Below are 72089 nucleotides of genomic sequence, written 5' to 3'. Positions count from 1 at the left end.
TGAGGGTTCCACGATAGTTAGTAATAGATGTAAAATCGAGTATGTTCTTCTAGCAAGTTGTTCTCAGTTGATAGTTACGGTGCCAATTTCGAGTGTGAAATCTTTTCTTAAGGGGGAAGATGTGACAACCCGGATTTAGCCAAGTCCTCACCTGTCTCTTGTCATCATGTTATATTTAATTTTGTGTCATGCAATAGGTATAGAGTATACTTAGAAACCCTGGGCTTTATTTAATTATTTATTTGTCTTGGTGCATTGAGCATTTAACCCAACAAGAAAGCCCAACAAGGCTTATAAAATTCGGCCATCACCTTGAATTAGGGTTTAGAACCCCAGTGGAACTTGGGGCACATGCCCAACTCTTGTCACACATGCACATTCCCCCCAAGAGACGCCATGAACCTAGATGTAATTTGGAGTACAGGGGGTGAGAGACTTTAGGTTTTGGTAACCCAAAAGCCCCACATGCCTCCCATGAGATTTTGGCAATTTGAAAAGCTTTGAGCAATGATTAGGAATGGAAGGAGACACTTAGAGCCACTACAAAATAAAGGCATGGAACCCCAAGAAGACCCTTAGGGTTTTGGCCATGGGTTACATGCCACCTATGACAAGCTCACCCACCATTTGACACTTGCCATATATGTAGAGGGGTAATAGCGTTTCAAGAAGATGGCATAGGGAAGTGGCGCTTGGGGGATGCCAAAAGGTTTGGGCACATGTTTCCAAGAGGCTCCTAGGGTTCGGTCAAGGAGTGCTTCATGCTCATCTAAGAAAGACCAACTAACCCCAACTAACCTATTTGCCAAGTGTCATGCATGCAGTTAGGATAGGGTTTTCCTAGAAGGATGCAATGATTGCAATGGGAAAGGATGCCTAAATGATGCAAACCCTAGTTCCTAAGGATCTCAACCACTACACACACACTCTCTTTCTCTCACCACTTGTCACACACTTGGTTTGGTTAACAAAAACCAAATTATCTCATCTTATTTAATCATTATAAATTTTTAAAATTCTCATACAAAATATAATAAACAATTTAACTTTTTCAAATTCTAAAACAAAACTAATATTAAAAAATTATATTATAACAATATTTTATTCAACTTTCAATAAAATATTATATCTCATCTCATCTGTACTGCATAACCAAACGAGGTGAGAGAAAGAGAGTGTGGTAATGCAAAGGGCACCTAGGGAATATGCATCACACGCTACCCCAAGAGTTTAGAAGAAGATGAAAGATCTTTGTGGGAAAAGGAGGTGGGCAACAACAAACACACATAGCATTGCCAAGTGGCAAGCATGCACTTGCCCATTCTCCAAGGTTTTGTGAAAATACCCTTAAGCTCGAAGGTCCTTTGAACCTGGACACAAAGGAGGGACACGAAGAGGTATTAGGGTCTCGGTATAGGAGCTCACACCTCACTTGTTAAGAGATCTTTTGAGTTCCCAAGGGACGCAAATATATGGGAAGATGAATAGGGGACTCGGCCAATGATGAGGGGCATGCCACTTGGCGCCCATGTATGAATTTCATAAATTTCCAAGGTGAAGTGTGAAAGGAAACCAAAGGGGCATATAAAAAGATAGGGGCCGACGGTTAGGAGGCCTTTTGGATGCCATTTGTTCATTCTTTGCAACCTCTTCACCTCCCACATGCCTAAATCCACTTTCTCTTCGTTTTCTCTCCAAACAAACATCATTTCTCACTCTCTCTTCTTAGTCAAGAGTAAGGAATGAGGTGAAAACCACGTTCTCAGGGAAGAAGTTGCACGGTACCACTCTAACCCTCATTACTCACAAGTCAAACATACACACACAAGGGTGATGGGGTCACTAGAGTTTCGGATCCAAGGAAGACCACCACCATCACGCCTGAGTGTTCAACCCTTCTTTTGAGAGAACTTATTGGGGAAAAAATTGTGGTATACCCAAAAGGTGAAGCTGAAACTAGGAGAAGAGATTCCCACCTCATTTCTAATGAATCTCAGCCACCCTGCACAACACAAACCTCACCATGCACTCATGCACACGCTAAGACCTTGCCAAGGTTAAGGGAAAAACACGACCACCTTTAACTAAGGGCCTCTAGGCCAAATGCTTGGAGTTTCACCATGAGCAAAAAGAAGTCCTAGCACGGCCACACACGTTGGATTTAGGTTACGTCTTCTAGTTTCTAATTTTTTGAACAAACAAATTTTATAGCTTGCTTGGTCACATTTCATTACTTTGGATTTTTGTTTAGTAGACTCTCAACCTACTTTGGATAATATTTGTATATGTCATGTAAACTTTGCATTTTCATGTGCTATCATATGAAATAATTGATTGGTGATAATCCCTGCTATGCCATGCCTTGTAATCAGCTTTGCATGATGTTCTTGCTATGTTTACTTGTTCATGATATTTCGGCTATGCTTAGAAATATGAGGTCGAGTTGCTTGTTATAGCATGGTTGTGTAAGTCTCAAAAGATTCAGCCATGCATTTGTATTTGAGTTTAAGATATTGCTCTTTTACTGTGGTGTGTCTCAAATGCTATTGGCTATGTTTGTGAATTGAGTATTTGAATGTTCTAATATTTTCAAGCTACAACATGAGATATTCAATGTTGTGTCACATGGTTATATGATTCTCGGTGTGATGACCCGTTTTTGCGTGTATTTTCACTGAGGGGTTGTTTTTAGTTTAATTAATATATTGGTTTATTTATTTTAAATTATTGTATTTTAATTGGTTTTAATTTATTTGATGTTGTGTTTAATTTATTTAGTCGTTTTATGGTTTTTAAAATTGTTTTTGGCGAATCTGTTTTTGATTTCCGGAGTGAGGATTGGACCTCATTTCTTTTCTTTTCTCTTTTTCTTTTTCCCTTTTTCCTTTTCTTTTTCTTTTTTTCTTTCTTTTCTTTCTTTTTCTTCTTCTTTTCTTCCCGTTTTCTCTCTCCCGCGAGCTGCCCTCTTCTCCCTCTCCTTTCCGTCGCCGCCCCTTTGACCGCCCGGTTCTCCACCGTCCAGCCGCCATGTAGTGCACCACCCCCATCATTCTCTTCCCTTCCCACCAGAGATCATCCCTACCAATTTTTAGAGCCATCAAACTAGCCGTTAGCCGCCACGCAAGACTGGAAATCACGGCACCAGCCCTATTTTTCTCCCTTGTCGCCTGTTGCTTTTGCAGCCCAAAACCGCCGCTCGCTGGTGGCGTGGCCTACAGCACCCACCCAGTTTTCTTCCCCTTCCACCGGTGAACATTCCCACCAAGTTTTACCTCCATCCGAACCACCGTTAGCCACCACGAGCTCCTCCAAGCCACACGATGTTTCACCGATTCTGGCGCTGTCGCACCACCTCCGGCCACCATCTCTTCACAGCTTCTTCCCCTACCTCTTGCCGACCTAACCCACCCATTTCTAACCTCGATCCATTGTCGGAGCAGCTCCCACGAGCTCAACTCCGTTCAACCCCTTTAAGCTCCTCCACCACCATTTCCACCGCCACCTACGGCCAAAACTCATTTCCCTTAGCTTCATAAACATCTCAAGACCATTCCCTATCAATTTCGTGCCTTGGTTTGTCCCCGTTCAAAAGTGGGTAATTTATTACCCACGGCTACAGTGTAAATTACACTGTTACGTTGCTTTTCCTCCGCTGTTTGCAACGTCGCGAGCTTTCGAAAAATACCGTATAGCACTGTAAGTATTTTCTAAACTCTACTTTTAGATTTAATTATATTTTTCTCATACAATAAATATTTGCTATTGGTTGGCTAATTCCGGACTGAGTCCGAGGAGTTCGGGGGTCGGATGGATTGAGGACGGAGTTGCTTGATTTGTTGATTTATGGTTGGTTGGTTGTTTTGTGCATTGATATTGCATTTACATGGTGCATGCATGTGCATTTTATTTAAAATGAGAAAATTCTATTTTATTGGCGTAAATGGATTTTCGGGTGCGTGTGTATCACGACCCCAAGCCGGGATGGGGTATTATCTCGGTGGAGCTCCTCTGGTCACTCGGGAGCGTAATATACTAAGTGACGTCCCCTGAGTTGTCGCTGGACGACGACAGGAGTGGGCCGGATGGTACCGCTCTACGCACCGACTCCTTGGCCCTTCGCTGGCGAGGGCTAGAGGATGCTTGGCTACGAACGCGCAGGGCGCATTGCTCGTTTAGGTGTCACACGCGTGGTCGTTACCTCCGGTGTGGCACAGGAGCCAGGGTGTGCGGATGACCCCTAGGGGAGGTCATGGTGCATACGGATTAATTGGTTAATGGTTTGAGTTGGATATGGGCCAAATGTGACTTTTGGCGTGATATTTGGAAAGGATATGTTTTTGGGCCAAATGGGATTTTTGCCGTGCATGGAAAAATGAGGTTTAATAGGACATGTGCATTGCATTATTTCGTGCATATTGTTTGAGTTTTATATGTTTTTATCTAGTGGTGCTTGGATTTTACTTACCTGCGACACCATTTTTAGTACCGTAGATTTTGGTGCAGAGATCGAAGAGGAGGAGGCTGAGCCCGAGGATGCGGCTCCGCCAGAGTTCTGAGTTTGAAGTTAATATCTTGTTGTAGGTTTGAAAAATATTTGTATCTTGTAATATTTTATTATGTATATTTTTGAACAGCTTTGTATTAAACTAAGAAAGATTCTGGTACTTAGTTTATGACTTTCGTTATCCGCTGCATGTTTCTTCTTGCACATTTGTTGCTTTTACACACACTTGGTACTTGTCGATAGGGTGGTGATCCGTGATGTCACCATCCGGATATCTCGACTTCCCCGTGTCTGTGCGTAGGGATTTGGGGGCATCACACTCGACATTTACATGTCCACATGATGCATTAAAAGAAAAGTGTCATAAGTTTCACATCACATGCATTTGGGTTGTACATTGTTTTCAAATAAAAGAATCTATACATGTTTTATCATGATCCCAAATGCTAGGATGGAGAAATGTCCTAATAGAACACCTCTAAACACTCTGGAGTGAGTAAACTAAAGTGGTAGCCCCTAGGTCGATGAAGTGCCATTAGTGAGCCTTGAATGGATCCTTGTGGAAAGGATATTGGAGTCGGGTAGCACCTAAAATGAGTGGGTGCCACATGTGCTATATGCGATGAAGGCGAAATGGAAAACTACTGCATAGTAAGGACTATGACATAGTCACCAGGGTAAAGTGGGCCCCTGGGTGATGTAGTAACCAGTGGGGAACCAACGGTGCATAGGGGAACCATGAGGTATCCAAATTACATGTTACAAGAAGTGAACAAGACAATGAGTTAAAGATGAGTTATATGTAACTATAAATGTGCTAATGAAAAAGATGTTCTATTGAAAGGTCAAAGGAGCAAAGTTACATGATTTTGAAAAGTCAAATTGCACAAACTATGTTTTGTGTCAAGTACATGTCCATGCATTCATTTCATGGTTTGCCTTTGTATATCTATGTTATCTATGGTATATTGTTTGTTTACTTACTGAGAAATCTCAAAATCTCTCTGTGATAGTTTTCACTACCATTCTCAACCTGGAATTGGTAGAAGTTGTTATAGGACAAGAAACCAGATATGGGGTAATGCAAGAGGCCAACACCTCTAATAGTCAAGGAGGCCCCAAAGAGCCCTAAGTGCTTGGCAAAGCCATCCTTATTGGGGAGGTTAGAAGCCGCTGATCAATTCATAACGGAAGTGCTACAACTCTTTGAGGAGTTAAGGAGGATAATCAACAATTATAAGGCAAAGTAGATAAGACCTTGTAGGATTTTGAGATGGATACTAAAATTTATAGTTAAAAGAGGGAATAGTTTGAGTTGTTATCCTTTGGACCCTCTTATATTTTGGGGATATTCAAATAATGAAGTATTTTTGGGATATTTAGTTTTGATGGCACCATCATATTTTACAAAATTACTCTAAATCTTACTTAGATTTATATGAATTTCTACTACGATTTATTGCATACTGCTAGAATTACAATAAATGCATTGCATCTTAACTATCATGTATAGGGATATGTAGCCTTGAGTTACATGTCCTGATGATTCAGTCATTGTCCAATCTCAAGCAGGGGCTGGGGGCATCACATTATAATTTGTATTAAGTACTTCTCTTTTGAGGTTTGAGAGGGCCCATGTTGTAGGGATCCTAATTTTATTCATACATGGTTTAAACTAGTCTAAATGATTTATGTGAATCCGGTTTATGTGAATAGTTTTGGATAAGTAGTTAAGTATGAGATTAGCATTTTGATACTTTATGTATTTCTAAAAGAAAAAAATTATTCACTATGAATATTACATATTGCTAGATGCAACTATGTGCACTGTATCTTTAATTATCATGAACGAAGGCGGATAACCTTAGGTTGCATGTCTTGATACTTCAAAATCCGTCTGATCCCAAGCAGAATCTGGGGGAGTCACACAAGCCCTCAAAATGCTCCTCCACATTCAAAGCATCAAAACTGCAACCCCCATGTTCAAGCTTCAATCACCCTAAAACACGACACTCTCTCCTCAATGCCAACCCCAAACCACAAGCATGCACACACACACACACACATATATATATAGATGGCCCCTCCATTGCATGTCTGTCAACTCCCATCCTCCATGCCTAGCAAGCCATACATGGCAAACAAAACTACAAGCCTCCACACACTCCCAACAAGCCACTATATCTCCTCCACAGATGAGCAACCAATGGCAAGCCACTGCACTACTAAACCACAACAACCACCATTAGCCGTAGAACCACCTTGATGGAGACCGCTACTTTAGCTCATAGGAAAATCACCACACTCGGCACAACCTCCACAAACATCCCAGTGTTGCACCCTCAGCTGTGTTTACTACCCAACCACAAACTAGCCACCATGTTTTCCAGCCACTACTTCACGCCGACAACTCCACACCGCCATCACCCTGCAACGTGAACCCCAAGCCTCATTTACATGTCCAAGAGGCCTCTGTTTCCCCTTGCCAAAAATAGAGTAGTTCCCCCATTAGGGTTCTTAAACCACCGCTCTCTTAGTGCTTTGTCTATGCGCTCACCACCTTTAGCCTCAGCCCAACTCCTTACTCTATCGCATGTCCCCTTCTCTCTAGGTATGGAACTCTCTTTTGCATAGGTTGGTCTGGAAGTTTTTGTAATTTTAGAGTTCTTTTATTTCCAGCCTTCCCAAAGAGCCCATGCATGTTTTTGGTTAATTCCCAAAACGCCTTTGTCATTAGGCTGGTTTCATGATGGGCCTGATTTGTTTTATATTAAACTTACTTTGCATGGGCTTTATTTTAGTATAAGAATTTATACAGAAAATACTTAAGGACTTAAATTAGATTACTAAGTATTTTACAATGAATTTAAGGAGTAATTAATAAGATTTTAGTTTTATTTGGAACACTTTAAATCTGATTTTAGTCTATCTTACTAAATGAGTGTCTGTTGTTTACATTAATTGGATTTGATATAATTAGTTTATTAAGTTGTAAATTGAAATTGTAGATAGATAATTATAGAAATAAAATAATATTAGTATCTATTAATTTTTATATATAACAAAATAATTATTAAAGCTATTTGCATAGTATGTATCTAAGTAGAGAAATTTAGCAAGCTTTTTAGAAATTTAGTAATGTTTAGTATTTTGTATAGGTGAGATTAATATTTGTTCAGCACAGTTGTGGAAAATTTTAGAAAAGTTAAAAAGTCGAGATAACCAAGGTTCCTATGCTAGACTTTGTATGAAAAGAAATGGACTGAGGTTGATTTATGAAAAATATGCATGTTTTTTTATGGAAATAAACTTGAAACTGCCTCGATTACTTGATCTGCATTACTCATGAAATATGTAAAAATAGATCAAAGTATTTTCTATCATGACTGGCGTAGACATGAGCAAATTTTTGGTATTCTGTTTCTGAATTGTGTAGAAAGAATGAGTATGAAATCTAAAAATTTGTGCATAGTTATGTGAAGATTTTCTAAATCCATTTTGAATATGTGAAAATGACCTGAATATATACAATACTCTGTTATGATATGATGTGGCATCTAACTTATCAAAAAAAAAAATGATATGAAGTGGCATGTGAAAACTTTGGCATGACATTCTGATTTTGTATCTGATTCTTTTTCTAGTTTTGATCCGGTGATTTTGATTATGTTATTGTGTTGGTACCAACATTTATATTTCTGAGTGAACCTACTTTGAAAACATGAAGATTCACTTATGTTTCTACCTGGTTTGGCCACCAGGGATAACACAACCCTACCACGGGGGTTAACATGATCTCTATTTTGATATCATGTCTCTGTTATGTTATGATAATGTTCAGTTATGTTATGGCAACTGACTTTTGTATACGAATACTTCTAAAAGTGTCACTCTGATATTTTGATAATAAGTTTTGTTCTACATTCTGAAGCTAAAAAAATGAAAAAAAAAAATATTGTTTTGTTATGCATTCTGTATTCTGTAATTGACTCATGTTTACATACTAGTATATGTTTTTGATTTACTGAGTTGTTGATAACTCACCCCTTATCTCCTTAATATTTTCAACTTTTTAGATGTTTCAGCTGGAGATCAAGAATAGGAAACATGGTTAAGGCTATGTGACCATAATGGATGAAGTACAAAAAAGGTAATTTGATTATTGAAGAATTTTATTCAATATATTTATTTTATTATGTTGATTTGGTACTTTGGAAGGTTGATGTTTATTTTGAGACTTTGTGATGTCTTAAATTAACTATATTGGAGCAGTGGATTTGAAACAATGAGTCGTATGTGTCATTGAGACTTTGGAGTTTATATATGTACTATGAGATGCGATTTTGAGATAAGTTTAGGTAACATGAAGTCATTCTACGACCCATCCGGGTACGGGGTGTTACATTTTTAGGAATGAAGGGCCGATGAAGGTGGGAAAGTGGATCAAGGACATTGAAATGACATTTAAAATATATGGGTGTACGGAGCATCAAGATGTCTTATATGCTAGTTACTTATTTCAAGGAAATGCAACGGTTTGGTGGGATTTGAAGAGGCAACTACTAATCATGGAATTGGGGAGGTTTGCAATTACCTGGGAAAGGTTTAAGGAGTTTGATGACTATTACTTCTCTACCATTGTAAGGCAACATGAGTCAAAGGGATTTTCTAGTTTGGTCTAAGGTGGCATGACGGTCAAGCAATATGTCGCTAAGTCCATGGAGCTAGGGAGGTTTGTCCCACATCTCATCACCATGGAAGAAATATGTGCAGAGTAGTTCCAAGATGGATTATAGTCATGAATACATAACTAAGTGGCATGTCTGCAATTACAAGACTTCTAGAGGCAAATGGATGTGACATCCCTGTCTAAGCTAGGTCCTTACGGTTTAGTTTCCACTTTTGGTTTGATCTAGATGGACTTAAGCCCAGTGGATTGAAAAAGTTAGTAGTATGAGATTGATATAAACTATGTCTTGTGTAGGTGCCATAGGCACCCAAGCCCAAGGAGAGGCCCAATACTTACCTAATTTTGGCCCTATAGGAATTTAGGGTTTGGAAGCCCAATTAGGGTTTGGGAAGAATGTGAGAAGTGCCACTTGGAAGCCCTTGAAGTTCCCTAAGCCACAATCATTAGATTCATAGGGAAGAGATATATAGCGCTTTTAAGGATTCTAGAAGAAGAAATGATGAGGGAGGTAGGTTTTTGTAAGAGGGAGTTTCGGTTTTTGTGCGGCCAAGGGCCACTTGGCAACCATGCATGCCTCTTTTCTAGATTTATTGTATCTAGATCCCAAAAGTGGAAAGTGGATGAAGGAGATTATGGAAATACAAGGGGCTCATGCCACTTCCATAAGATGTCACCCTCCAAGATGCCACATGTCCATCACGCAAGGAGTTACTTAGAGTCCCAAAGAAATTAATCATGATGAAGATAGAGTGTTTTGGCCATAAGGGAGAGTGACGCATGGCATCCATGTGTGTGCATGTCTTTTTGGGACTTCTAGAAGAATCCAATGATGAAGGCTTGAAAATTTTGGCTATGCCACTTGGCAAGCGTTAGGTGTCTATTGGTGTTTTGAGGAACCTAATGATGAGAAAGAAGGAAGTGGGATTCAGTTGGTGGCAAGAGGGGCCCCTTGGCACCCATGCAAGAAGGTCTCTTGTAAAGTTTTCATTTTCTAGCAGATTAATGATAAGATAGAGGAACATTAAAAATGGTGGAAGCATTTAAACACCCACATAAATGGTCGGCATGTATTAGAGAGAAGAGGGAGCCAACAGGTCACTTGTGCATTTTCAGATTTTTCTCCTCTCCTCTCCTTTCTATCCCGTCCACTCTAAGAAGAACCAAACACCATTTTTCCCTTAAACCAAACACCCACTTTGTGTACCAAAAAGGGGAGAAAGGATTCAAGAAGACTCAGGTGGAGGATACCATGGTAAGGAAGCTCAACCTTAGTCTTCATTTCCAAGCACATCGTGTAAACCCAAGGGTAGTGAAGTCTTGAGAGTTTCGAGTATAGGAAAAGTAAGGATGTGTTTGACCATGAGAAGGCAGCATTGCTTAAATCCTATTGAGTATGTTCTTGTCTAGGGTTTTCTTTTCTAAAAACTCAAATCATCTATGGAAAAATGGAAAGGAAGGGACCCTTGTAGAGCTAGGTCATATTCGGCCATCACTAGGGTTTCCATGAAAGCTTTCTTTCTAGTTAATCACAAGCTAGAGTTTCTTGCACATCTTCAAGGAACTTTCGGTCATAGGGTTGTTATGCACACATAAGTACGCTCTTTTTCACACAATGCACACAAACAACCATTAGGATTTTTGTGTTTTGCAAGAATGATCTATCACTTAACCACTACAGTTTCAACCAAGTGAGGGAAGTGCTAATACCATTTAGCTTAGGGTTTCCTCATGTCACGTGTCTATTTGCCATAAGGCAAGAGAAAGGCCACGACTTAATAAAAGGGACCTTAAGACTGATTAGGGTTAGGAAGCCTAAACCCTAGAACACAAAACACATGTTTGGTTTGAAGTATTGTTGTTTCAATAGTCTAATAATTGAAACATACACTTTCAACTTGCTAGATCATTGCAAAATACTTTTTAAAGCTTTGTAAGTTATCCTCCAACTTACTTTTGGATAATGTACTTATGTTTACGTGTAAACTCTGCATTTGGTTTCTTAAATTAGATTATTGAATTGCTACTCGCTATATGCTATGATTTGTATCTTATATATGCATACTTGCTAAAATTTTTGGTTCAAATAACACATTCGAAACTTGCTTTGAGAAATGGAATATGCTTGTTGAGCCTTCATATTTTATACCCATGTATATGTTTTGACATATTCTAATTCTTTCAAATTATACACGGGATGCACTCTTTGTATATGGCATAAGTGCATGACATTGTTGCATGAAAATTACATGGCATTGTCTCAAGTCACATATCACATGTTTTCAGCTTATGCATTAAAGGAAATGGTTTTGCCACAACCACAATGCTAGGATGGGGGCATATCCTGTGGAACTTTTCTATCCACTCTGTAGTGCTTAAATTGGAGTGGTAACCCCTAATGCTATCAGATGCAACACATTATAAAATGCAGTGAAGGTGAATTGCAAGCTACCATATCACATGGACTCTAACGCACTCACACCCGGTCAAGAGGATAGGCAATGTGATGTGGTAATTAGTAGGGAGCCCATAGTTCCTATAGGTAACTATGAGGTGTCCACCCAGATTGTCATATGGAAAAAATTTTTAAAGTCTTTATAAGAAATAGGAAGATGATATTTTGTTATATGTTTATTTTATTGCTTTGGTACATGGTTACAAGATCTATGAAGTTTGAAGAAGAGGATTGCATATGGAACAAAAGAATGTTTTTGGTCAAAGTACATGTTCATGCTCATGCATTCATACTCATGGTTTACCTTATACATGCTTATGATATCTCTATGTATGTTTTTGGTTAACTTCATTCATAATCTGATTATGAATGTTTTGGTTACCTTATACATGCATTCATAATCTGATTATGGTAGTTTCCACTACCATTTCCCCTAGAATGGTAGAAGTTGTGACAAGATTAGTAAATAGCAATAGGGAAACTCAAGCACAAGAAACCCCCATAGGTGAAGGAAGAACTTAGGGATGAAAACCCTAAAAAGGGCACGGGCTTCCTAACCCTCTATGGAGGATAGTCTTGAAGAAGTAGTAATGATAGGCCCCAAGGTGAACCGACTTGGTCCGCCTTGGGGCCTATCAAGTAATCCTCATAGCAAGACTACTAGAGTGAGTAAAAGAAATTTAGAGGATTTTGATCCAAAATGAAGAATCTACTTGGATAGTGGAATGATATATTATCATGTTTTGATACAGTGTAATGGCATTTTTTGTAATAGGGTTTGTGGTTTTAAAACACTCATTCTGTATTTGGGAGATCTTTTGAAATAGATATTTTATTTTGGTACCACATTTAATTGCTCAAACTTTGTTTAGAAATGAATCTTTTCCGCTACAATTATTGCATATTGCTAGAAATATGCTAGCTGGTGCATTGTATGTTAACTGTCATGAGTGAGAAGTATGTGACCTTGAGTTACATGTGCCGACGCTTCAGGCTCCCTCAAATCCCAAACGGAATCTTGGCACGTAATAGACAATGTGGCCTTATTCGCTAATTGTGAGCGTTGTAGTTTTGCTGCTGTGACACCAGGCCAAAAACGAAGGGCATATGTAGGGGAAAAGCAGTGCTATATTAATAGTCGTGGGGGTCTGGGTATAAGGATCCTAGCTTTAAGTTAATAAGGGAAGGGATAGGCAATTTGAGTTGTTGGGAAAGAGGCGGATTGAGGTGAAGACTAAACCTTTCAAAAAATCAAGGCAATTTATTGCCTCTCCACCGTCTTTCACTTCCTCGAAAGAAACCTTAAGTGGGGTATAGTTATGTTATAGGTGCAAGGGTTCAAAGGGGTTGGACAAAGCAAAGCTAACAACGCAAAGCATGAGGCGCGTACTCACATGTCTCTTGTGGCAATTGCAGGCAGGAGGGCAAAAGTTTGTCTAAGTCATGGGTGCTCCCACAAGCCATTCCTAGAATGCGAATGGGAGGTTGGGCACCTGTGTGCCACTAGTGCAATAGGTCCTGATTAAGCTGAATTATTGCATATTTTATACATCTAGAACTAATATATTTTATTTATTTCATTACATTATTAGTGGTTTTAGATGAAAAAATGGTTAAGATGCATAAATCCGAGTTGTGATTTAAATTGGTTAATTGTATGGTTTATACTTAATTTTATAACTTGTGATTTAATTGGACAATGTTCCTTCACATGCACAATATGTTTTTGATATTCTATTCTTCCTTTTTAATTTATTTTATTTTATTTTATTTCTAATTTCGATTTTTTTTTAGGCCAAGAAATGAAAAGCATGCAAAAAAGAGAAAAATCACATTTGCAGGTGGGACCCAACTCACTTTTGGACAGAAGGCTAGTGGTTTGGAAGTAAAGTGCATGGGTGCTTTTTGATTTCAAGTGGGACACGCAGCAACAAGAGGGTTCTTTGGGCTGAATTTAGACGCAACACAAAAAGGCCTTTTGGGAGTTTTGACGTGGACCTCATACAATTCAAGAAATTCGGTCTCCATGCAATATAGGGCACGAGATATATTCAAAGAAAGAGAGGGGAGAGCAGTGCTGTTTTTTGAAGAGAGAGATTTCTTTGGCTAGTTTTTAATTGGAGAGGACAGATTGAAGAATGAAGAACTTCATGGCCACCATTCACTTCAGTTTTCTCTTGAGATTTTTGTTATCCATTATATTTATGGATAACTAAATTCTCAAGTAGGGTTGGGGATAAACTTGCACATGAGATGGTATTTTTAATTTATATATTTAATTTTTAATTACTAAAACTTTTTTGTTTTATCATTCTCAATTTATTGTTGATATTTTATTTTCTAAATAATCATAGAATTTATTCTATTTATGGATTCAGTATGCTTTTTCTGTTGAATGGATTATTTCTTTGATTATGTTTAAACCAATTATTTATCTATATTAATTTAATTTTTTGCTGCAATATCGCTCCCTAAATATATTGTTGTCATTCAATTTTCTCAATAGGGATAATAAGTTAAGTATTTTAAAAGTGGTAAATGATTTTTCAAATGGTTACATTTGGTTTAATTTTGGTTTATAAATTTACACCTTCCAATTAGGAATTTTAAGAATTGAGTTTTCAATTGAGTTAGTCGATAAATTAAGAATAATTAAAATATCGGATTTATGCAAAGGAGTCCCGACACTCTACTGTTCGTCAAGTTTGAGTACTTCTTCCGTTAGTAACTTTGCTTCTTCAATTTGCATTTAAAATTAATCTTGTTCTCCATTAATCATTTAATATTTTTCTTTTGTTTCTTTGTTCCTTCTGCTATTCTTTTAATTTGTTTCTCTGTGGAATCAACACCCCAAAACTGTACTACAACTATTACATTATTATTCTTTGGGCGTAATCAAATTTTGGGGGAGACGGTAGAAGAATTGTTAGATAGCTTTTCTTTTCAGCAGTTTGTAAAGGCGGTAACTTCGTTCCCTCTTTTAGCTTACTACATCTTTATTTATTTTCTTTTTCTTTTTTTAGTTTTTTTAGTGTTGCATTTTTCTTTACCTTGCATGCACAGGTATAAAGACGCCTTGGATCGATTTGGTTGTAGATCTGTGTTAGAGTTAGAGTTAGAGTTTAATTTTTCTAATCATTTGTTGGATAATTCTTCTAATTTTGAGGAAATGAGTGAATACGGAGATCAACCCACTAGGATCCTTCAAGATTACCTCCACCCTACACGTACAGCTACACCATCATGCATCATGTTTTCAACTAATACTCACCAACTATATTTTAAAACAGAGACGATACAATTACTCCTTACTTTTTATGGTTTGGAAAATGAGAATCCATATGTCTACATTAGGGAGTTTGAGGAAGTAGTTGTGACTTTTCATTGTCAAAATGCAACTGATGATATTGTAAGAATTAAATTCTTTCATTTCTCTTTGAATGATAGAGCTAAGAGTTGGCTATACTCGCTAAGACCACGATCTATTGAGTCATGGAATGAGATGACTCAGGTCTTATTTAATAAATACTTTCCCCAGCATAAAACAAACGCTTTAAAAAGGCAAATCTCCACCTTTGTACAAAAAGACAATTAGACTTCATATCAGTCTTGAGAGAGATTTAAGGAGTTGTTGAATATGTGTCATTATCATGGGTATGAGAATTGGCGCTTAGTGAGCTATTTTTATGAGGGATTTACACTTAGAGAGCGCCAATTTGTGGAGATGATGTATAATGGTGAGTTCTTACAGAAAGATCCTGATGAGGCCATAAAATAGCTCATTGAGCTTGCTGAAAAGGCTCACACTTAGACTAGGCCTAGTGCTACTGAGAGCACAAATAGGTCACAACTTGTAGGAAACTCAAATGGTGGTAGAATTTACCATCTTAGAGAAGATGATAACCTAAATGCTAAGGTTGAGATGCTTACTAGAGAGTTAGAGGTGTTAAAAACTAAGGACTTAAAGCCAACACATATGGCTACTCGTGTAGAGTCCTTTGGGCCATGTTTTGTGTGTGGTAGGGTAGATCGCCTAACCCAAGAGTGTCCCACATTTGCTGAAATCAGGAAAATGTATGAGGAACAATGTAATGCCTTAGGTATGTACAAGAAGCCTTATTCACCTTTCTTCGATACCTACAATCCTAGGTGGTGTAATCACCCCAATTTCAGCTAGAAATCTGACAACCAACAGCCTGCATAGCCACCTAGAGCTTATCTTGCACCGTATCATGCATCATCTTCTTCTAAGAGCCCCTTAGAAGATACTTTACATACTTTTATTGAGGAGTAAAACTAATCAAAAGTTTAAATATTTGATTATGTAGGTTGTTGAAGAAAAAAAAAAAGAGATAAAAGAGCCGTATATCCAAGATGATAAGCCACTTGAGTGTGAATGAGCATGGCAAGTTCCCTTCTCAAGCTCAATCCACACCCCAAGGTCAACATATGGTACAAGAAAATTTGAAGGATAGGAATGCCATTGTGACACGAAGTGGTAAGTCATTACACATCCCAACAATGAACAAATCAAAGGATGTGAAAGAGGATCAAAGCAATAGTGGTGCCGAGCTGCCCAAAGAAGCTGAGGTAATAAAGAGCCCAGTTAAGGTACCATTTTGATAAAGGGTTAGAATTGCATAATTAAGTTGTTTAAATGAGTGATTTATTTTATCAAATAAAGATTGAACACTTAATTATGCATCAAATTCTAATATTGAAGTCTGGAAGTCTGCCGCAAAGTGTGTGGAAGTGAATTAGTTCGTGGCCATGTAGACGGAACCACTGATCTAAGTTGTTCATGGAAGTGAATCGAAGTGTTTTCTAGCTACTAATCTGCATGCATGTTCCTCTGGCCATTAATTGCTCATTATATATTTTGTTATTTTCTCTCTTCCTCTGGCCAAATAGTAAGATCATTACTGCACCTCCTCTCACATAAAAGCATGATACTGATTTTGTGCGTAGTTTTATTTATGCTAGGTTGCTAGAAATTATAAGTAATTAATTTATTTTCACTTTTAAATTTAGTACTTGGCAAAAGATTGATCTTCCTTCACAATAATACAATACGTACATTGCATGTAGGGATATCATCACCATTACTACATATGGTGCTATATCATCAACCGCCTTTAGTGCTGCGTTTGTTCCTTAAGCAATACTGCTTCATGACCAAAATAAATATGAGGAATGGAAGGTTCGGGTGAAAATGTACTTGCTGTCTCAAGATCTTTGGCAAGACTTTCAACAAACAGACGAACCCTTTCCAGGAAAAGGACGGGAGAACTTCATGGCATTACATGTGATCCAGATTTCATGCGGCCCATAGCCATTTTCGGATATTAAGAACATTACGACTGCCAGAAAAGCTTGGAAGACATTGACAGATACGTATGGAGGGAGCTACTACAGCAAGAGAAGAGGACTCACACATGCAACGCACACATGCAGACCAACATGCAATACACATGCAAAACCAGCAAAGCATTCGAACAGCACACAACCTGCACGTTGCAGAAGACTCACACATGCAGAAAAGTGCAAAGACAGCATCATTCGGACAGCACTCACACCATTCACGCATGCAGGAACACATGCACACATGCAGACCAACATGCAATACACATGCAAAACCAGCAAAGCATTCGGACAGCACACAACCTGCATGTTGCAGAACACTCATTCGGACTCACACATGCAACAAGGAAACGTAGCTCATGCATCATGCTGGATTTCGTTGGAAAGCAGCAGCAGATTTAATTCTTTCTTTCTTTTTCGGATGGGAGGCAGCAGAGGATTATTTGGTTTCAGCTTTTGGCATGTGAATTGCGTTACAGACCTAGCACTAGGCACATTGCAGGAGATCACATGGAAGCACTCGGACGTGCAGCAGATTAGTAGAAGAATAAAGCTGTTGACCCTCAACTTTGACAGAGCTGGACTTCACTCAAAGAAGAACATGCTGGAGTGCTTTTTAGTTCTACACCTGGGAACACTCGGACGTGCAGCAGCAGCAGGAGATCAGTATTTATTTAGCTAGAGGCAGCAACATATGGGGGAGTTTTTACTTATTTTCTTGGAGTTTAGAAGCTAGCGGCAGCAGCAGCTTGTTTTGAGCTTTGAGTTTTATTTTATTTTCTTTTCTTTTGATTTAGTAGCTAAGCTTTGTTTTCATTGTTTCTTTCATTTTCATTCAGCTACAGCAGTAGCTTAGTTTTGAAGTTTTTTTTCTTGCTTTTTGTTCAAACCTGGAGGAGGGTAGTTCTTAGTTTTGTTCTTAGGAATTTTATTTCTTTTCTTTTAGTTTAGATGCAAGGCGGCTGTTTTTGGAATTATTATTCTTCCTCTTTTCATTTTCGGTTCTAGGAGCAGCAGTAGAGTAGTTGAATTTTATTTTCTTTACTTTTTGTTTAGAACTTTGGGGCGGCTGGTGTTGATTTTATTCCATTCTTGCTTTGCTTTTAGATAGTAGGCGGCTGGAATTTATTTTCTGGTTCTTACTTTCAGTTTTACTTCCTATTTTATTTTATGTTTTAGTCCAGGGGCGAGTAGACGGAAGCTCGTTCGCACTCTCATTTTTCATTTATTTTTTTTTTCTGCTCTTAGTTTGGACGTTTACGGATGGACGAAGCTCAAGCTCTACATTTTCAGTTTTCATTTTACTTTAGTTGTCCTGCATGCAGCTTCTCTAGGATTTATTTCGTTTGGAAATTTTCTCTTAGATTTTATCATGGTTCAACTTAGATTAATCTTTGTTGTTAGAATTATCATGCGTAGCTAATTTTTGAAGCTTGGGTTGTGGAATGAAGCTTGATTTGTTTTGGACTCTAGTATAGTGCAATATTTTGTCGATAAATGATGATCACTCTATATTACTAGTTGGATTTGAATTGAAAATAGATTGTGGCTCTTGCTCTTGTTTTATTGTTGACGTAAGGCACAACAAAAGCTTGAAAACTATCAAGGCCTCTCTCAGTTGTTTGTTAATGTGTGTTTGACTAGTAAAGTAGAGAATCTATTAGGAAAATATTGCAAAACTTGAGCTTAAATTTGTATCTTCCGATTAGCAATGCCTTGATTGGATTGTTAATCGAGAAAATTATCTAGAATCCAAAATAAAGAGAGTCTCATACCTAACCCAAGTGTTCGTTAATTTGTTTGTTTTAGAAACTCTAATTTCAACTTCAATTATCTTCTTGCATTGCATTTGAATTTTATTTTCATCTCTCATACTTGATTTATTTGTTACTCACAAATCTCTTATACGCTTTGATAACCCATTGTCCCTGTGGAATACGATCCTGGACTTATCCTTGATACAACTTGACACTTCTACACTTGGAAGTACATTCGACCACGAGTCACATTTCTTCAAGCTTTAAAACTGAATAAGCAAACTTTGGATCCTAACAATGAAATCTTGGAGAAACTCAAGTAGGTAAAAATCAACCGTCCTCTTTTGCATGTTATTAAATAAGTTCCTACTTATGCAAAAGTTATTAAAGATTTGTGTACAGTTAAGAGGAAGCACCATGTGAAGAAGACAGTGTTCCTAACAGAGCAAGTTAGTGCTCTAATTGAGCAGCGGATTCCTCCTAGGTACAAGGATCCTAGTTGTCCAACCATTGCATGAAGCATTGGAAATCATGAGCTTGGGCAAGCTTTGCTAGATTTAAGAGCTAGCATGAATCTAATACCATATTCTATTTATTTGCAGTTGGGGTTGGGAGAAATCAAACCAACCACTGTGGTATTATAATTGGCTAACCGTTCAGTCAAAGTACCCCACGGTGTGGTAGGGGATGTTCTAATTCAAATTGATAAATTTTATTATCCTGTTGATTTCCTAATCCTTAACACTAGCTTTGTTGTTGATACTACTTCAAAAATTCATTTGATTTTAGGTAGGCCTTTCCTTGCCACTGCTAATGCTCTTATTAATTGCAGGAATGGACTCATGAAGTAGTCTTTTGAAAACATGACTCTCAAGGTGAATATCTTCCATATTGCAAAACAGCCAAAAGATGATGACGAAAGCCACCAGACATACATGATTAATTCACTCATGGATATGGAAGTTTCTTTAGCTCATGATTTTGATCCCCTTGAGTATTTTCTTGTTAATTCTGAGTTTGATTTTATTAGTGATCCATCTAATATAGTTTATATTTGAGCTATTTTTTATAGAACTCATGATTATGGTACTCGGGCATGGTAACCGAAGTTTGAGGAGCTGCCTGACAAAAGTAAAAAAAAAAAAAAAAAGAAAACAAATTCCTTCAAGTGTGGAAGCACCCAAAGTTGAATTGAAACCTCTGCCTAAGGGATTAAAGCATGATTTCTTGGTCCAGATAATACTTTTCCTGTTATTATCTCATCTAAATTGTCTAAGTCTCAAGGTGAGAAATTAATTCGGACCCTAAGTGAGCATAAGTCAGCCTTAAGTTGGAGCATTGTTGATATAAAAAGTATTAGTCCCCTAGTCTATTCTCATAAAATTAATTTGAAGGAAGGAACTAGCCCTCGTAAAGACCCCTAGCGTGGGCTTAATCCCACTATGAAAGAAGCAGTGAAGAATGAAGTGTTGAAACTATTAGATGTAGGAATCATATATCCTGTTGTTGATAGTAAATGGGTAAATCTTACACAGGTTGTTCCTAAAAAGTCAGGTGTTGTTGTGGTGAAGAATGATCTGGGAGAGTTAGTCCCTACAAAACTTGTAAATGGGTGGTGGATGTGCGTTGATTATAGAAAATTGAATGCTGCCACCTGAAAAGACCATTTTCTTTTCCCTTTTATTGATCAAATTCTTGAGCGTGTGGCTGGTCATCCTTTCTATTATTTTTTGGATGGTTATGATGGTTATTATCAAATCGAAATTGCATTAAAAGACCATGATAAAATCACTTTCACTTGTCCTTTTTACTTATGCTTTTCGTAGAATGTCATTTGGATTGTGTAATGCACTTGCTACTTTTCAACATTGCATGATGAGCATTTTTAGTAACAAGGTTGAAAATTACATGGAAGATTTTATGGATGACTTAACTATTTTTGTATCTTCTTTTGACGCATGCTTATTGAATTTAGAGAGAGTGTTAACTCGTTGTGAGGAGAAGGAATTGGTTTTGAATTGGGAAAAATGTCACTTTATGATACCTTCAGGTATTGTCTTAGAGCATATTATTTCTTCTAGGGAGATAGAGGTTGATCAATCTAAAGATGAATTAATTTCTAAGTTGCCTACACCTAGGACAGTAAAGGATGTGAGATCCTTTCTTAGTCATGCCAGCTTTTATAGGAGGTTCATACATAATTTTTCCATCATATATAGACCACTATGTGACCTCCTAGCTAAACATGCCCCATTTGAGTGGACACAAGCTTGTCAATAGGCTTTTAAAACGCTAATTGGCAAGCTTACCTCAGCACCCATAATGCAGCCACTTAATTGGATTTTACCTTTTGAGATCATGTGTGATACTAGTAATTTTACTCTAGGTGCTATTCTTGGACAACGAAGGGAGTGGAAGCCTTATGTCATTTACTATGCTAGTAGAACTCTCAATAGTGTTCAGATGAATTACTCCACCACTAAAAAAAGTTGCTAACTATAGTGTTTGCTTTGGATAAGTTTCGTGCTTACTTGATTGGTTCTCTTATTATTATTTTCACAGATCATGTAGCCCTTAAGTGCCTTCTTACAAAGAAGGATACTAAGACTCGACTAATACGGTGGATTTTACTTTTGTAGGAATTTGACATCACCATCAAAGACAAGAAATGAGTGAAAAACGTGGTGACTAACCATCTTTTGAGGCTCGCATTTGAGGACACCTCTAACCACTTGTCAATCAGGGATGATTTTCCCAATGAGCATTTACTTTCTATTACTTCTCTATCATGGTTTGCTCATATTGTGAATTATTTGGCTGCAGGTGAGATACCAGTGGATTGGAGCACTCAGGACAAGAGGAAGTTCATGACTAATGTACGTAATTTCTATTGGGATGACCCTTCACTTTCCAAATACTGCCCTGATCAAATTTTAAAGTGTTGCATCCCTGATGAAGAGATTGCTAGTATCTTGAAATTTTGTCACCTCCAAACTTGTGGGCCACTTTTTAATAAAGAAAACCCCTGCAAAAATTCTGCAGTATGGATTTTATTAACCCACCTTATTTAAATTTGTAAACATCTATTGTCGCTCATGTAAAAAGTGTCAAAAGTTAGGAGTTATGTCCCGGCATAATATGATGCCCTTAAACCCAATTTTAGTGATTGAAATTTTTTATTGTTGAGGCATTAATTTTATGGGACCATTTCCTCCTTTTGGATATCAATATATTGTTGTGACAGTAGATTATATGTCAAAATGGGTAGAGGCAGGAGTTATATCCCGTCATAATATGATGCCCTTAAACCCAATTTTAGTGATTGAAATTTTTGATTGTTGGAGTATTAATTTTATGGGACCATTTCCTCCTTTTGGATATCAATATATTGGTGTAGCAGTAGATTATGTGTCAAAATGGGTAAAGGCAGGAACTTGCAGGAGCAACGATAATAGGACGGTAATTAAATTTCTCAAAGAAAATGCGTTATCTCAATTTGGTACACCACGTGCTATCATTAGTAGCCGGCGTACACATTTTTGCAACCGTTCTTTTGAGGTTTTGATGAAAAAATATGTGGTACTACATAAGATCTCTACTGCCCACCACCCACAGACAAGTGGATAAGTAGAACTTGCAAACAGAGAAATTAAGCAAATTTTAGAAAAATGGTCAACCCGGATCGCAAAGACTAGTCTTTAAGACTAGTTGATGCGATTTGGGCATACCGTACAGCTTTCAAAACTCTCTTAAGCATGTCACCTCATAAGCTTGTTTTTGGAAAGTCTTGCCAATTACATGTGGAACTCGAGTATCGAGCTTATTGGACCATCAAGCATTTCAATTTTTACATGGAAGAAGCAGGTAAGCTTAGAAAATTTTAGTTGACCGAATTGGAAGAGTTGAGAAATAATGCTTATGAGAACTCTAAAATCTATAAGACTAAAATGAAAGTGTTTCATGATCAAAATATTTTAAGAAAAACGTTTAAGCCTAATGATCTAGTATTCTTATATGATTCTAGACTCCATAAACACTTAGGAAAACTTTGGTCTAGGTGGACTGGCCCTTTTGTATTGAAGAATGTTTTTGCAAATGGGGCAGTAGAAATAGAGGATCCTATGTAATATCCGCTCCTTCTTTCTTCTTCTTTACGTACGAGCCTTGATCCACGTGTCAAACTTCGGTGTATGTGCTGAGCCTTGCTCTACGTGTCGAGAGTCAGTCTATCTGACTAGCCTTGATCTACATGTTGAATCTTATCCTACGTGTTGTATCTCGATGGCATGTTCTAAAAGTTATTATGCAAATTTCAAAGTAAGATAGATATTTTAAAGTTTATGGATATTTTAATATTATGAAAATATCTATAAAAAATATCTATGGAAGATATCTATAGAAAATATCTATGAAAGATATTTTCAGAAAATATCTATAGAAGATATTTTCAGAAAATATCTATAGAAGATATTTTCAGAAAATATCTATAGAAGATATTTTTCAGTATTATTAGATAAGCTTGTTTTAATGTAGCACAATTATAATATTTTAATGAGCTCTGAAAATATTATAATTGTGGATAATATCTTATATTAGATATTTTAGTTGTTTTAAAATATTAAGAGGTTTAACTTTACGTTGAAAACTCTTATTTAAATTAAATGGTTTTATCCTCTTTGAGTGATTAATGATACATTATCAATTTAGATAATGATGAAGAAATATTATTTTATAAACTTTAGTTTATAAAATAATATTCTATCTTAATTCCTCTCAGTGTTTTGTTTAAATGATTTTATGCACTTTGATTAATTAATGATACTTTATCATTTTATATAATGATGAAGAAAATATTATTTTATAAACCTTAGTTTATAAAATAATATTCTATCTTAATTCCTCTCAGTGTTTTATCTAAGTGTTTATTTTTAATAAAATACTTACGCGTTTTCAAATCAGTGTTTTAAACTCATCGTTAGATCCTTTTGAGGATCCCGAAGTGTAGGACTGAGATTAAATACCCAGGCCCCTATCCTTTTCCCTTTTTTTTCTTTCTCTTTTCTCTTTCCTCTCCTTCTCTTCGTGCCCGACGTGAGCCTTCCTCCATGCCCGTTCGGTCCAAGCTTCCAGCCGGCGCCACCTCCGGCCGCCGTGCCTCACCTCCCACACCGGCGTGATCCTCCCTCACCGGCGACCTCCACTGCACCGGTGGTGTGCTTTACCGGCCACCGAGTCTCTCTCTATCTCCCTTCAAAGAAATGGGTCTTCAACCCTTTTTCACCTCTTTGGACCACCATACACTGTTGAAACAGCCACCAAGCACCACCAATGGAACCACCATGTCAAGGGCTTCCTCCCCATGTCCTTCTTTCTCCCTAACTCTCACTCTTTCTCCGATGGGTCTTCACACACACACGTTCGGTTGCACCGCCGTGCACCACCGTACACGGCCACCCATGGTGTTTTACCACCACCACCTTGTTCCTCTCATCACCACGAACTTCCCCAAGAAATTCCATGGCCAATGGAGCTATGTGTAGCTCTCACTCTCCCTCACTCTCCAAGGCCGAAAATGACTTCAAACGGCCGATCCGCCGCCGTGAGCCACCGTATGGCCACCACCTTGCCACCACAGCTCCACCACATCTTCATCTACCTTTCCCTAGCTTTCCATGAAGTTCTATGGCTTTCATCCACCTCAAGCAAACTCCTAGCTTTCGGATTTACTGTTCACGGCATGATGCCGCCGTGCTCTGCCACCCTTGACCACCACGAGGCCACCATGAGCCTTCCAAGGCCACGCCTAGCTTTTCCCAAGCTCAAACTACCACTTTATGTGGTGGACAGCCACCGTACGCGGTGTTACCGCCACGTACGCTCCTCCGACGCTTAACCGTGACGAGTAGCGAGCGACGCACGGGTTAGCCCGTCGATGGTATAACCCTCTATCTCTAGTTATTTATGTTTAAAGTAGTTGATTGGTTGGATCGTAGACTGTGTACTTAGTATTTGTGGAGTTCGCTGCGTAGTTGTGAAGCGAAGTGTAGTTGTGAAGTGTTGGGCTTGATTGTGTAGCATTGTGGACTATGTTGTGAAGTATGGGCGTGAGATGGATGCCACAGATGTGATACGGCGTGTAGTGTGAAGAGAGTACACGTTAAGCGTACTCTGTGTAATGCAGCGACGCGTCGTGTGACGTGTGCTGTAGTGATGTGTGGCGTAGAAGAAAGGGAGTGCACGTGGAGTGTACTCCGTGTTGTATGGCGATGCATCGTGTGATGTGCATCGTGATGATGAGTGTTGTAACGAAAGGAGTACGCACCATGTCGTGTAGCGATGCACCGTGAGGCGTGTATCGTAGTGATGTTGTCACAGTGTGGATGGAAGAGAGTTCACGTGAGTGTACTCTATACAAGGTCGTGATACACTGGATGGCGTGTCACGAAAGGTTGGATGACGTAGCAGAGAAGTGTGGAGTGTATGGTCTAGTGTCGGGAATTGTGTAACAGTATCCCGAAACAATGGTGACATAGCCTGTAGTCCGGGGTGACGAGATTTACCTTGTGGTTGACTATGGCTAAAGGTATATGGAAGTGGTGAAAAGGTATCAGAGAGTGCAACAGAAGCACAATGGGCCCCGTATTGTAACTCGAGATTCTGTCTTGAGCTGCATAATGTGACAGAGGCACATTTGTGGATGCAGTCCTCTTGTCAAGTGGCGGGAACTGTGTAACAGTGTCCCGAAGCAGTAGTGATGTGTCCTGCAGTCCAAGGTAACGGGTATTGCCTTGAGACTGACTTGTGACTAACAGTATAAGAAAGTGATGGAGAAGTATCAGAGCGTGCAGCGGAAGCATGATGGGTATCGTGATGTGACTCGGGATTTATCTCGAATTACGTGACGTGACAGAGGTGCATTTATGGATGCAATCCTCTCCCATTAAGTGTTGAGATGAACTTATAAAGAGCCGGGAAGTAGGAAATGTCCTATCGACCGGGTCTTAATAAGTTGGTATTGGAGTTTGGAGCTTGTTTATACAAGCAGGCGTTTATTGGAATTATCAGTTGCTCTTAGGTGATAAAAGGGGATAAGATACATGTGTCTCTGGCAAGACAAGTGTATCAGACAGATTTATCATATGTAATGAGTAATCTGTCCTGATCATGGTTACATGGTATTTTAGCCAGAGAATTGGCTGACTTCATGTAGCCTGAATGGATGGAAATAAGGATGTAGCGTGGGCTAGGATACGTGAAAGTAGTGAAGAGTATATAGTTTAAGGTTGGGACGCATGGCTCTATATGTCAGAATCATGCGTTGGATTGTGTAAATAGAAGAACGAGACGGAGGTCTTAGTGTCTTAACCCTAAGGTGAATCACAGAAGTTCACTTTAAGGAATAAGATCCCGAAGGTTTTAGCATAGTAAATAGTACGTAAGAGTCCAGGGATGGATAGAGAATGTTTCAAGTGAGGCATAGTTCTATTTTCTAGAATAGTTACTTATGCATTAGATAGATGATGACATAAAGTTATGTGTATGCATGTAGGTTGCCATCTAACACGCACATGAATGGACTGCATGAATTGAGTATGGCATGAAGTCCAGGTAAGTGTTACGTTCATACTCTTCTAGAGTTTTCTCTATAAAAATGAAGAATAAGACGAAAGCTTTTCTGTAAAAAGGAAAATAAAACGTAAGTTTTCAAGTATAAGTACGTAGCGGCCTTCCTTGGCAGCCCCTTTTTATGCACCCAAATTATGTACGTGTATGCATGTGAATGGATGCTATAAGTAGTACGTATTGTATGTATATTTATGAAAGGAAACGAAATGAAGCTTTAAAGGATGTTAGAACTGTTAAGGATTGTAAGGTTTGACAAAGAAAGAAAAATATCTTTTCTAAAATAAAATAACTCTTTCTAAAATAATTTTAATGGAAAAGAAAGAAAATCATTTTCCTCTTAAGGAAACTTCTCTTAAAGCAACTTTTATGAAAGTAAAGAAAATTATGCTTTAAACGATACGAATGAAAAGGAAAGGACTGTAAAGAAATGAACGGATTGAATGTATGATGTATGAAAATACGTAATGGCCACATGGACTGGACTGGAAATGATATCAAAGAAATGGGCAGATTGCAATGCCGGGTAAGTAGTACTGGTAGTGCACCCAGTGCTACACCCTGACTGAATGGATTCCCAACCCGCGGCCACGGGCGGAATCAGGTCCAAAAGACCACTAACCCCAGCGCACGGGGCATAACAGTGTGCAATGGCCACATGAAAGTGATAAGAATGAACGAATGCATGTGAAGAATGAATGCAAGATATGTATGTATGAATGGACCGAATGCATGAATGTACGTAAGTAAGAAAAGATGATCTAATGAACGTATGTATGCACGAATGTACGTAGAAATATAAATGCATGAAAAGATTCTTTAAGTAACGAAGGCAGCGATGCGTGGGGAACTGTTTTAAAGAAGAAATCATGTTTTAAATAAAAACCCCACCTCGAAACGTTTTCAAACGAAAAGAAAGACGTATGCATGCTACGTAAGATATGTATGTATGGAATGATAACTGCATGACTGAAAAACTATGTTATTATATTTTGACTGTATGGAGTAGTGCTTACGAGTCATCGACTCATTTTAGTTTTTTATGTGTGCCCTCCCAGGCACAACATGAGCATGACAGGTCAGGACAGGCACAACCCAAGGGAAGGAGCACGATGGCCTAGGCAAGATGTTTCATATTAAAAGCTTTAATTATGTATGTAATGTTTTCCGCTGAAAGTTTTAATCAAGAAAAAAATGAGATTTTATATATGACATAGAGTCTTTTGTATCCTGGTATGTATGGAAAAGAAATTGAAAAGGAATCGTAATTCCTGTCGGTTTTTTTTTTATCAAAATCGATATGAAAAAGGACCCACCACAAGGACGGGCGTTACATCCTAAGAATGGTCAGATTTTTAAACTAAATGGTCAACGCCTTAAAATATTAATTGATAAACAAGTTCCGAAAGTGGAAGACGTTTTATATCCGGTCTATCAACTTTGACCGCACCACACAGGTATATTTTTCTTTATTTGTTTTGTTTTATTTTTGTTTTCTCTTATTTTCTTTCTTTTCCCTTTTGTTTGCTGCTATTTTCTTTATTTTTGTTTGCAGGTTAGTTTTAATTTTGTCATTTTAAATTACCATCTTTGGTGCTTAACAAGCTATCCATCAGTTATCAGGTGTATTCTACCCTTTTTAGTCACTTCCCATTCAATTTTAAGTCTTAAACATTGAGGACAATGTTTCATTTAAGTTAGGGGTGGGGGTGCAAATTCAGTATTTAAAATACTTGTTGGAACTCTGTGACATATATTCATGTGTCAATTTTTGAAAAAAAAAATTGCATCACATGTGCATTCTTTTTACATGTGTACTCATTCTCATTTATAACCATCTTCGTGAATTCACCAAGCCCACCATAATCATTTTTTGTTGAAGCATTCACAAAACCCCTAATGACTTATCCAAACTTTGTGGTAAGATGGTGGTTTGACACATGTAGGTAGAGAACTCTTTTGCTTAAGTATTCTTGTGAGTTTTGGAGATGATTGAGAGCCTATAAATGGAGTAGATTATGATAAGCATTCATTGATCTGTTGAATTGGGCACTTCTTTTGAGAATATCATTACATGATTTGTGGTAAGATGATGGATATACTTGGGATATGACACATGTCAACTTAGGATCAACGTTTGAGCCTTTTAAGCTAACCATTTCCATCATAGAACCCTAATAGCCAACTTTGAGCCAATAAACACACGTAGCATTTTCTTTTCATATGCCCACATCATCTATGCCTCTCCACATTAGAGTATAGCCTATACACTGATTTTTCTACCCTTTTTACTTCCAAGTGTATACTAGGATTGGAATTTACATTTTCTTTCTTTTGTTTTATCGTTTTTAATCAAAAAACAAAATGAGAACAGTACAAGCTGCAAAGTGTTCAATTGAGTGAGCTTCAAAAATAAAAGTCAAGGTTGGGTAGAAATGGAAAGAATACAAAAGTAGCGTGTTTTTATTCATCAAATTGTTGAAAAAAAAGAGAGAAGAAGAAGGAGAAGGAAAAGCATTATTATTCGATGATATGAAAAGTCTGAAAGTACATCAACTAAGAAGTGTGGTCTACTGAGATATTTAATAAGATTCCCTTTGTATGTACTTGGAAGTTTTTAAATCATTTTCATCCTTTTTTTTCATATTGCCCTAAACTCAAGCCATGTTATAACCTTTTGTTTTGACCATTCTTATCCTAAGTAAGTTTTTGGAAAGTGTGATGGAAGTCTCATTTGTCAATGTTCTTATCATAAGATTAATATTTGCTTGTTGTTTGTACATAATTGCCTAATTCCCCATGAGAGTGTGTGTACACCCATTGTCAACTCCATAGAGAGAATCCTCACACGAAACACCTTTATACCTGTAAGTTATGGAGTTGAACATTTCGCTTGAGATGTTTTTGATGTTGCATGTGTCAGGGCTTCTGGTTAGATGGATATAGTTTGTAACACACACACACACACTGTGAATTACTATAGGTGGATTGCTTGTAATAGGGTTATTGAATTCTTAAGATTGCTTTGATATGTGAATCTGCAAAGTGTGACTTTGTAGCCTTCGTGTTATTTTATTTTGGTCTCTTTCGTTGTTTTGGCTTGAAAATTGCTAGGGACTAGCAATGAGTAAGTTTGGGGGTTATGATTGAGCTGAGTTATTGCATATTTTATACATCTAAAACTAATATATTTTATTTATTTCATTACATTATTATTAGTTTTAGATGAAAAAATGGTTAAGATGCATAAATCTAAGTTGTGATTTAAATTGGTTAATAGTATGGTTTATACTTAATTTTATAACTTATGATTTAATTGGGCAATGTTCTTTCACATGCACAACATATTATTGATATTCTATTCTTCCTTTTTATTTTATTTTATTTTATTTCTAATTTCTATTTTGTTTTTTTTTAGGCCAAGAAATGAAAAGCATGAAAAAAAGTGAAAAAAAATCACATTTGCACGTGGGACCCATCTCACTTTTGGATAGAAGGCTAGTGGTTTGGAAGTAAAGTGCATGGGTGCTTTTTAATTTCAAGTGGGACACGCAACAGCAAGAGGGTTCTTTGGGCTGAATTTAGACGCAACACAAAAAGACCTTTTGGGAGTTTTTGATGTGGACCTCATACAATTCAAGAAAATTCGGTCTCTATGCAATATAGGGCATGAGATATATTCAAAGAAAGAGAGGGGAAAGCAGCGCCCTTTTTTGGAGAGAGATTTCTTTGGCTGGTTTTTACGTGGAGAGGACAGACTGAAGAATGAAGAATTTCATGGCCGCCTTTCACTTCAGTTTTTTCTTGAGATTGTTGTTATCCATTATATTTATGAATAACTAAATTTTCAAGTAGAGGTAGGGATGAACTTGCACATTTGATAGTAATTTTAATTTATTTTTAATTTATATATTTAATTTTTAATTACTAAAACTCTTTTGTTTTATTATTCTCAATTCATTATTGATGTTTTCTCTTCCAAATAATCATAAAATTTATTTTGTTTATGGATTCGTATGCTTTTCTATTAAATGGATTAATTCTTTGATTATGTTTGGATCAATTATTTATCTATATTGATTTAATTTTTTTCTACAATATTACTTCCTGAATATATTGTCGTCATTAGATTTTCTCAATATGGATAATAATTTACGTATTTTAAAAGTAGTGAATGATTTTTCAAAGGATTACATATGGTTTAATTTTGGTTTATAAATTTATATCTTCCAATTGAGAATTTTAGGAATTTAGTTCTCAATTGAGTTATTCGATGAATTAAGAATAATTAAAATACCAAATTTGTGTAAGAGATTCCCAACGCTCTACTGTTTGTCAAATTTGAGTACTTCTTCCATTAGTAACTTTGCTTCACTTCAATTTGCATTTAAAATTAATCTTTGTTCTCCATTAATCATTTAATATTTTTCTTTAATTTCTTTATTCCTTCTGTTATTCTTTTAATTTGTCTCTCTGTGGAATCGACACCTCAAAGTTGTGCTACAACTACCTATTATTCTTTAGGCTTAATCAGGTCCAATGAATGGGACTTTTGCCAAATTACTATTTGGTGCTATCGATGTAATCAGACTAGGCATTATACTAGTGATTGCCCAAGAATGGCTCAACATGGAAGGACTAGGCCAATCAGAGGAAGAAAGGGCCAAAGGCAAGTGGTGCAGGAGCGGGTTTACGTCAAGCGAGGATACCTCGAAGACCCAAGAGGCTGGTGTCATTACAAGTATGAACCCTCTTAGTTAATATTAGACATATATTGACAAATAGATTTTGGTCATAAGATTTAACGGGTTTAGTTGCAATAGGGCAAGTTAAGATATTTGGGTACTACACATGTACCTTGTTCGACGGGGGTGCATCCCAGTTGTTTGTGTCTACTACATTTGCTAAGATGTTAAGGCTCAATTGCAAGAACTACTAGCCAAGGCATTTATTAGACCTAATTCGTCTCCCTGGAGAGCACAACTATTATTTTTAAAGAAGAATGAAGAAACCCTTAAGAGGTTTATTAATTACTGGGAACTGAATAAAGTGATAATAAATAACAAACAGCCATTGTCTAGGATCAATGACTTGTTCAATCAATTAAGGGGGGCATCCATATTTTCTAAGATTGACTTGTCAAAAAATACCTTTAGGACAAGGTATGGGCATTTTGGAATTATAAGATACCATCTAAATTAGCTAATGCTCTAGCTGCATTCTTGGACATCATGAATAGAGAGTTTAGACCATTTTTGGACAATTTCATGATAGTATTGATTGAAGACATCTTGGTTTCTCCAAGGGTTCAAAGGACCACATGAACCACTTATGACTAGTGCTGGGGAAGTTAAGTGAACACCAATTGTTCGCCAAACTCGGCAAGTATGAGTTCTAGTTAGAAGAAATTAAGTTAGGTCACGAAATATCCAAAGATGGAGTTGCGGTGGACCGGACCCTAGTAAGATTGAAATGATGTTAGAATGGAAACACCCCACAACGGTGGAGTCCCATGCTGATTGATTCCATGTGTTTACTGGGGTTGAGAGATTCCCTGTATTGATTTAGTGGAGCAATTCCCCATGCTGATTGGGTGGAGAGATTCTACATGTTGACTTGAGTTGAGAGATTCCTCATGTTGATGTGATGGAGAGATTCCAGGTGTTGATTTGAACCTGAGCACAGTGCTCGCCCATTGAGGGGCAAAGTGCCCACAGGCGACTTGCCCACGATCCAGGTTCATTACCCATCTTTGGCCCTCCATGCCTTTCTTTAAGAGTCTCACATAAACTTTGAGGAACCTTATGGGAAAACATCCAAAACTCAAACTTGATAGCACAAGTGAAAGTTAAATCTAGGGTTTGGGTTGAGCAAACCTTTGCAAGCTTCATTGTTCAGGTTATTCGAAATGCTTGTTGGTTGGGCAAATTTCTTTGCTTGCCATGATTGGGCAAGTGTCATTACTCACCATGTTAGTGCAAGTTTCATTGCTCAGCTTTTGCCATCTAATGCTTGGTTACCTGCACAAACGTTGGGCTTCGCCAGGTATGTGCCTCGGGCCAAGTTTCATTGCTCATCCAAAATGCTCCGGTGTGAGCAAGTCAAGTACCCCCATTGCTTCCTTCACTAATACTTGCAAGGGCAGGTGAATCGTTCATAGCCCGGGCAAGCTTTATGGTTACTCGCCTTGGTCGTTGCTCAGGCAAGTTCATTGCTTACCGAGCTCCCTATGTGCAGGCGGGTTACATGCATGCCTTGCTTGTCTTTTGGGTGAGCTACGTTACTCGCTCGAGGCTTTCCAATATCTGACATGGTTGGTGCCTACCATTGCTTTTGTCCCAGGCAAGCTCATTGCTCACCTGGGATTTTCCGAGCAATGACGTGGCATATGTGCCCTCAAGGCTTTTGTCTTGGGCAAGAAAATTGCTTGCTTGGGGCTTTCCGAGCAATTTCACTGGTGTTCCATGCTAGAGCCTGAGATTTCATGAATGAAAGATAAAGCGATCAACGAAATTTAATTGTCTTTGTCATGTAAGAAGGCAAGGGTCCTGTGCTGCAACAACTGGCCAAAGATGCTTGGTGTGGAGTGGGTAGTGTCCATGGTGGATTCCAATGGCTCCGACTTGCTCTGTCTCGACTATTAATCAAGAAAACCACATCCATCTGGGTTGGATAGTGGCTGGCTAGGTGGGTCTTGAAGTCCGATGGTGGGGAGTTGCGGTTCAATGGACTTTGAGTAAGACAGAAGCACTGACAACGTGAGGCAGTGGGAGTAATGAGGATAGCATGTCCATCTGTTTTGCTTTGTTTTGATTCCATCAAACATATAAGCTAATATAAAATGTAAATAGAAAGATATACACATAGATATACATGGTTCAGTATAAAAATCTATGTCCACGGGTTGTTTGTGAGCGAAACCATTATATTCAATGATTTTACAATCTCTCATCACCTCTTGTAGCTCTCAATATAATGGAGGAAAATTAGGGTTCTAAGGAGGTTAAAGTAAATGCCTTCACTATAGAAATCTAGAGGGGAAGCCAATAATCTGCCCTGATTTGTAGAGATTCCCTCTTATTGTAAAGGTTTCTTTCCTCCTTTCAAGTAGTTGAGTCCTATTTTTCTTATATCACTTTCGTCACTTTACTTTTATCCTTAGGCTTCTAATGGGCTGTATCTTAATTGGTTTTATATCCAACAGCGGCCAAGAATAGAGGTTCATCAACTACAAGTTATACCATGAGGCGTACAAGGGATTGAACTAGAGGAAGATGAAGAAAGGATAGATACAAGTTTTTATGCCAATGAGGGTTGAGGAAAGAGGTAGGGTGCAGGTGCTTGGCCTTTGGTGCAGTTACGTGCTGCAGGTGACTTGGTACACGTTGTCCATGCGTTGGGCAAGGCTAGAACTCTCTCACAATTTTCCTTGGTGGCAGCAAGGTTGTGCTGTGGATGAAGAGAGTTTGTGAACGGTTAGGTGCGAACAGAGCAAATGACTTGCCTACTGTCTGTGGCTACGCAGGGAGGAGGTAGGTGGTGGCTGTCTGGGAAGAGTTCAATTGGAGTCACGGCTGTGACAACCCTAGAAAATGGAAAAGTGGTTTACACAATGCATGAGAGCTATGGGTTGTGAGTTTTCAGCTAATTGGGTTATGGGTCAAGCTACACGTGTTGGTCTGTTTCTTGGGTTTGACCCATGGGTCCTACTGTTCTTCTTGGGTACTTGATCTAACCATGGGCCTAGGTAACTAACTCAACTCAAGGTTAACTTCTAAACCAAATAGTTCAGGGCCTAATAACCTTTACGATCCAATTTCTAATCCCCCATAATTAACCTCAATAAAGATGAATTAGAAGCTTAATCAAGTTTTTACCCTAACTTGACCTCCTAATTTAAAAACCTAAATAAAATAATTATTTATGTCTAAATAAACAAATAATTAAAAGTAATAATTACTCTAAAATATTGAAGGATTTTACCTTGTCGATGTAGTTTTTACATTTACATTGTTTACATTCTTAAAGCCATGGTTTAAAGATTTTTGTGAACCCTAGCCATGGCATTTCTCTGCCATAAATGAGGGCTATCAATAAAATTGATAATATCATCCCTCTCCTCTTATAAATAAAAAATAAGAAATAAAAAATAAAAAAAGACAGTTTTTCAACAGCAATGATCAAACCATAGGGCGAGAACGGTCCCTCCCTCCCTCACTGTTGTCCTGAATTTACATTGTTTGGCAGGATGTACTCTGCTCTAAAAAAATTATAGATATGAAACAGCAGCTTTTCACAGCAAACCGTAGGGCGAGAAATAGAAAAATCTCCATTTCTTCAAATGGTACCTCTGAGAAAAGTCTCTCTCAACAAGTAACTTCACATAGGCCTCTGAAACTTCCCATGAACCCACACTCTAAGCATGCTGTTCCCGTTTCGGCGATTCACAGATTTAACACAACAATATTCAAGTTCTAGCTGCAAGGTCCGGAAGAGGATCAAAATAAATAGTAGTCAAAAAACAAGTTTTTTGAGTCTCAATCTCCAAATAATACCAACTATTTGGATATTGAAACTTCAAATGTAGGAAAACCATTGGGAGTTAAAAAATTAACTAATAACAATAAAAATCCCATAAGATCACATTCCTTTCTTTCTAACATAATCAATTAACAACAATCATAGTGTAATGTGAAACTCTAGAGTACAATTACCATCAAGTAAGAAAGAGAGTATACCTCAATGAAGCCTGCGCCCAAAAAGAGATGTCTAACAGTATCTAGACAGAAGAAATAAGAACGGGTTCCATCAGAACGCATGTACTCCCTGAACCCCACTCTTTGGTCTGACTTAAATCGAAGCATAGTCATATCGTAGAGGCCTGAATTATTCAGCTTAACCTTTGTCAGCAGGTGTAAACACAGAATTCCAAATTTGCTACTAATTTAAAACTAGTACATTAAATTCAAACAGAAATCACGATTTTTAACTATTACCATAATCTCTAAATAAAAGTATGCCTCCTGGCTTTAAAACAGAAAAGCACTCCTTGATGGATGTTGGCATCCTCTGGAATGGTACAGCTGATAGAGTGAATACCTAATATGATACAGAAAAAAGAAGCAACTCTGATGTCAAAATTGTATTATTCTTCTCATCAGGTTCGAGTATAGTAGCCGATCATGCACCATGCAGAAGCTCAGGTTTAGGGAAAAAAGGTTTAAGCAGGATTAAACTCACTTAAACAAGGAAGAAAGAAAGTATTAAGATGGCAACTTAGCATGAAGCATCTTTAGGTTCAAAGCAATATATTGCACCATGATTTCAGAATGCACAGCATATTACCACTCCATCACTGGGCAAGTAAGAGTCTCAACCAAGATTAACAAATAGCTGAAAAGTTTATGGAAGCAAATAAAAATGGCAAGAAGCATTAACTATAAGAGATCTTGCTGCAATTTTTAATTCAACTGAACTTCAAAGACAATAACTGCCCCAATTATTACAAAATAATAGATTTCATCTCAAGTTAACAACTTGTAATCCATGAACTCAGAGCTTGCTAGTTTTTATTTCTTTTCATTTAGCATTATATTGTGCTTCTTTCTTTGATCGGTAATGTGAATGTGGGTGTGGATACTGGGTGATATTGACGTAAAGCTCTGTGCATGTGGATGAATTTGTATTAATCATACTATGGTTCAAAAATGTAGCGTTACACTTTCACTGGCAGGAAAACTTTTATCTTGTAAACATCAATATATAAAAGTTAAAATTTCTTACACTACCATATACAAAATCATGTTATCATCTCCCACAAAATAATTAATAAAATATTAGACAGGCACACACAAACATAATTGCATTCTATTTTGGCATTTTCTGTTATATAACTTTTTTTTTCTTATTGGCTTCTTCTTGGAAACATAACATGTTGTGTAGATTTATACATGTGACATGCTATATGTGATGGGTGATGCTGAGTCGTTGATTTGCTTATATGGTACCATTTTCAAAGGGGAGTATAACCTAGCAACCAATTAGGTATTTTTTATAGGTAAAATGATGGGATTTAAGGGGATGAGAAATAATTTAGATTATGTTGCAATCACTAGAAAATAGGCAACAATGTCTCAACCAGATGGCCCAAAAAGCAAATAGCATATCCCAAGCCCCAGACCTGGGGATGCATAAGTTGTACTTGCAAAACAAGAAAGAAATGCCTCGCCAATGGAAATAAGAATCAATCGGATGCATTAGAGGAGGGCTGTTAAGAGACTTGAAAAGATGATACTTAAGAGAACTAAATGCACAAAATCAGCTCCCATCTGTTGCAATATTACATAATAGGCAGCATTAGAAAAAAGCAGTATGCGCACATAAAGGTTTTCACTAAAGAAAATTTTCAACTGGGATGAGTGGCAATTGCTCCTAAAAATCCAAGGGCATATTTCTGTGTATGGATATCAAATTAATCCATTTCAAGTTGCATGGAATTTAAGCACCAGGAATTTGGAAGGGAGATGTGACATCTTAACAACTACCAAATGAAAATAATAATAAAATAAAAAAATTTTTACTGAGATTTTTCTTTTTTCTTTTTTATTTTTTATTTTTTTTTTTATGTCAGGGAATCTCTACAAGGTAGGGCCCTTCGGACCCATCCCTACAAAGTAAACCCCGGTCTGCACCCTCAAAAGTTTCCCTACACGGAACTGGTTAAATCGCTGGCTTTTCATCAGGGGGTGTGGCCCCAAAGGATTGTTTGCACCCATAAGATGTTGAACCTTAGACCTTGAAGGGAGTGATACCCCAATACCAAGGCCTTCACCACTTGGGCCAACCCCTTGGTGTTTTCTACTGAGATTTGTAATGCATGATCATTCAAGTGAATAAAAAAATAATAATAATAATAATTTAAAAAAAAAAAAAAACAAAAGGAGGGAGAAGAGAAGATACAGGGCCCTATTTAAACTTTTTACATTTCTGACATAAACATCCAGGGGCCACCAAGCTACGCGAACTTGAAATTATTTTGGGGAATAAAATGCATACCAAGGTAACAAAATCCACCCCACCAATGCAACAGTGTCTTTCTTTCAATGAATACGCATCATTTCTATTATTCTCTTTAACATCTGGAGAAGCAAAAAAGAAATCTGAAGTATATATTGCATATGGGGACAACAAAAGTACACAGCAATGAGAAGGATGAAAATCAAAACCTGACAAGCAAATTTGCTGCTTTTGAAGAAAAATTTCTTGGCAAGTATGGCAGCCCAACCACTCTGGAAACCCAGTTGTAGAAAAATCACAGCAGAATGTATGGAAACGATGTCTAACAGATGCTACATTAGCGGCAGCTATAATCTCTTCAGCCCTCTCAAGAGTCTCAGTGCTGCAATCGCATGCATACACAATGATGTGTTCATTGCCACTACACAGGAAATGGTAGTCTGTAAGCACTCAGATAGAAAGCCAATAGCATGATCTGGAGTTTACAAAAAAGATCTAGAACATGTCTAAATATAATAGATTTATATCAAACTTCCAACTCACTAAAATGTAATGCAAATTTATCAAGTGTTAAAACTAATTTGAAACTTTTTCTACATGTTTCAACAAAATAGGGAAGTTTAACAAAAACAAGCCATATAGTGATGAGAAATCCATAAAGAGGCCTAGAAATATTTCCAATGATTGATGCACTCAAATTGTGACATCACAGCAAGTTTCCTGAATATTTCCCAAAGCTAATCACCAAAAATAAATCCTCAAGTATTAATTTTCTTGAAAAACTTCAAAATGATAAACTAGAAATGATTTTCGGTGCATACAAAGACTACCTATAGAGCTGTTTACTACAATGATTTAGAAAATACTAATCTACATGAAAATAGCAACTAAAGGAACTGCAATTTAATTTTAAAAAATTTCCAATTAGTCCCTAGGTTTTCATGGGATTCAAACTTGCATCCTAGGTTTCCAAATCCTCAACTTTCATGTGTTTACAATTTAGTCCTAACATCAGAGTTTTGTTGAAACCTTAACATAATAGAAACCACATCACTACCATGCCAAGTTGGCTTAGAAATTTGGAGGCAAAATAACAAATTAGAAAATGTTAATATCATATGGCATCATGAGTACATGAGGATTTTAAGTTTTGTTGTGGAGATTAGGTGTGGGAAAATATACAGGAAACCCTGTGAATGCACCAATTAGTGCAAATAATTTTACATCTCTTCATGGATTCACATATAGATCAACTAGGGGTGGGCAAAAACTCCGCCCACTCTGACTCCACCCGAAATCCGACAAGACTCTGACTCCCGTTTTCGGAAATACTCCCTTAGTCGGAATCGGAGTCTGGAGTCCATGTTGGCTCCAAACTCTGACTCCAAACTCCAACATTTAGACTTAATATATTTAATATTGTAACATAAATAACAGGTAGTTGAGTGGCCTAATGGTGCAACGCCGCGTTTTTCCTATCAACTAAGCCGCGTTTGAGCCCCCTGTGTACGAGATGGTGTATTTTGCAAACTTTTTTTTAGAAACCCTCAAAAGTTCAAACCAACATCGTTTCCACTTCCTACATATTTATCTCTTCATAACCAAAACCCTAAGCCATTTCTCTCCCCCTCCTTCGTTTTCTCATAATTGAAAGTCTCTCTCTTTTCTCTCTTGCCGTCGTTTCCTCCATTTCCCTCTTCCTCCTTCATTTTCTCAAAAATTCTCTTTTGTCTGTTGTCCTCTCACTCAACAAATTTCTTTCATCCTTATTTTCTCTTTGTGCTTGTCTTCCTCTATTGCAATCCAAAACCCTAGGATACAAAAATCCTCTATGAATCTATTTTTTATAATTTTTGCTATTTGTTATTAAAACAAAAGGGAAAAAATCCACGTTTTCTCATAAATGTTTGTTATTTGTTGTTTGTTGTTTTGTTATAATTTTTGTTGTTGCTCTATTCTGTTATAAAAAAATCGTAACATATTTTTTCTTCTGTTATAATTTTTGCGAAATGTTGGGAGACTTTGAGATTACATTGCAAGAGAGAAAACAAGCTATGAATTGTGAAATGTTCTTTGTTGGAATTTTCTTATGTTCTGCTCTTTTTCTTTTTCTTTTTTAAAAACTTTTCTTCTTTCATTCAACTCCGATCAGAGTTCCAACACCCCGACTCCAACTCCAACAACTCTGATTGGAGTTGGAATCCGCTCTGATTCAAAGTCGGACTTGGAGCCCAATTTGGTCTCCGACTTTAATCAGAGTAGTCGGAGTTGGGCTTTCCAACTCCGTCGAAGTCAGAGCCCAACCCTAAGATAAACGCATGATAGGACATGCATCTAAGAAAATTCAAAAAAAAAAAAAAAAAAAAAAAAAAGCCAAAAAAAAACTAAAAACAAAAACATTGAAAATTTGCATCGCATCCTTGCAAGGTGGGGGGTGGGGCCTATTTCCTTTTTTCTACATTTTTGCTTGATATTTCCATTACTATTCTTTTCATTGTTTTTAATGTTCTTTTGGGTTTTTCTAACATATGGCAGTGTCAATCTATGTATGTGACATATCATGTGCGGTCATGGCAATGATGTAGCACAAATTCCATTAGAATTTAGATGAAACCTTGATAGAAGGACTGATTTTCATATGAGATTAGAGAATAGAAAGAAAGGAGGCTGAAAGTTTGGAGCTTTTCGTCCAATTTGGAAACATTGATAGTGATTTCCAATCAGAGGTAAACATTGGGAATCTTCCCTCTTACTTTATGTACACTTTTACATGGGACAGCTAATATGCAATCTAGTCAAAATTTAATTAGATTGAAAGAAAAATATGTCAAAGATATACTTTCCTTCCATGTATACTGACAAAAAAAAAAAAAAAACTTTCCTTCCATGTATCTGTTATGATTGTAGGTTCTATCAATCAGCTCTTTGAAATGACGTTCTTTATTTGCACAAAGTGGAAATTTGCCACATGGATGAGATATTTTTTTTAAAATAAAGCAAACCTCTTTGGGGCTTTTCAGCATGACAGCCATCTTCAAAAAACAAAATTAATATAAGGAAATAGTTTTTTTTTTTTTTTTTTTTTGGGGGGGGGGGGGGGGGGGGTGTCTTGCATTGTTATTTTACATTTTTCGAAAAACAAAATACAAAAGCCTGATTTTCAGCACTTATGGTACCAATGAAAATTATGAGTTGACGTGCAAGCCATGGACCTAAGCATTCCGCCACAGATATTTATGAAAGGTTTAACGGTGCATAACCTTGTACATGGGGTTAATGCGTGTTGGCCAATTAAGATAAGATAATAGAAATCAAATTTATAAATCATGCATGTCATAAGCATAAGTATGTATGTGTCAGATTTCCATCAATATTAAGCATGCAAATATTTAGGAAAAACCTAGTGTTTATTATGTTTATGGTATGGTGTGCTTCTTATTGAGTCTTCAACTCATTTTATTTTCATTTTATATTTTTAACCAACCAAGTTCCATCGATCTCTCTTTATCCTCGAACGTCTGTTCATTGCGCTCCTGCCATAAACACCACATGATGCAAATGGGGATCATCTTCCATACAACCTTTATTTGTTGGTTGCCTCTTAGATTTATCCAACTGGCCAGTACCACCACAACTGTCTCAGGCATAACCCAACCCAAATCAAGTAAGCTAAAAACCTCATTCCATAACCCTCGAGCTACCTCACAATGTAGTAGAAGATGGTCCACAGATTCTCCCTCATTCCTACACATACAACATCAATCTGCAATGATCATCCCCCATTTCCTCAAATTGTCAGTTGGGAGAATCTTACCCAAGGAAGCAATCCACACAAAAAGCACTGCGTTGGGAGGCGCCTTATGTCTCCAAATCCTTTTCCATGGAAACTGAACAGAAGACTCTTGTGCGAGAGACTTGTAAAACGATTGAACCAAGAACAAGCCTTTACCTATAAGTATCCACCACAATAAATCATCATGCTGGTTGCTAAGTTTTATTGAGTAAAAAAGGCTGAAAAAGGCTTCAAAACTGTTCATTTCCCAATCTTGTGCCGCCTGAGAAAAATTAATGTTTCACTAGATTTGTGACAAATATTTTCCTAGATCATGATGGTGGTAAGAATAAAAGTTTCAAAATCCAAGGCAAGTGGGTGATATTTCAGATTTTCTCAGGATGTTGTATTGTTTGAACATGGGTAGTGGCGAGGACAGGTTGCTTTGGACTCACTCTAGGAACAAGAAGTCCACAGTCAGATCATTGTAGAAGGTTATGTTTTGCCAATCCCTTAATTCCTTTCCTTGGAAGTGCATTTAGAGGTGAAATGTACCTCTCAAGGTTGCTTTTTTCAGTTGGCTGGCTTCCAATGGGAAAATCCTGATGGACAATTTAAGAAGGTTGGTCCCATCATTTTGGATTGGTACTTTATGCGTAAAAGGAACGAAGAATCAGCGATCATTTATTACTCCATTGTGAGGTGGTAAAGGTTATATGGGATGAGATTTTTAATAGGACTGTTATTGCTTGGGTGGCTTGCTGGAGAGGTTTCCAAGGTAACCACCTAATCGACGATGTGTGGAAGATAATTCCTTCTGTGGTGTACTTGGCATGAAAGGAACGACCATAACTTTGAAGATAGAGAATGCTTGCTGCAAGAAATTAGATGCTTTTTCTTTCAGACTTTATTCCTTTGGGCTTCTGCTATTGTTCTTGATGGGGCTAATTCTCATGATTTCCTTGTTGCTCTTTCTAGTTCCTAGCTTGTAATTAGGTGTCCTCTCTTGTATAGTCCCTATGTACTTGGGCTATGCCTAATTGCTTGATATAATAAAATATCATCTCACTTATCAAAAACACAAAACCCAAGGAAAAGTAAGCCGAAGTGAGTTTTAACTTATTCGACGCTTCTTCTTCGATTCCAAGAGATTTTGCAAGTTCTTACATCAAGACAGCTGATTTGAGCTCAGAGGCTGTCAAATTCAGAGTTATATTTTAATCAAACTATCATCCTACATAAATTGAAATGAATTTCAAGCTGTTATGCATATCCACACTTGAACACCCATCTTTCAACATTATCTACAACATCTAGGTGACCAGTGCAGGCTAGTAACCACATATGACAAGACTATCTGATATCATACAGTACTTGATGTCATTGGGTCATTTCATTTCATTAATTACATTGAAATTAGGACATTAGAGGTAAGGTAAAAAACATTCAAAACATTTTTTTTATAAGTTCTAGATCATGATATTGTTAACAATTTAGCTGCTTTAAATTTGCGGGAAAATACAGAGTAATGGCTCCCTACCATGTGACAGGTAGCTCTTTCTACCATTACAAACATAATAATAAGTTACCATGAAAAACATAACAAGCACTTTCTAAATCATTTTCTTTTCTTGCTTGGAAATTATATAACTGCTACTGCAATTTCAACCCTGGGTTCAAAGTTTTTTTCTCAACCAGAAGTTCAATCAAGCATTGTAGGAGCAGAATCTTGTGCTTGTTCAATATGTTGTTTCAAAATAGGGAGCTAACATAATAAAATTTCAATTGAAGCCAATTACCTGAATGGATTTTAAGTGTCCAGAATTTAAAAAATCACTACCAAATATTGAATTCAAGTCAAGGCTATCTTGAAGTTACCGTAATACCGTAAAATTGGGAGAGCAGTACTACCATTGCCACATCCCACCTCCAAAACCTTATAATGTTCTCCACATGAGACTAGTTCTGGGAACTCCTTTAGCAAATACCGTCTCTCCTACATCCCAAAAGAGAAAGTAAGACAAGGAAAATTTTTGACAGTAAGATAAGTTCTATTAATGATCTGAAAAAGTGCACGCAGAGAGAGAGGGGGCGGGGGGATACATCAACAACACCTAGTTAGAGAGAGAGAGAGAGAGAGAGAGAGAGAGAGAGAGAGAGAGAGAGATTAGCAAGCTGATGCTAGAGAGACATAAAGCAGCTGTCTTCCATTGGTACAGCATATTAAAGAAGTCTTGGGCAATAAAGCTAAAGCTAATGCATCCCAATGGTAGGATGCAATGGTACAGCCTAAGACAAGAAAATTAAAACAAAGTCTTACATTTACAAGTTCCAATTATGCTGCATGGGAAAAACAAAGCCAAAAGGTATATTACCAACAATAAAATGAAACAAAAGACAGCTCCATAATCTACATGAGGATAAACATCATTAAACTCAAGTCTATATATATATTTTGATTACCTAAAGTCAAATGCATTATAATTATCTTCCGTTTTTAAATACATGATTATTGATGGTGAATAATGAAGGAAGGTCATAAACTACTATCATATAATAATTTAAGCCAAACTGGAAATTCTTGACGTGAAAGGCTAAGCAGCCAAGACACAGGAATTTCAGGCCAAAGAACTTTTCACTGGATCAGCCTTTATGGACTCTTTATTTTAAATAAGTTTTGTGGTATAAAACTGAAAACTGAGTCTAAGGGCTGTAACCTGATTCTTCAAGAAATTATGATAACAACTCAGAAAATAAAGTCTTTTTGGCTATGATATGATTTGAATTCTATTGCACTCTCCTTGATCTTTTAATATCTATAGTACCAACCAAATAGGTCCTTTGTGGGGTTTTCCATATCCATCAAGTATCAAAGCTGAAACATTCTTTTTTTCATAAAATTGTTCAAAAATCAAGAGTTCTTAAGCCCAAGAGATGTTTCAAATGCAACGGGTTAGGGGTAAATTTTGCCAAAAATGACACTGTATAGAGAACACACGAGCCAAAATCTGCCTAGAGAGCATACAATATCCCAAAACCGGCATAGTGATCATACCATAGCCCATAGACCAATAAGAAGACTAGTTGGGGAAGAAGATGCCATTGATGAGCAACTTAATCCTTCTCATAATCCCGTGATTCGTGACAAGCTCAAATGCCATAAATTAACAAACTATTATTGAACTTTTGGAATTGAGAATAACTTCTAACAGGTGAATCCATTGTGTGGAGAACAACGGCAACTAATGGATGAAAGCCACGTAGGGGATATATGTTCTGCAAAGTGGGGCGAGCTGCAGAGGAACATCAAATTGAAGGGTCATCTGTCAAGATCCCCCTCCCCCTCTCTGTCTCTCAAACCGAACCAAAGGAACCCACTTTCTTTTAGATTTCTTCTCTCTATCTCTCTCTCTCTCTCTCTCTCCCCCCCCCCCTTCATTTTATCTCTCACTCTCTATCCACTCACTCCCTCTCATCCTCTCTCTTTGATGAAATTAAGTCTATGACGATGAAGGCTAACCAAAGCTTTGCTGGAGCCTAGCCACTGGTTTATCATTGGTGGAGTGAGATCAAAGAGTGAGAGAGATTGAGGGAAAGACTTGCCAGCATCAATGAAGGCCACTTGCACCAGTGGTATGTGATGGTGATGGATTCCAGGGCTCACGAAAATCGTAGCAGCAACCCCAGCCCTATAAAACTTTCCCAAAATTGAATGTGAAATGGAAAGATTGCATGAATTATATCTAAACAACACTGCCATGAAAGAACTGTCTCCATCTGTTGGCAACCTCAGTGGGCTTCGCATTTTGAATTTAGGAGGTTGTAAAGATCTTATGCATTTACCAAGCAACATGTTTCAGTTGAAGCTCCTAAGGGAACTTTATGCCTATGATTGTTCAAATCTTACTCCATCTTCCTTAATAGTTTTTCCAGCACTGGAAGTTCTCCATCTTAAAACTTTGTCATATCAAAATTGGAGTTCTTTGACACTTAATTGCAATTCCACATTGCAAGAATTACATCTTTCAGGGACTGATATTTTTAGCCTTCCAACAAGCATAAGAACATTTGATGCTTTTAATGTCCTGATCTTGGAGGATTGCAAGAAACTAAAAGGAATTTGAGTTTACTGTTCGAGTTCTGCAGCTGGGTTTATGAAAGGGGGAAGAGGAAAACAGAAGTTGCAGGCTGGGTATTCAGTAAAGATGTTTCGGTGTGGCCAGGTTTAGTGGTGTTTTATGTACTTAGCTGATGTGTCCCCTTCTACTTGGTGTCCGATAAAGTTGCCTTATAGGATGCACCTGTCTAAAGAGGGACTCTTTGGAATTTCATCTAAGGATAAGTTCTGAGGATTACCTTGATTTCTAATCTAGTTTGGAGAGTTAGTTTGAATGGAAATCTTAGGCTCAAGAGTGGATGGTGGTGTTTGTGAAGTTGTTACCAAAGGGGACGGCAGTTCAATGGTAGTAAAGGTTGGAGAAGAAGCAGGTAGGCAAGGAGAACCAAATTGTACTTGGGAATTGATGAAGCCAAAGTCAAGGAAGCAAAATTAACAGGCTGATTACCTGATGGACTTGTACGAGCAATTTCATGGATTGCAGAAATGAGATTTAAAGAGTGGAGAAGTGTGCCGGCATGTTTTATAACATATAGGATTAGAACTTAACCACACCTATGAGAAAGTTTCTGCAAGAATGACATTAGCATATGATTCATCACCCCAAAAAAAAAAAGATAATAACCGTCATAACTTTTATGTTGGCCCATCATCCGATATTATTTAGCAATGCAATATACTCTTCTTTTTGTTTATTTCTTTTTTTAAAAACTGTGATACAGTGTGGTATTCTCTAAATTTGAACTAAGCATTTGCATTTCTATATGTGGAGTTGAGTTGCTTTCTCTAAGAAAATGTCATGATTTACTAAAAATTCGTATACGCAATATAATTTGCTAGAAAAAAATTGTTACCAAATTCTAGATTAAAAAATATTTCATAAAAAACCTTTGCCCATCTAAACGAAATTGACAACAACAAAAAACACCAAATATTTCTCGTAACTTACTAGACTGTTTACAAAACAGCAAAAAATTAATAACATCAATTCCCTTTTTACTGTCTTGTATTGAGCTTTCTCGGCAACCAAACACCCAATAAATAACATTAACAAAGCCCGGACATTTTCGATTGGAAAGTTTTAAAGACATCAGCCTGTACTAAAAGTAAGAGATCGGAACCTTGAAGAATTTGCCGGAGGAGTGACGGACGTGAAACCTTTTCCATGCCGCTGAATCTTCATCTGCAGCTTTTATTGAAGAGGGATTCGAAGATTCGAATGGGAGCAAGTGGCAGCGTAACGACGGATCGTTTTCGACCTCTGCTCTCAGCTCCTCCCACTCGAAGTCCTTGGAGAAGTACTCTGCTGCTTCCATCTTCTCCTAGCCTTACAGTTTCGAAAGGGAAATGAAATGGAATGACATTCATTCTAAATCATTTTTCCGTTTTTCTTGATACCATTCTTTTTTTGTTTTTTGTTAAGCAGAAAGAGAAATCTTGGGGACCGGTCGGGCTACTAAAACCAAAATAACAGCCCTCCAATAACCATGCGCCACGTAAGAAATTTATTGGACAAAATCTGTATCTGCATATGCCCGATCAAAGGACTCTCCCCTCTCTCACTCCTTCGTATTCCCTTTCTCCCTTGCTTTTTCCACTTCATCCCTGAAGCTTTCGACCCCTTCATCCTGCACGGCGCTGGATCCAGACGATGGTAAAGCTCGATCCAGACGGTAATCTCTCTCTATAATCTTTTTCAATTTTTTCTTTTTTAAATTTCTCTATTGGCGCTCTCTCGGTAATTTTTCTCAATTTTGAGTTTTGAAATTTATCTCTAAGTTTTGTTAATGTCATGATTGTCTCTCGGTGATTTTGTTATCTTCTCATTATCAAGGATTTCTCTTCTTAATCTCATGTCTATGACTTCGATGTATTAATTTGAAGGATGGAAATGAAGCCCTAATTAGAACAACAGTGGAGTTTCTTACCAGATTAAAAGAAAAAAAAAAACAACTCTTGATCCTCATTCTAGCCTCTAGTTAGTAGGATAAGGGCAATAAAAAATAACTGGGCGTTTGATAATGGTTTGTTGGAAGAAATTTAGTAATTCTGTTATCCAGATGACTAACACAAGAGGATGGGTGAATTGAGTTGTATTAAAAAAATAACAATTATAAATCAAATATATAATATAAAATATAAACAAAATATGAAATAACAATAAATATAAAGAGTAAGGGTAAAAGAGAAGCAAACTCAGTATGTTAACGAGGTTCGGCCCCACTACCTACGTCCTCGCCTCAAGCTACCCCTTGAGGATTCCCAAATTCACTATTCAACCTCCTTCAGGTGGAGATAGAAACCTATTACACCTTTGAACAACACCGCTACAAAGGATCCGTGTAGAACACCTTCTACACTTGCAATCACCTTACACGTGGTGATTCAACTATTCACCGTATAGAATACTTTCTACACACACAAGGGTTATACATACCATTTTTCTGATACAAGAGCTGATAGTGGGTAGGTTATCAGAAAACACTCCTCAATGAGTGAAATAAGAACAATACATCGCAAACTATATCTCTTAAAATGAATAAGGATTAAGGCTCAATGTTTCGAGAAGAGAGAATGAAAGTTTTGAATGAATGTTGTATGCTCTTGATGTTGTGAATGTGAAGCTCTCAAATAATTTATTTATAGGCATATGAAACTTCATATTCAAATTTAAAAAGATTTACATGTTAAAGACGACATCATTCACTTTTTCAAAAAATTCAAATAAAAGGTTCTTCTTTTTCAATTGTCAAAGACAACATATTCCTTTTTTTAAAAAAAAAATCAAACCTAATATTTTACTTTTGGCATATGACAAAATGAGCACACTTTCCTTTTCAAAAAATTCAAACCTAATCTTTTACTTTTTGCATATGACAAAAGGAGCACACTTTCCTTTTCAAAAAATTCAAACCTAATCTTTTACTTTTTATATATAACAAAATGCGCACACTTTATTTTTCAAATTTTTAGACAAAATCATCTATTTTTTGTATAAGTCTAAAATAGCATCAATTACTTTTGAAAATATTCAAATAAAACATGCACATGTGAAAGATGACAATCAATCATCTTTAATATTTTCAAAGTTCAACCCTTTAATCAAGGCATGCACATATAAAAGATGACAATCAATCATCTTTCAAAATTTTCAAATTTAATTTTCAAAAATATTCATGAATATGTAGAAAATTATTTTAATGCTTTATGATAAAATATTAATTTTGAGCATTAATCCTAATTTCAAATTTTAAGAGATTTACAACATTACTCTATGACTTTAATGTGAACTTATTTCCTTCTCACTCATGCTTGGTTCTTTGATGTGCTTGATTCCATTATGTGAACAACTTGAGCTTGAAACTCCTTTATTCTTTGAATTCATTTGTTATCATCAAAATCCATGTGTAGATTTATAATCACATGAAACTTGAAACCTTGGGTTCAACAATCTCCCCCTTTTTTATGATGACAAATACTTGATAGAACTTGAAACCTGTATTAATACTTAAGCTCCCCCTGAAAATATGCGTTAGTTTTTTAAGTAAAAGTAAAAATATAATTCCAAGCATATATAACAAGTTTAGCAATTTAAACAATGTTAATGTTCTAGTCTAAAACTTCTCCCCCTTTTGGCATCATTAAAAAGGATCAGCAGCAAGTAAATAGACTGAAGAAAATGATGCGTTTAATAGTCACCGTAGATAGTTGAAAAAGGAGCCGTCCGTGACCCGACAAATGCTGCAAAGTCTCGAGACCTAACTCTATGAATTTAGTGTGGCTGGAGATTTAAACAATCGTCTGATGTTGTTGACAAACGTGATTGAAGGCTCTGAGTTGCTATAAAAAATGATCATTTTCATCTATCGGATGCCAAAAAAATAATCGCTTCTTGACCTGAGTTCTGTTTTTCCACAACGATAGAATGGCTGAGCAATTCTCTTCCACTAATGTTCCAGACTTGAATCAGGAACTCTTGACGCATCAATCATCAATCTTCTCTCCTAAGGCCGTCAATACCATGATGGAGCAGTGAACCGTTTTTCTAGTAAGGCTGATTCTGAGATTATTGCAGAATCAAGAATGCTCAGTAGTCAATATGCTGCCTCTGTTACGATCATGTCTCGGAGGTTAATGGTGAGGGTGAGTGAGATTGATCATCTTAACATGCAAATATTTGAATTACGACAGAAGCTTGCTAATAAGGATAGTGAGAATAAAAGGCTAAAGCAAGAAAACCAAGAGTTGAAAAAATTTGCAGATTGGTATGCTCATGATTTGCAACCACGAATAGAGGAGTTGGAACGAGAAAGGGTTCAGATACAAGGTCAACATCGGCAGATAACAGCAGAGGTTCATCGTTTACTAGAAAAATAGAGACAATCTACTGTTAATCTCGCTGGCTTAGTAAGAAAACTTTTGACAATGTGTGTCCAGCATATCTTGTATTTCTTTTGACTAAATAAGATTTGAAGAGACAATAGTTTGTCTTATTCTTTATGCTATTTCTATAAAATCAGTCCTGAAGTTCATGCAATCCGCATCAAGTTTTCATCTCATCTCTATAACTCATCTGCATTCTTTCAGCATTCTCGTTTTAAGCCTTCTATTCTTTTCTCAATGGCTCATTCTTCTAACATTTCTCTAGATCCATCCATGAGGCATTCTGCATCTCAACCTCCTGTCCTTTCTGCAGCTGCCATTGGTGCCATGTTGCAGCAAGAAAATAATAATCTGACTAATAAGTCAGATTCTGATGCTATTTATGACTTGGTGAGTCTTGAGACTCGCTACACTTCCTTTATTGTTGCTTTTTCTCAGCGGCTACAAGCCAAAAATCATGAAGTTAAAAAGCTCAAAGAACAAATTGTTGTACTTCAATGAATTGTTCAAGAGTCTCACACAAGGGAAGGAATCATTCGGCAGAAGAATAAATAGTTGAAATCTTTATTAGATTCTTCATTCCGCTTGCCGGGTCTCATAGATAAGAATGACATGATATTGTATGAAGAGAATGAGCGTCTCAAACATGAGGCTAAGAATCTCAAGTTTATGTAAAAGTATTTAAAAAATCTATCTATATTTTTATTGACTCTAGTCTATCTTTTAAGAGATATTCATAGCATGCATCATACTTATTTCTCTTCTGATCATACATAATCTATCTTCTGGTAAAGGTTTTGTGAAAATATCTGCTAACTGATCGTGTGTGTTTGTGAACTCTAGTACTATATCGTCTTTCTGCACATGATCTCGAAGAAAATGATATCTTATTTCAATATGTTTAGTTCTAGAATGTTGTATTGGGTTCTTTGAAAGATTTATAGCACTTGTATTATCACATTTGATTGGAATGTGATTATACTTGAGTTTAAAATCTTCAAGTTGTTGCTTCATGTAGAGAACTTGAGCACAACAACTACCCACAGCAACACATTCTGCCTCAGCAGTAGATAGTGCAACAGAATTTTGTTTTTTACTAAACCAGGAAACTAATGCATGACCTAAGAAAATGACATGTTCCACTAGTGCTTTTTCGATCTATTTTACAACCAGCATAATCTGTATCTGTGTAGCTGATTAGATTGAAAGATGTGTGCTTAAGATACCATAACCCTAGGTTAATTGTACCACTAAGATATCTAAAAATGCGCTTAACTGCAATTAAATGTGATTCTTTTGGAGATGATTGAAAGCGTGCACATAAGCACACACTAAACATAATATCTGGTCTACTGGCTGTTAAATATAATAAGCTACCAATCATACCTCGATATATTTTCGAGTCAACTGGCTTACCGGATTCATCTTTATCAAGTTTAGTTGATGGGCTCATTGGTATTCCAATTTCCTTAGCATTTTCCATCCCAAACTTCTTTAGTAATTCCTTAATATATTTTGATTGATTGATGAATGTCCCACTTTTTGCTTGCTTAATTTGCAATCCGAGAAAGAATGTAAGTTCTCCCATCATGCTCATCTCAAATTCTTCCTGCATAGTCTTAGCAAAAACTTGACACATATTTTCATTAGTAGCACCGAATATTATATCATCAACATAAATCTGAATCAAAAGAATATCATCATTTTCATATTTAATGAAAAGAGTTGTGTCGATTTTTCCTCTTGAAAAACCTTTTTTCAATCAAGAAACCACTGAGTCTCTCGTACCAAGTTCTAGGAGCTTGTTTAAGTCCATATAGTGCTTTTGTAAGTTTGAAAACATGATTTGGGGAAATATGATTTTCAAAACCTGGAGGTTGCTCAACATATACATCTTCATTTATAAAACCATTTAAGAAAGTACTTTTAACATCCATTTGAAAAAGTTTGAAATCTTTATAACAAGCATATGCAAGTAGCATTCGAATAGCTTCTAATCTTGCGACAGGTGCATATGTCTCATTATAATCGATTTCTTCTTCTTGATTAAAACCTTGGGCTACAAGTCGAGCCTTATTTCTAGTAATGATTCCGAACTCATCTTTCTTGTTTCTAAAAACCCATTTTATTCCAATAATAGTATGATTTTTGGGTCTAGGAGCAAGTGTCCAAACATCATTTCTTTCAAATTGATTCAACTCTTCTTGCATAGCTAAAATCTAAGATTCATCAAGAAGTGCGTCATCAATATTTTTGAGTTCAATTTGAGATAGAAAAGCAGTATGATTGCAAATATTTCTAAGAAATGATCGAGTACTTACACCTTGTGAAGGTTCTCCCAAAATTTGTTCCACTGGATGATCTTTCACAAATTTTCACTGTTTGGTTGCATCTTGTATTAAATTTTGATGATCTTTCCTGATGGCTCCATGTTGAACTTCCTCTATTGTTTTCTCTTTGTTGAGATTGAGACTTTCCGTGTTATTTATACCTCCTGTTTCTTCATCAATAGATTTCTTGGAGTGTGGAGAATTAGATTCATCAAATACTACATACATAGATTCTTGTACAGTCAAAGTCTTTTTATTGAATACTCTATAAGCTTTACTATTAGTAGAATACCCGAGAAAGATACCTTCATCAGATTTTGCATCAAACTTGCCTAAATAATCCCTGTCATTCAAAATAAAACATTTGCATCCAAATACATGAAAGTAACCAATGTTGGGCTTTTTCTCATTCCAAAGCTCATAGGGGGTTTTATCTAACTTAGACCTTAGCATAACTCTATTTATAACATAATATGCAGTACTTACCGCTTCGGCCCAAAAATAACTAGGCAAGTTGTTCTCATTGAGCATTGTTCTTGTAATCTCTTGAAGAGATCTATTTTTTCTCTCTACTATCCCATTTTGTTGAGGAGTTCGAGGAGCAGAGAAATTATGCACAAAATCATTTTCATCACAAAATGTTTCAATATTTTTATTAACAAACTCTTTTCCCCTATCACTTCGGATACTTGAAATAGTATAGCCCTTTTCATTTTGAATTCTCTTGCATAACTTGGTAAAGGCATTATGTGCCTCATTTTTATGAGCAAGAAAGATGACCCAAGTATATCTAGAGAAATCATCAATAATAACAAATGCATAATATTTTCCTCCTAGACTTGCAACTCTATTTGGTCCAAAAAGATCCATGTGTATCAGTTGCAATGGTCTAGTAGTGGAAATATGTTTCTTAGTTTTAAAAGAAGTTTTTGTTTGTTTACCAAATTGACATGCATCACAAATTTTGTCTTTAAGAAAATTTGTTTTTGGTAAACCTCTCACAAGATCACATGACCTAATCTTCTATGCCATAACCAACTAGTTTCATTTTGAGCTGAAAAGCAAATAACATCTTGTGAGGTAATTTCTTCAAAATCGATTGTATAAACATTATTGTTTCTAAAAGCAATAAAACAAATATTACAATCATGATCATTCAAAATAATGCACTTATCCATTTTGAAAGTAACTGTAAATCCTTTATCATATAATTGACTTATGCTCAAAAGATTATGTTTTAAACCTTCAACAAGTAGAACATCTTCAATTATGAGAGAAGATTCATTACCAATTTTACCTATTCCCACGATCTTCCATTTCGAGTTGTCTCCAAATGTCACGTGTCCTTCTTCTTTAGATCTAAGATCAAAGAACTTAGTCTTGTCTCCCGTCATGTGTCTTGAACATCCACTATCTAAAAACCACTTGTTTTTGCTTGTGGATGACTTCATGCATACCTATTAAACAATTAAAATTATTTTTTTTGGTACCCAAGTTCTTTGGATCCTTTATTTATTAGTATTAGAAGAAATAAGATTTTTAGGTACCATATGGCCTTAATAGTCATTGTATGATTTCTTCTAATAGGTCAAGTATGATAATTATGACCATTTCTATTACAGAAATTGCAAATAGTATGTGACATATATGAAGAACTTGAATGATTATAATAATATTTTTTTTTGACAAAAATTATTTTTATGAAAAGAATTTTGATTATTGATTTTTGATGTAGAAGGATTATCAAAGAAATTTTTATAAGATTTGTATTTTTGTTTTGGCATATATCCCAAACCTGCCTTATCAAAAACACATCTTTGACTACCAAGAAGTTTTTCAAAATTTCTTTTTCCATTCGTAAAGTTTTCAACAATATTTTCTAAATCGGTTTTCTTCTTATTCAATTCAAAATTTTCATCTTTCAAAATGATACTTTCTTTTCTTAAAATATCAATTTCATTTGTTAAAGAAGAATTTTTCTTTTTCAAAGCAATATATTTGATACCCAATTTTTTAAATTCCTCATAAATCTCTTCTAAAACATTTTGCAATTCTTCATATGAAGGATTTTCAATATTATCAAGATTTGTTACCTCAATGTCATCTTTAGCCATAAGACAAAGATTTGCTGATTCTCCATTGCTTGCTTCACTATCTGAGCTACTTGAATCATCATCTCATGTAGCTTTCATTGTTTTCTTGCCCTTGTTTCGATCTTTCTTTAGCAGAGGACAATCTGGCTTGATATGACCAGGCTTATTATATTTATAACAAATTAAAGTGTCATTTTTACCTGAATCTTTCTTGGAAAACTTTTTGAAAGATTTCCTCGAAGGAGTTTTATTTTTCTTTAAGAACCTCTGAATTTTTCTTGTTATCATCGCAACTTCTTCATCCTTATCTTCATTTTCCTCATTTTCATCACTTTCACTTTCATGAGGAACAGCTTTAAGTGCTAAGCTCTTCTTTGGCTTTCCTTCTTCTTCTCCTCTTTTCAATGTGTACTCATGGATGATAAGTGACCCGATGAGTTCATTGACTTCGAGCTTCTTGAGATCTCTAGCTTCAAAAATTGCTGTAACTTTTGATTCCCAACATTTTGGCAAAGAGTTGAGAATTTTTCTTACTATCTCCACCTTAGAATAAACTTTGCCAAGAGCTGTCAAGCTGTTTATGATGTTAGTAAAACGAGTATGCATACTAGAAATGGATTCATCATTATTCATCTTAAACATTTCATATTTATGAGTAAGAATATAAATTTTTGATTCCTTGACTTGCGAAGTTCATTCATAAGTAACTTCCAAGTTATCACAAATTTCTTTTGCCGTAGCACAAGTCATTATTCTATTAAATTCATTTTCATTGAGAGCATTAAATAGTAAATTCATAGCAGTTAAATTCAAAGTATAAAGTCTATCATCTTCACGATCAAACTCTTCTTCTTCTTTTTTGACCTTTACTCCATCAACCACTTTTGTTGGAATATAAGGTCCATTTACAATACATTTCCAGAGTTCTCGACATTGAGCCTGAAGGAATATTCTCATTCTAACTTTCCAGAATGAGTAATTATCTCCACAAAAAAGTGGAGGTCGACTGTTAGATTGACCTTCACCAAATGAAGCTGAAATGTTAGCCATAAGATCTTAACTCAAAAGATAGTTAATCTTATAATAGAGCTCTTACCTCTGATACCAATTGTTACTGATCATAGGCCGCACCTATGTCACCTAACAATTGTACCTACCAGACTAGCCGGCTACCGTCTCTACCGGTGCACCGTCACTTATAGTCGGAGAGTCTTGCTTCAGTGACACAATCACAAGCGAGAGTTCCCATGAGTGATCTGCCTGTATGAACAGTACATGTCAACTAGCTCTGATACCAATTGTTACCCAGATGACTAACACAAGAGGGGGGGTGAATTGAGTTGTATTAAAAAAATAACAATTATAGATCAAATATATAATATAAAATATAAACAAAATATGAAATAACAATAAATATAAAGAGTAAGGGTAAGAGAGAAGCAAACTCAGTATGTTAACGAGGTTCGGCCCCACTGCCTACGTCCTCGCCTCAAGCTACCCCTTGAGGATTCCCAAATTCACTATTCAACCTCCTTCAGGTGGAGATAGAAACCTATTACACCTTTGAACAACATCGCTACAAAGGATCCGTGTAGAACACCATCTACACTTGCAATCACCTTACACGTGGTGATTCAACTATTCCTCGTGTAGAATACTTTCTACACACACAAGGGTTATACACACCCTTTTTCTGATACAAGAGCTGATAGTGGGTAGGTTATCAGAAAACACTCCTCAATGAGTGAAATAAGAACAATACAGCGCAAACTATATCTCTCAAAATGAATAAGGATTAAGGCTCAATGCTTAGAGAAGAGAGAATGAAAGTTTTGAATGAATGTTGTATGCTCTTGGTGTTGTGAATGTGAAGCTCTCAAATGATCTATTTATAGGCATATGAGACTTCATATTCAAATTTAAAAAGATTCACATGTTAAAGACAACATCATTCACTTTTTCAAAAAATTCAAATAAAATGTTCTTCTTTTTCAATTGTCAAAGACAACACCATTCATTTTTTTTTAAAAAAATCAAACTTAATCTTTTACTTTTGGCATATAACAAAATGAGCACACTTTCCTTTTCAAAAAATTCAAACCTAATCTTTTACTTTTTACATATGACAAAAGGAGCACACTTTCTTTTTCAAAAAAATTCAAACCTAATCTTTTACTTTTTGTATATAACAAAATGAGCACACTTTAATTTTCAAATTTTTCAAACAAAATCATCTACCTTTTGTATAAGTCTAAAAAAGCATCAATTACTTTTGAAAATATTCAAATAAAACATACACATATGAAAGATGACAATCAATCATCTTTAATATTTTCAAAGTTCAACATTTTAATCAAGGCATGCACATGTAAAAGATGACAATCAATCATCTTTCAAAAATTTCAAATTTAATTTTCAAAAATATTCATGCACATGTAGAAAATGTATTTTAATGCTTTATGATAAAATATTAATTTTAAGCATTAATCCTAATTTCGAATTTTAAGAGATTTACAATATTACTCTATGACTTTAATGTGAACTTATTTCCTTCTTGCTCATACTTGGTTCTTTGATGTGCTTGATTCCATTGTGTGAACAACTTGAGCTTGAAACTCCTTTATTATTTGAATTCATTTGTTATCATTAAAATTCATGTGTAGATTTATAATCACATGAAACTTAAAACCTTGAGTTCAACAAATTCATTAGGGGTTTCTTTATCTGAAATTTCTTTATTACGTGTGGGTCAGGTGGTTTGAAAAAATGGAGATGTCGGCGTCAGACTGAGATGGTGGCGGTGGAACTAAGCTTTGTTGGGCGGCAAGGATTGATGGTTGTGCAAAACGACGCTGAACTTGGAGTGAAGACGGGATGAACCTGAGAGAGAATGGAGATGCTAATTTCTGTGTAGTGCTTCTAGTGATCATGTGTGGTGAGGTGTAAAATATTTATGGTGTTTCAGCTTACGTGTTGCCTTGTGAATGGCGAGCTGCTTTTCAGACTTTGACAAACCGACTAGTCCACAGTGCCTCGCAGAAAGAAAATGTATTCTTTTCCTTATGAAAAATATTAATATAATTAATTACGTCATTTTTTAATATAAAATAATTATTTTAATTAATTATATTAATAAAATAGATAAAAATATATATATATATATAAATAACTATAAATAATATATTATTTCTTATAAAATTACATTTTTTAGTACTAGAAATAATTTTTTAAGAGATAAAAAGGCATGGTTATTTAAAAACTTTTACTGCTTTTTCCAATTTATATTATATATAACTTCACGGCGGCCAATATATTTAGGGGGCGCCGTTATTCAGCCCTCCTAAAATGTAATTCAAAGTTAACTATTAGTGTCTTTGTTTTTTTTAATATTAATAAAAAACACACAAATATAAAAGGGCAACATAACATTTTCTTATTCGTTGGAGGTGCTACTAAGAGTGGGATGATGGATTTAGCCGCAACAATTTAGGATATAAATTCACTTCATAAATCTGTAAAGCATGGTTTGGTTACTAAGATTTATCTCGTATAATTATTATAATTTTTTTTAATTTTTACATAAATTATAATAAATAATTTAATTTTTTTCAAATTTTATAATAAAAATTATATTATAATAATATTTTATTTAATTTTCAACTTTTATCTCAATTCATCTTATCTATATAACTAAACGAGACTTAAAGGACTTTATATTAATAAACATAAAAAAAAAAAGTAAAAAGGAAAAAAAATTAAAAAGGAAGTTGCAATTGAGGGACAAACTAGCATTTTTTATTCCTAAAATAAATTATAATTTAGTTGTGTTTTATGAAATTATTCCTAAAAACGAAGCTTTTATACCGAGCAAGCCAGACATCTTTTGCCTAGAAGATTTCTACATCAATCCCCTTCCATGTCATGACCATGTTTTAAGTGCCAAAAACTCTTAGCGAAACTACACATTTCTAGTGAGATTTTAAAGGCAAAGAAATATGCATCATTTTACTTCAGTTCTAAAAATTTATTTGCGGACCTAAACTACAAGGAGGACTGGGAATTAAATATATAGATATATTAAAAATTCTATATGCAGTCATTTTTGTATATTCTTTACACACTCTACTGACGTGATTGGTTGAATATTAAAAAAATTGATGTAACCAATCATATCGGTGAAGTGCACAGAGAGTACGCAAAAGTGACTGTATGTAATATTAATCTAATCTCTACTTTCATATTATGAATGGTTTTATGGCATTGTTTATGCATATTTCAGCGATCACCAACAATATGGTTGAATAGTTCACTATTGTGATGCCCCATATTTCGTTTGGGATTTGGCGGATTCTAAAGTTGAGACATACAACACAAGGTTACATGTCCACGTTCATGACAAATAAAAACACAATTCACCTAGTATCCATTTAAACAATATATGTAATATTCACAGCAGATAATTTTTTTTTTAAGCAATACTATGTATTAGATAAGATATATTCCAAATTAACGTAAACTTAGTTCATAAAAGTCACATGATAACTGATATCCAAAGGTGTTACGTAATCTTTTCCTCTTCTATATCCTAGATGAACAATAACCCAGAAGAATAGATGAACAAATGCAATGCAAGATGATGAACAAATGAACAAGAACACAAGAAGATGAACCAAGAATCTACTTCAATTCTTGAAAGAGATTTTCAAGCAATCTCCAAAGCTCATAAACAATCCACTTAAGCAAAATGATCAAGTCTACTGAAGGATTACAAGTTCCTTCCTTTTATACCACAAATTGATGAACTAACAGAAACTAACTACACATTCATCTATTACAAGTAAAGATATTAAACAATGCTGCACAACACTTCCCAATTCATAAGGTCCAAACCCTTTGCCATCTTCAATTCCTTCCACATACACTTCGGTATACTCCTAACATTCTTCCCTCCTTCAAAAGCCTTGACCACAAAGCTGATGATTTCCTTGACAACCTTTTAACTGCTACTGTCTTACCATCTACAAGTACATCCTTGTACTCAATGCCAAATCCTCCAATTCCCAGGTTATTTGAATATGAAAAATTATCTGTAGCTTGGATCACAGCATACTTAGTGGCAGATGGTCCTCATTGCAGGTTTGGCCCGTCAACTATCCTCACTGGGGACGCCTCTGATCTCTACCAAGGAATCATTAAAGTTGTTATAGTCTGTCAAGCTTGGATCATCAAGGTTGCCCCCAATGACTCAAACCATTGTAGTTGTTCATCGAAATAACAGCAAATTGGGCATAAAGCTTAATATCTTTTCTGTGAACATAGTCTTACTAGCCCCAGAAGGACCCGCCATGTCTACCAATATCATTACCTCATTATTTTGGGCTAGCAATTGGCATTACTTGATTACTATAAATTTAAAAATAAAAAATAAAAAAACCCTTCTCAAATGATAACAGGTCTTGTATTGAAGCAATCTCATATTGATCATCATTCTTTCTCTTAATCAATTGGAATTGATCTTTTAATAGAAATGGCCATCGCTCATGTAAATCACCATAAGAAGTATCTTGAACAGTTGTCAATATGCTAGCTCCCTCTTGGATTGCGTCATCCTCGCATAAAATTTTTGTAAACTGGCTTTGTTTCTCACCCTCATGGAAATTGAAAGCCAGAAAGGATGAATCTGGGAATTTCTCACCATCAGCAACAACAGAGAGATCGAATTCAGTAACGCTAGAAAAAAAAATAGTTAAGTGGAATAAGAGAAAAAGACAAGGGACAAGGGTGCTGAAAGGAAAATGAGGGGCAACCTAGAAAATTGAGAGTGTGTTTATTGTGATGAGGAGTAGAGACGATGGAAGTCTACACCACCATGATCAAACTTCCACCTAGTGCTCGCTTTATCCATTTCAACTGTGGGTGTGGAAATTGGAGCAAAGGTGGAAGTAAGGAGTGATTCTGTTGAAGTTGAATGAGCCAAATCTACCTCCATAAACAGACCTTGTGAGGCTCCAAGGACACGACTTTTGTGAAGGACATTTGCTTGAAGAGGCTCACCAGGGTCAAGAACAGGGAGTTGGCATTTGAGATCTGGGTCATCATGTCTGAGATCTGCAAGACGACTCTAGTGTTGGCTTTTGAGCTTGACAAAGGGAAAAATGGGTTTTGAGATTGATAATGTGGGCACTGCCACTATCTCCTCCACTCCAACTGCATTTTTCTTTTCTTCCTTCACGATTTCATCTTCATCTTTCATTCCATTTTCTTCCTGCACTATCGATTTTTTTTTTCTTTGGTTGAATCCTTAGGTGCCCAATCTTCTTCATCTTGCCACTCCACGAGAGTGTGCTGCATTCCCACGCAATCTTGCTGCATTCTCTTACAATTTACTTACACTACAGTATTCCCTTGTTAAGGAACCCCTAGATGAAGGGCCTAGATTAAAACCCTAGATTTCCCTTCTTCCCTCTATCTCCTCCCCTCCAACCGTTTCCCCCCTCTCTCTCCCCGATCTCCTTCCTCCTTGATGCCACCCCTGTGCAGCCACCCACCCACCGCGACGCCGCTATCGACCCACCGTCTCCACACACTCACAACGTCGTCAGCCACCCCTCCACCTCCAATCGACCCCCCCTCATTGCATATCTCTCTCTCTCCTCGAAGCCATGTCGTAGCCCCTCTCTCCCTCCTCCTCCGTTTTTCTCTCCACGCCACCACCTTGAGCCACCGTGGGTCACCCCCTCCTCTTTCTCAACCCCTCACTCTCTCTCACCTCCAATCTACCCCTCTCTCCCTCACAGATCTCACTTGATCTGGTGCGCTGCCGCCACCATCATTAGCCCTAGCCATCGCCAACTATAGCCATCACCACTCACAACCCTCAGTCACATCCCCATGCCACCACCATACCCTAGCCAACTCAAGGCCTCTGTCTCCCTCTCCTCCCTTAATCGGCCTCAAGCACACATGCACACACCCCTTTCCACCATGCAAGACCCTACCGCCACCATCATTAGCCCCTTCTGCCACTACATCAAACCACGACCACCCCTCAGCCATGGCTAGCACCACAGAAAACCCTAGCTCAGCCCTCCTCCAATTCCAACACCTTGCACAACCCAATCCAGTAGCTTTTGACGCTATGAGACCATGTCGGGTAGCAAGTAACGTAGCGATTTCAACCCATCGCTATAGTATAATTCCTATCCCTTTGTATTAAGAATTCTATTGTTGTGAAGATAAAATTGGAATAGTGTTGTGATTGTGTTGTGTTGTGAACGGTGAATAGAGTAGTTGTGATGTGGAGACATAGATGAAGTGTTGGGTACTATTGTGTAGTTGTGTTATGGCTGTAAGTAGTGGATTAAGAGTGAAGTGTTGGGATGGTTGTGCTTTATGTATTGGGACGATTATGTAGCTTGAAGTGATGGTTGTGTTTGAAGTGAAGGATTGGGATGGTTGTGTTTTGTAATTGTGTAGTTTGAAGTGATTGGTGTTACTGCACAGTTTATGTTATGGATCTGCATTGTGTGAAGTGATAGGGTTGTTGCGCAATTGTGATTTTGTAGGTGATATGGGGGTATAATATGAAGTGATAGGATTCAGTGTGGAGTTGTGATGTGTTTGTGTAGTATGAAGTGACAGGATTAGGTGTGAAGTTGTGATGTGTTTATGTACTATAAAGTGACAGAGGTTATGATGTGATAGTGTTGCACACAATGATGTGATCACTACACAGTTTGTGAAATATTCGGATGCCATGTGATGTCATGGGGTCATTGTGCAATTTGGAAGTGTTTGTGAACTGTGTAAAATGATTGGATGTGATGTAGTCATGATGTGGTTGTACATCATTTAGGTTGAGTGAAGTGTTAGGATATGCTATGTAGTTAATTGTATTGTGTTAAGTGCTATGCTGGTTGAGTTAAGTTGAATGTTGTTGTCAGTGTGTATGAACCTTGTATGCACAAGCGGACGTTTTAGTGGATTATATGTTAATCTTAGGTGACAAAAATGTGAGGTATATGTATAAATTGGTTGGACGCGTGTGCCAGACAAATTTACTATATATAATAGGTAGTCTGTCCTAAGCATGAGTTTAAGCCTCCAAGTTGGCTTAAAGTTGTGTATTATGCATGGTTAAGGTTACGAAGATGTGTTGGTTAAATTATGTATGAATGAAGGAAGGGAATATATGTATTGGCTAGGATTGGATTGTATAACTCGGTTGGTCCAAGTTATGTATTGAAATATATAGTTTGGTAGAAAGAATATGATGGAGGTGATGATGTGCCTTAACCTTTAAAGTGAATCATAGAAGTTCACTTTGAGGGGTAAGAACATGGAGTAGAAGGTTATGTGTTTGAAAGGTGACCTCAAGTGGGTCCCAAATTATCATCTCAAGACATAGAAAATGTGATAATGGAAAATATGGAATATGGACTTGGGTGGAAGAGTATGTCTAAATGATGAAAGTCCAAGTCAAGAATAGTTATGTATTTTCTAGTTTAAGTTACTTATGCACTCAAGGAAAGGAATGATGTTAAGTTATGTATGCATGTAGGTTGCCATCTGATACACATGAATGGATTGCATGAAATGAATATGGCATGGAGTCCAGATAAGTATTATGTTCATATAGTTTTCTAAATGATATACAGTGAAAATGAAATATTCTCTTTATGATGCTTTATGAAATGATGTTTTATGAAAGTATGCTATGTATGAATGTTTAAGTGTAAAAGCCTTCTTTCGCAGCCCCTATTTATGCATCCAAAGTAATAGTTGTATGCATATATGAATGGATGTTATACGTAGTAGCTATTATCTTTATTTTTCATGAAATGAAATGTTAAGATTTATGCTCGATGCTTTAAAATGATGTGATGAAGTGTATTTTAAATAATGCTATGAAAGGAATTTTAATCGAGGCTATAAAATGATTTTAAATGATATCATGAACTGATGTTTAAGGAGTGCTATGAACTGATGTTAATGATGATGCTTATGCTTATGTTTTTAAATGATGTTTTAAATGATGATGTTTAAATTTATGTTTTTAAATGATGTTTATAAATGAAATGGACTGATGACTGAAATGAATGAAAAGGAAATGACTGAAAGAATGAAAGAAAAGGAAATGAATGAATGAATGTTTTAATATATAAAACTAGGTAATGGCCATGATTGAATGAATGAATGATGATACCAAAGGACAAGACAGATTGTAATGTCGGGTAAGTAGTACTGGTAGTGCACCCAGTGCTACTCCTGACTGAAAGGGACTCCCAACCTATGGCCACAGGAAGAATCCGGATCCAAAAGACTACTAACTCTAACATATAGGGCGTAACAATGTATACCAACTAGAGGAAAAGTGATAACAGTTAAAGTGAATGTTGTGTGATCATTTAGTTTTTTGTGAATGAATGTACAACGTATGGGAATGTTTTATAAGAAAAGAAAACCTTTTAAAGAAAAACCTCACATTGTAATATTTTCAATGAAATAAATGTTTTATATAAAGTATGCAGATGAATGTTGAATGTATGAATGAAAACCTATGTCAATATATTTTTACAGTATGAAATAATACTTATTAAGTATTCAACTCACTTTAGTTTTTATATATGTTCCTCCCCCTCTAAGGACAAAGTAAGGATGAAGCGTCAAGACAGACATAGTCCAAAAGTAGAGTGACAAAAGCCTAGGCTGGTTTTTATGTAATGAGTATTTTTGTAACAGGCCTTTTTATTTAATTTAATGATTTTTGCTGCAAAACTCTCTCTTAGATTTATAAAGTAGATTTTAATTTTAAACTTAGAATCCTTCATATCTTGGGAAGGAAAGTGAAAAAGTTTTAAAATGGTCAATAATTCCTGTCTCATTTTCTAAAACTATGTTCTAAAGTCCCACCATAAGGACAGACGTTACAAGAGTAGCTCACGTAACTCAACCAAGATTGCCATAATCCTATCTACAAATTGGAGTATCAAAGCGATGAGCTGCTCGTCATTGTGTCATGGCCTAATCAACCTCGTCCAAGCAATCCTCTACTGATTCTCCAAGTCCCAACACATGCTCTACCATTTTTAGGGAAATGATAGTTAGAACAACCAAGTAAGATTTGATTATAAATCTTAAAAATTAACAACCAACTTAGACTAACAAAGTGTAAATGCATGCATTACAGTAAAAAACATAAATGTTGACGTGTACATAAATGATCGTGACATAACTTAATAAATAACATGACATGTGCTGGCATAACTTAATTGACATGAACTGGATTTGAAACTGGATTGAACATGAAATAAACAAGACGTGAACTAAAACCAAACATGAACAAAATGTGAAACTGAACATGAATTGAACGTGAAATTGAACATGAATTAAACTTGAAATTGAACATGAACTGAATTGTATTCTTGTCTCATAGAGTTACCACGATGTCCTTGTCTCAAGGAGTTGCCACGATGTTCTTGTCTCATGGAGTTACTATAATGATACTCTTGTCTCATGGGATTACCATAATGATTCAAGATAATAATAACTTGAATAATAACTTGACCGTACTTGGACATAAGATGACTAGACTTAGAAAATACTATTTTGGAGAGATACTCTAAACTCAAGACATGACATGATGTGAGATGAAATGCCAGATGATATGACATAATGGAATGTGACATGTATGTGAGATAAATGACATGACATAATATGATATGTAATAGATAAATATGTACTTAGAAATAAATCATGGCATGACATAATATGGCATGTAACAGATAAACATTTACTTGAAAATAAATCATGGCATGACCTAACATAGCATATAACAGATAAATAAGAAATTATACGACATAACGTGTAACAAATAACTTTTCATGACATGGCATAGCATGTAACAAAACAATTTGTGACATGGCATAATGTGTAATAGATAAATATTTCGTGAAATAGCATAATATGTAATAAATTAACATTTCATGACATAGCATAGTATGACATGTATAAGAGCATAGGAATATGAATAAATATTCTTTTACCAACACACATACACAATATCCTGACAGTAAGTTAGAGGCTAACTTATAGAGAGCGTAGTGTGACGAATAAAATGCTCGAAATAACAGGAAACGATAAGGAGATATTTCTAAATGATAGAAACTCTTTATTAACAAACTTTGAAACATAATACTGGCATAAATTTGAATGACTATTTTACCCCTCTATATATGAAAAAATGATTATTTTACTCCCAACTTAAGGATTTCAGATCTTAACTCTAAAACTCACTAAAATTTATATTCCTCATGTAAATTTTATTCTAAATCTAAATATCTAATTAGAAAAATTTAAAACACATCACAACTAAGTCAACCATACATAAGCTGAAATATGTATAGGCCAAACCTAAATTTTGTTGCAATTCTATCCAACCTCAATACTCATGCTTAAATCGAAATATACAACAACAAAAATCACATCCTACACTTATGCTAAAACGAAAACCAAATTTATATCATAAAAATCACATACTTCTTCAATACAAGACTTCAAGTTTTTAACTTTAAGCACAACCATTGATGTTCAAGGGTTTAACTCTTATAAAACAATTCCAAGAACTCCAAAAGTTCAATAACATATTCTCAATACATTCATAACACATTCTTAAGAACTATCATACTTTTAATCATTAAGTCAAAACCACAAAAAGTCACAAAATCACACTTAATACATTCAGTTTTCACCCTTTCACCAAAACCAAAAACTATTTGATTTGGTTTTGATCAAACCCTTAAATCCGAAACATATTATGAACTAATCATAAGTGATCAAAGCATATGGTTAATAATCATGTCCCAGAATAGATCTTAGCATCAAACCTAATGGCAAAATTTGCATCAAAATATAGATTTATCTGAAAACCTCAAATACAAGACCTATCCGACCCTTTGCATGCATAAAAGTTCATATCTTTAAAACCAAAACCATAAATCCTCCACCTAACATCCTAACATGTAAATTAAACTCTTAGGCACATCATAGGTGAATATTAAAGCCATTGGAGTATGCTTTCTCATCAAAAGATTCAACCTTATTCAAAACAGAATCTGTTTTCAATCTCCTAGTTTTAAACTTTTTAGATCTTTGCAAAACTCTTATACAAAACTTATAAAATGCAATGAATCTTCATAAAAATTGTATATTAGCATGTTAACTATAATCCATAAATATATTAGACCAAGATCTTGTTAAGAACATCATTAAAAAAAATCAAAGAATCACACACAGTCTTGTTTATCACCCAAAATGAGCTCTTCATGATTAAACAAACTTTTCATCCATCAAATGAATATGAAAATTTATAAATATATATATATATACCAACAAAAACTATACTCAGATAGGAACAACTTATGTGAATGGTACTTTGTGAGAAAACACTTAAAATAGCTTCGACAAAGTTGAGCAAGGTAGGCCAGAAAAATTGTTCAAGAGTCTCTCTGGCTTCCTCTCCAAGAAAAGGTTTCAAAAGTGATCAAATGCAAGGGGAATGGACAACACTTAAGCATCTGGAGGGGTGCTAGGAGAAGAGTGAAATATAATTTGGGTGATGGAGTGTCAACCAAAACCGTGGGTAATACCATGTGCTATTTTACATGGTTTTCAACCCAGAAAGCTTCCAAGTGAAAGGGTGGTGGTGATGTGGTTTTTGGCCCTCCCATAAACCACTTTTTGGGGCTAACTTGGGTAGTGAAAGGACTACCATGGCAAAAAGAAACTTCATCCACAAGCATTGCCTTGATGGTGCAATTTCGTGGGCCTTAATTGAATGAGTTTCGATTTGAGATTTTAATAGGGTTTGGTTGGGTTTTGGGTTTATATCAAGCTCAAATAAATTTTTTTTTCTTAAACCAATAGAATTAATAATTTTAAAAGAATAAATAAGGATATAATAACATGAATTTGAGTGGTTAATAGCATGTGAAAATAATTTAATCAAGTGATTAAACAATAACCTAAAACCTAGTTCAATTAGAGTTTGAAGGCAAACTTTTGGGGTTTGGGAAAACTATTTGGGGTTTCATTTTTTACCAAGATTTTGGGATTTCAATTAGATTCTAAGTATTTAGGGTTTTATTAAAGTTGAAACTATAACACTGCACCTAAAAATCTTCTTAAAACTTGGCTTTAGCACCCATGATCCCAACTATTATAAGTTGTGATTTTTTAAGAAAGGAAGTTTTTGGAACTCAATTGATTTGGTAATATTATTTTGAAGAAATTTTAGTGTAATATTATTTATGTTGATGATATGAAGCCAAGAGGCCAATAGGGAAAGACACATGGCATATTGATGGGCTAAGATAAAGCACTAAGTGTTGGATAAAATTAGAAAATGACCAAAGAGTCGTTTACCAAGGAACCAAGCTTTTTGGGTACCAAGGATTTGGAGGGATACTAGGACTTTAGGCCCTACTTGATAGACATAAGACTTTATGACCTTAATTCACTGAGGACATGATGGGCTAAGGATAAGATGTTAAAAAGCCTTAGGCCCAACTTAGAAGATATCCTAACTTAGTAAGTGTGAAGGTCTTTGGCCCAAATTAAGAAAAGACTTTAAATGATGGTCATAATGCCCACAATTCAGATCAAGGAGATGACACAAGAAGGGAATCAAAATCTGGACAACTTTGAAGGAACCCAAAACTGTTGGCCATGGTTTGATTTCTTTGTGGATTTTTGTTTTATTTTTTTGCACCAATGTAGCCCACTGCACCCATGCGCTTCTTCTACCTCCTTTCCAAGGTTTAATCATGAAGGTTTAGATAATTGTTCAGCTGATCAAGTCATGAAAAATCTGAAAATTCACTCAAGCACTCCACCACCCACACACACCAATCACAACACTTCCCTTCATCCAAGAGCAACACCCCCTTGCCTCTAACCCTCCATTGAATCTTATAAATACCTCCCCTCATTCCTCACTTCTTTACACAACGCTCTCTAGATTTCCTTTGGTTTTCTTGAGAACAACACATTCAAAGTGTGAGAAAGGGTTGAAACCAAGTGACTCGCTCCAAAACGAGTAGCACAAAAGATATTCCAAGTGTAGGAAGATGTCACATAATAATTAGTAATAAAATTCATAGATTGTCTTCTCAAGGAAAGTGTACTTACAATCATACTCATACAATGGTAGAAGATATTTACAAAGAGAAAATAAAAGTGGTGGTAAGTATAATGAATGAGGTGAACATTTTTAAAGTAACGTAATACAACTAAAATGATAAAATAAAGAGATATGAAAAATGACTAAAGTTTCAAGGATCCATCTAATAATTTAGAATATTATTCCCAATCAATCTACTTCGATTAAACTATAAAGTCAATTCTATCTAACTGGAAGATTTATAAGTTAAGACCAATAAAATTAATCACTAAAGATTAAGCATAAATAATTGATAATTAAAACATTCACAAATCCATTTGAATATTACAGGGATTTTTCAAGCATCCAATGTATCCATAAATCACAATTGATCAAGTTAAATATATAAATAGTCAAAGTTTCTAATAATAAAACCATTCAATCGATCAAACTCACAATATAAACTCTATTGTTGATTGGAAACAATATCTAAATTATTATACTTCACCTCTAACCTTAGTACAATGCAAGAAAAGTAAATGACATAAGTTAAATAAGCAAATCAAAATTAACAAGAGTTGGAGAGGAGGCTACAGACGAAGGAAGAAGGTTGGGCAGCGACTGTTGGGCCACAAGCTCTGCAACTGCGCTGCCTTGCTTCCTCTCCTCACTTGCGTTCTCTCAAGAACTAAATAAAACAATACTAAGAACCAAAACTAAAATCTCCCTGTTGCTCCCCTCCCTGTTATATCCATTCCATGCAACGTCAAAATCCAGCGCATATCTGACCTGTTATTGCCGAAAAGCTAAAAAGTCTTTAGTTGTCTCGCATAAAAACAAATGGCCTGTTGTCCTGTGTAATTTGCTTCCATCCTGTCCAGACGAATTTTTGTAGAAATGTTGCATGTGTCAAGTTCCACTTTCTTTCATGCAAAAGCTGAATCTGCCTCATCCACATTTGCAGCTATGTTGCTGCCAATTTTTTTTCTTCTTTAACTGAGAGAGGGAGTAGATTATAAATGATCACAAAGCTAGCTTGCTAGCTTCCGCATGCATGAGTAACCAGTGTTAGCTACGGGGTCCAAAGTGAATTACACAGTCCCTATGTGCTGGTCAAAAGCTGAAAAACTCAGAAAGGTGTTTTCTTTTGTCTGATTCTTTGAGATTGCTTTTGGGCACATATCCAAGCATCCATGTGCATTTATCTATGAGAGAAATAAAGTTGCATGCGTCTTTGTCCCCATGTGCTGCATGTAAAAACATATATATATATATATTATATATACAAAAAACAACAAGTTGCTGTCCTTTTCATTTCTCTTGGTCTTCATGGGTTGGTGGTCCTGTATGTTTTTATTCCTTTGTGAAATAAACCAGCAGCTCCATGTGAATCTTGCTTTTATCTTGCTCCTATAGTGCCATGTGCTCTTGTTGGCCTTGCCATGAAAAGAATATTCAGCTTCTTGCTGGGTGAACCAAATTGACCATTTGTCTTTTCTTTATTTCAAGCATGATCCGTTTCCTTAATGTACTTTGTAGGGTTAAGATTGAAATTGTTGTACGCATAAATCAGAAATATATCAGTTTTATTTAAAATAATAAAGAGAATAAATAACACACTCAAACTAAATAAATAAAATCAAGATTAGAATATTAAAAATGTGTTAGGCATGTGAAGAATTATTGTCCAATTAAATCATAGCTTATAAAATTAAACATAAATTATGATATTAATCAATTTAAATCACAATTCAGATTTATGCCTATTAAATAATTTTTCATCTAAAACCAATAATAATGTCATTGAATAATTAAAATATGTTGGTTTTAAATATATGAAACATGTAATGTTTTAGCTCAATCACCAAGTAGCTTGAGTAAGGTCTTGGAGTGAGTTGAGTTTTAAGAGCTCAAGGGTCACGAATTTTGGATTTATTCTTGCCTTATCTCTTGTTGGGTGTTTGATTAACATCTTAGACTTTGAATCATGGCATGAGAATGAAATTTTGATTGAGTTACATGAGGTTTTACTCAAGGTGTTGCATATCAGTTCAGATTTGGAGTTTCTCTTGAATAAATTATTTTGGGATAACTTTTAGCCATGAAATGTCTTGATATGATTTTATATATTTTACTAATATCTTGGGAGATTTATCGAAGGTTTAAATTTGAGGAAAATATGTCATGAAAGGTTTATAATCCAATATCTTGTGTTAATCATCTAAGTATTTAGTTTGCACTTGTATGATAATGTTCTTGGCATATCATGTTCTATTTCCTCAAGGATGGCTTTATAAACCTTTTGGAACCAATTATCATCATGTTATGCATTGAAATGCATGATTTCTTTAGGCTTTAAAACTTGTATTAACAAATAGAAGCTAGAACCATTATGCATACACATGGTTTGAAAGTTTTTGAATGATTTAGTGTTATTCAATGCCTAAGTGTTGGGATGAACTCGTGTGGTATTGTTCTAAGTTGTAAATATGTTCCAAGACTAGTTTTATGGATTTATGTTCAATGGAATTGGATCACACATGCATGCAAAGAAGCTATAAGTTTGAAATCACAAAATGGTCACCAAATTGCATGCCAAGGGTAGGATGATTTTGACATAGTATCTAGTTGATTTTTGGAATTCTAAGGTCATATATGGATTTAAACATAGAAAATATGGGATTTGTAAAGTTTGGTGAATTTTAGAGTCAAAATACAAATAGTAAAAATTTAGGACATTAATGACAATTTTGCAAAGTATAGGGGCAGTTTTGTAAATATTGATTGGTGAGCCCTTTTGGTTATGAACATCTTCCTCAATTATGCAATTTTGAATTTAGAATAACTCTTATTACAGCTGCATCAATTTTTTAAGCACCCTAAAAGTTGGTAAGTTAGCTTCTAACATACTCTTAGATAATTTATTTATAATTCTTGTATAAATGCCACATTCATATTATAAATACCATTTTAGCATGAAATGTTACATGATACATTGAGTATTTGATTACTTTCTTACATGATATGTGAAATTTTCTCTATTTTTAGCATATTGCATATAAATGTCATTTTCACATAAAACTTACTACATGCATCATGTCATGAAACATATTTTTCAAAAATTGTATGAAAATAAATTTTGTCACGACCCCAAAAGGCTAGGGTGTTGAATTATTCTAATAGAACTCCTCTATCCAATCTAGAGTGAGTAAAAATTGAGTGGTAGCCTCTATGTTGACAAAAAACTGTGAATGAGTTTTGAATGGATTCTTTTTAAAAGTATGCAAGAGTGAACTCATTTATGGCACCTAATGCCGGTGGGTGCATACGTTATGATGGAATGTTATAACCAATGCATTGGGTTATGATATTTGCAGACAAAAACATAATGTAAACATGAGTTATACTACGGTCACCTGCAGGTACTCATGATGCATAATATGGAGCTGTGATGATACCATATATTATGTTATGTTAATTATGGCTTTAATAGCAATGAAATGTTATATTTTTTTAAAGAAATGAGTTATGAAATGTTCTCTTTCGAAATGTCATGTTTTTGAAATGAGAAAGTAAAAAATGTTCTCTGAAAGAAAATGTACATTAATGATTAAAGATTTTATGAAAAATATCGAGGAATCTGGACGGAAGACAAATAGGGATTTTTTGCATAGCATGCATATCATGTTTATTATTAATTATGCATATATTATCTCTGTACAAGTTGGTTGTTTAACTTACTAAAATTTTAAGTGAATCTCACCCTCATGGACCCACTAATATTCCCTTAGAATGGTAGAAGTTAAGTCAAAACCAGCATTTGACGAAGAAGA

General features: G+C 36.0%; 1 protein-coding gene across 3 annotated transcripts; it reads right to left on the bottom strand.

The window, feature by feature from the left end:
• Positions 1 to 34330: 34330 nt before the first annotated feature.
• Positions 34331 to 46708, bottom strand: LOC122317171 (tRNA N(3)-methylcytidine methyltransferase METTL6). 3 transcript variants are annotated; one of them, XM_043134125.1, is made up of 7 exons: positions 46414 to 46708; positions 43062 to 43171; positions 37443 to 37824; positions 35384 to 35486; positions 35126 to 35268; positions 34766 to 34865; positions 34331 to 34679 (listed from the first exon to the last, which is right to left on the bottom strand). In XM_043134125.1, the coding sequence occupies exons 1-6, from the start codon at positions 46606 to 46608 to the stop codon at positions 34767 to 34769; spliced, it is 1032 nt and encodes a 343-aa protein (XP_042990059.1). In that variant the 5' UTR covers positions 46609 to 46708; the 3' UTR covers positions 34331 to 34679; position 34766. The 3 variants fall into 3 exon arrangements, with proteins under 3 accessions (XP_042990059.1, XP_042990060.1, XP_042990058.1); XM_043134126.1 differs by having other exon boundaries at positions 34331 to 34865; positions 37443 to 37525; positions 37613 to 37824; positions 46414 to 46704; XM_043134124.1 differs by having other exon boundaries at positions 34331 to 34865; positions 46414 to 46707.
• Between the last annotated feature and the right edge of the window lie 25381 nt (positions 46709 to 72089).

The sequence above is a fragment of the Carya illinoinensis genome, chromosome 7 (genome assembly GCF_018687715.1).
Source record: "Carya illinoinensis cultivar Pawnee chromosome 7, C.illinoinensisPawnee_v1, whole genome shotgun sequence".
NCBI classification, from domain to species: domain Eukaryota; kingdom Viridiplantae; phylum Streptophyta; class Magnoliopsida; order Fagales; family Juglandaceae; genus Carya; species Carya illinoinensis.
This window is presented reverse-complemented; position numbering and strand designations above follow the sequence as displayed.

Excerpts from the sequence above, each read along its gene's own strand:
- LOC122317171 (XM_043134125.1), bottom strand. The coding sequence starts at position 46,608 with ATGGAAGCAGCAGAGTACTTCTCCAAGGACTTCGAGTGGGAGGAGCTG. Across the intron at positions 43,172-46,413 it reads CCTCCGGCAAATTCTTCAAG|GAGAGACGGTATTTGCTAAA; the intron begins GTTCCGATCTCT and ends TTTGGGATGTAG. Across the intron at positions 37,825-43,061 it reads ACTGCTCTCCCAATTTTACG|TGGCAATGAACACATCATTG; the intron begins GTATTACGGTAA and ends TTTCCTGTGTAG.